Source organism: Candoia aspera, chromosome 12 (genome assembly GCF_035149785.1).
Source record: "Candoia aspera isolate rCanAsp1 chromosome 12, rCanAsp1.hap2, whole genome shotgun sequence".
Classification (NCBI taxonomy): Eukaryota; Metazoa; Chordata; class Lepidosauria; order Squamata; family Boidae; genus Candoia; species Candoia aspera.
The window spans coordinates 17,884,143-17,955,953 of NC_086164.1; the positions used below are offsets into that span (position 1 = coordinate 17,884,143).

Below are 71,811 nucleotides of genomic sequence, written 5' to 3' on the forward strand. Positions count from 1 at the left end.
TGTGACGGCGGAGGCTTTCTCTAGGAGATACGTGTTGGGTCTCTCTGCACGTGTGGCATCCGTCCCTCTGCATGTTCGACACGCGTTTGTGTCTGCTGTGCATGCATAGAATAATACAGACCAGGGTTTTTCCAACTTGGGCACTTGAAGATGGGTGGACTTCAACTCCCAGAATTCCCCAGCCAGCCATGCTGGCTGGGGAATTCTGGGAGTTGAAGTCCACCCATCTTCAAGTGCCCAGGTTTGAAAACGCTGATACATATTTAACCTGCCTCTTTGGTTATTCTGCAACATGGTGCCCTTCAGATTGGGTGGGCTGCAGTTCCTCTCTCTTCCTGATTGCTCTCAGACTTTTTGCCCACCTCCTCTGTGATTTGGTTAAAATGAGCTTTGCAAATCAGCTCATTAAGATCCCTGCAGTGAGGGAAGGGCAAAACTTGTATAGCTGGGGAAGGGGAGAGGCTTTGTAGGGGGGGGAGTGGAATGAGAACATATTGTTGGGAAAGGAGAGGGTGCTGATCCGGGGTGGGGGTGGGGAGGGGACCATTGGTGGGTTTTACATATCAGTCAAAGATTGATCTTGGAGTATGTTCAGGGCTTAAATAGAGCACTTGGGAGTTTAAGTACAGTATGTCGAGAACAGCCTTTCTCAGCCTTTTGGCCCTGGAGGAACCCTTGAAATATTTTTCAGGCCTCGGGGAACCCCTGCACAGCCAGGCTCAAATAGAGGCCAGAAAATTATTCTATTCATTTCCTGGGTAGGCATTCATAGTGTTCTTAAATTAAAAATAAGGAATGAAACTTACCTCTTTCATGTGAAGTTGCCGGAACTTGAAATAATTTTTAAAATAAATTGCGATCTCCCAGGAAACCCTTAGTGACCTCTTGCAGAAGCCGAGGATGCCACGGAACTGTGGTTGAGAAACCCTGGGCTAGAAAGATTTTGTTGTTTGAGAGGTGGAGCGGAGGTTGTGAGGCAGTTGGTTGGTGGGGGGGGAGGTTTATTTGTGGCTGGTTTGCTTTCTTTAGATCTGATAACTCCGGATCCTAGAGGCTGAAGAAGAGTCAAGCTACAGCAACATGGCTAGCAGCTCCAGAAATGGAAAGCCAGGACGGAAGCAGGTTGCTACGGTGTCTCGGTTGAAGAGACCGCAGAATGTCGTTCCTTGGCAGAGCAAGGCTGAATGGGACCAAGTGATGGTGGGGCTGTATTGTGAGGACTGCCAGACACAGCGAGACGCACTAGACAGAGTGTCTGTCTGGAAGAGCAGGTGAGAGGGGCTCTGGACAGAAAACGGCTGCAACCCTTGGGGGGCTGTGTTTTCTCCGCACTGTGAGATCCGTTAATGACCCAGGGGCTCCACTTGCATGCATATTAAACTTTTAAAAAATTGGTTGGGACAAGGCTTTGTGCTTAGCATTTTGCATGAACCCAGAACACGGGTTAGTTCTGTGACTAACTTAAGTGACTGGTATAAATACAGCTGGTGTATCTGAGAACCAACGGAGAAGAAACTGGAGAGGACAGGTGGGGAGGACCGGTACATAGAAGTTGCTTGAACGCATATTTATATGGGGAGGAGTCTTTGAGATAACAGCAGCTTGAATTTTGAATTAGAAACACCCCCTCCCCCCCAGGTGTAGTTCCCTCTCCAAACCCTCTGGTACAGTGTTTTTCAAATTTGGCAACGTGCCGGCTGGGGAATTCTGGGAGTGATCTAGTACATTATTCTTCAACAGCTTTGTCTCATCTGCTTCAATGTAGCCCGTACCCCGTTTCTAGGTAACAGGTATCCCAGGGTTCTACATCTAGGTCATTTATCTGCCAGATGTTTGCAACTTCGTAAACATTTTTCCCCTTAGAGAGCGCTTTGCTTTTTAATTTTGTGGACAGAGAAATCCAGTGAACTCCTGATCATTGCAGAGAACTTTGGAGTTCGCTGACTGCTTTTTAGTGCTCTTGTGAACCGCTGTCTCCCAAAATGAGTTAAGTGTGTCTTAGAATGGTCTTTGTCTATGCTGCAGAGGAAGATTTGGCATATTGGGTAAGCTCTCTTTCAGATACACTTAACTTCTGCAGTTGATGTTCTCCCTAAGGATGCTTGTAATCTTGAAAGGTGTTCTAGGTCTGCAGCAGAAGGTACGTAAGTCACTGGATAGAGAAGATTGTGATGTCACTGTGTTTAAAACTCTGAAACCAGGTTCGGGCACAAGATGCCTTTGGCTGTGGAATGCACTGCCGATCTGATCCGCTGTAAGCTCCTAGATGCCTCTGGAGTTCTGAAATCCCATGAATTGATTCTTACATATGGCCTGGCGTTAGTGAGGTAAGAGCCGTGAGAAAGAAGGAAGAATCTTCTTACAAAAGCTTTTCTCTAAGGCTTGCTGGAGATAAGAGTCTAGGAAAGGAAGAGAGTTAGATTTGCACAGAAAGTTATATTTACCACTAAGGAAAGCATCTTCTGAATTCTGAAATTATCTCTTTAAAGACTCCTAAAAATGTTGAATAAAGAACATCTTGAAAATTAACAGGAGTTTATGAGGGTTCTTCAAACACAATCTCTTTTCTACTAGTAAGTGTTGTTGACAATGAACCTGTGTTTGTGGATGTTCAGTGAACCTATTCATTGTCGGTGTCTTCTGCATCCAGCAAAATATTTACTTAGTTCTCTCTCCTTCGGGCATCAAAGGTTTTCTTTGCTAATAGCTGGGCCCTACTGAAATGTTAATAAACTCTTCTCCATAGCTGTCCTGAGTCAGTTCTGTAAAACGGTCTGATCACCGAGGGTTCGAAGGAGCAGTGGGCTGTGTAAGAGATTCCAGCAAACCGCTACGCCTTACTAGATACTTAGCCGCAACGAAATTGTTCTCTAGTTATATAGCAGTAACTGGTTATGGTTATAATGTGTGCTCAGAACACATATTTGAATTAATTAATGTTAAATAGTTACTCTGTGCGTGTTGTTAAATTGTACAACTGAAGGCCTACAAGTTTCGCTTTATGAGCTTATTGTGATTTTGAACAAGTGAGTGTACCATGCCTGAGGTTGAAGCTGAATTGTTATTCTGCATTGTTCTGGATATTATTATTTATCATGTTTGTGTGCTGCTTGACTCTGGGCGGCTCACAAATAAAAACAGTTTTTAAAAAACAAGGAACAAAAGAAATAGTAAAACACAGTAAGGATGAGAAGAATTCGAACGAAGAAGAAACGCACGCAATTCAGAGGCTTCGCTCACCCTTGCCAAACATCAGCAGGGTGGGGGCCATCCAGATCTCGGGGGAAACCTCATTCCAGAGGGCAGGCATGCTTCTGGGGTCCCAGTAGTTGACACTGTTTAACTGAAGGAGCCCAGAGCATGCCGACCCTGCCACGTTGAATTGGCCAGGCAGGTACAATGGGAGACAGGCAGTCCCTCAAGTAACCAGGCCCTGTGCCATGGTCCGTGTTCCACAATCACTTTCAGCACAGGGGCTGAAGGCGGGGAGAATTCCTCTTTCTGGGTCCGATTCAGGTTTAGTTGCACTTGTTAGAAATAATATTCTCAAACGAAAGTGTGTGTGTGTGAGAGAGAGAGAGAGAGAGATGAAAAGTTCTGATGAAATCATTCATCCCGTATGTCTCTCTGTCACATGCAGGTTTGTGAATCTCATCACCGAGCGGAAGCAGAGGATGGTGGCCATTCCGCTAAGGCATCTAGCAAAAGAGGTAAAAGGGGTTTGAGTGCATTAAGCTCTGGGGGGCTATAAAAAAATACCCCCAGCCGTGGAACTGAAGGCACATTTCAAGCATATGTTGGCAGGATGCATCGCTTTCTTTTCTGATTTTAATGATCGTTTGGTTCTTGCTCAAAGCTGAACATCCCAACCTGGATCGTGGATCTCCGTCACGATCTGACTCACGGCACCCTTCCCCAGCTGGTCACTTGCCGAAAAGGTAAGAGCGTTTTTTATTCTGATGATGCTACCTAGTCAGGCAATGAAACGTCTGCGAGCCAACAGCCAAGCTCAGAGAGCGCCAGGGACTCCCCAGTTCGACCCTGAGCTACGGAGATCCTCTTCTGTTGGGTTCTTTAGTCATGGTGGCGCCCGCTGTGCTCGCCACGTTTTCAGAATGAGTGGATGGACATGAGAGGAAGGGGAAATAAACACAGGCACCATTTGTGTTTATTTTAATTTTGCTTATTTAAGATGGGTTGCAGTAAGGCATCGGGATTGCGCCCACCTTTTTGTGAAACAAGTGGGTTTTGCCGAGGGGTGTATGGCTAGTATACCTGAAGACATGGTTGTATTATTGCTTTTTACTTGGCTGCTGGTTATGTATTTTTTTTTAATGGCTGTTAGCTGCCCAGAGTTGCAGTGACGAGATGGGTGACCATACGAATTGAATGAATGAATGAATGAATGAATGAATGAATGAATGAATAAATAAATAAATAAGGTAAGGGGTGATGGGTGCTCAAGGATGAGCAGTTGCAGTAGAGCAAATTATGTAATTTCTGTGCTCTTGGTGGTATACAAAATGTTTCAAATTCAAACAATCTTGAGTTTGAAAGTCCCTCTTCTGAGGGCAAAACAGACTCCTCTGATCCTTCTTCAGGTGTTCTGAGCCGGTCACGCTTCCGAAAACAATTAAAACAGCACTTCCTGCTCTTATTTTGGCTGTTTCAAATCCGAAGTGGCTGTAATTTGAAACCTTTTCACACTCCTACTGACCTCCTTCCCTCTTAGAATATTCACAGTGCTTAAAAACAATAAATAACAGAAATAAAAAGCAAAGTTCACTTACGAATAGGAAAAAGAGCCAAACAGGCAATCTAAAGGCAGTCTGGTCCTAGAGTAGTTTCCTGTATCAAGCATGTAATCGGTAGGTTTTCTGAAATAAGATTGGGGGGGTGGGGAGCTAATGCTTTGCACTCCCATTTGTGGCACGCATCTCTGCTGTTAGATGCTATCTTTGGTAGTTCCTCCAGGTGGCGCCGTTGCATTAGATGGAATGAACACTAGGGTCCCCAAGAGTCCAGATAGCCTTAAATCTGCTGTAGAAGTCCTGGCCTGTTTGAAGCCAGGGAATAGAAATGTCTTGCTCTTCAGGGTGAGGGAGAATGCAGAATGCTTCAGATAAGGTTTCTTCAACACGATATTCTCTAGAGGTGTGGGATTGTAACTTTCAGCGTGCCTCTGGAGAGCACAGAGCTGCGGAAGCCTGTTCCGGATAGTTTGCAGAGCTCCTGTAGATTTTCTTTAAAGGTTCTAGTAGCTATGTTTGACCAAGTTTTGGCTTTTTTCTTGTATTTCCAAAAACGGGGTCCTTGCAAACATTTGCTAGTTTCTTTTTCTCGTCAGGTTTGGTTCTTAGATCGGAGAGCTGAGTAGACAGTCTGCAGTCATTGAGGGGGTAGGCGGAGAAGTGGGTGAATAACCCCACATGCTCTGTGGTTCAGTCTTGCTATTGGCACTCAGAGTCCCTGAGTGGACACAGTTCCCTTGCTCTGATTGGTAGGAGTGAAGACTGCAGGTGATCCTGAACAGCTTCACCACAATTAGCTTGAGCCGCTTCTTGTTTAGATTATTATAATGAGCTCGATAGGGCCCTGAGGACAATCCACTTCCATGAACGCTGAGAGAACACAACAACCAGGGAGTTTTGTAACATCCTGACACTTGAACCTGTTCTTTGTCCAGGGCTCACACGTATATTCAGTTTACGAGCAGAGCAGCTGACGATTGATTATGGAGATCCACTCTCTCCACTCTTTGTGCAACTGTTTTGTTGATGCTTACTACACCTACTGGCACTTGGTTCCTCAAAAGTACGAGCCAGCGCGTTAATAGCTAGTATTGCTGCGTGTGCTTTTAATGGCACGGTCCACTCTTCATTCCAGGCCGCGATACTGTGCTGGACTGGCTTCGGCGCTCCTATTGGCGCTGCCAGCTGGGCAACAGTTCAGTTGAAGAAGGTGAGGAGGAAGCCGAAGAATCCTCAGAAACAGACGGTGACGATGAGACGGACAGCAGTCAAGAAGATCCAGAGAAGACGCTCGGTGAGCAGAAGCACCAGGAACTCTGTGGTAGGTGTGTTCACGGCTATTGTTTCTTCTTTCTGTGCTTCCTGTTTTTCTAAAGGCTTCCTTTTCTCCAATTTCTCTTCTCCAGGGAGAGTCAGAGATGTTTTGACTTCCTATAACAATCAGCGACTTGAGGTAAGCTCCACAGATTCTTGATGAAACTAGCAATTCTTGTTTCCTTGGAAAATTCATAAAATGATTAAAGTATAAGGGGAAAAAAAGTATACATTCCAGATATTCTGCTCTGATTAAAATGTTATAGTTTGGGCTTTCTGGTGCAAGGGCAAAGAAGGGTCTCCCAATTCACTACAGATAGTCCTCGCTTAACGACCACAATTGGAACTGGGATTTTGGTTGCTAAGCAAAGCAGTCATTAAGCGAACCCAACCCGCTTTTATGACCTTTTTACAGCAGTCATTAAGTGAATCACTGGGCATTAAGCAAACCACATGTTCGTTAAGCGGATCACATGGTTTCCCACTGATTTTGCTTGCCAGAAGCTGGCCAAGAAGGTTGGAAATGGTGATCATGTGATCACGGGATACTGTGACGGTCATAAATGTGAACCAGTTGCCAAGCGCCCAAATCATGATCACATGACTGGGGGACACCTGAGGGTTGTAAGTGTGGGCACCGGTCGTAAGTCGTTTTTTCCAGCACTGTCATAAGTCCAAACTGTCACTAAACAAATGTTTGTTAAGCGAGGACTACCTGTACCTTCCAGATGAACTGGGACTGTCTCTTTCAGTTTTCCTGGTAGACAGAAAAAGTGAGTTCAGGGAATGCGTGTGCTGACCAGGCAGCCACAGTTAGAATGAAATACAGAGCAGCTAAAAGGTTCAAAATTGGGACAGGAGTGTGTGTGTTGTCACACTGTCTATTTAACATATGCAGAATATATGATGAGAGATGCTGGACTAAAAGAAATGGAATTAAAATTGCTAGGAGAAATAACTACCTCAAATAGGCTGCTGATACAGTTTTAAAGGCTGGACATAAGGAGAAGGAATCTCTCGAAGGCGGAAGAACAGAGTGCAAACATCAACCTAGCTGCTCAGTAGTCTTAAAAAACCTTAAGATTATGTCAATAGGCAATGCCAACCCGATGCAAAGAGCCAGAGAAGGAGGTGAAATAGGAACAAGTTCAAAAATTTTCAGGAATGGTGACTGTAGCCGTGAGATAAATAGGTGTCCCTCCTTGAGAGAAAGGCTGCAACAGATCTAGGTGGAATATTGAAGTGCACAGACATCATGCCAAAAACAAATGTATGTGGGCTTTTCCCCAGCTGCAAATACGGCGGTGAAAGCTGGGCACTCAGACAGACTGTGTGAAAAACATGTTGCTCCTGGAGTGTGGTGCTGGCTACATTGTTGAGAATATCTTGAACCCGAAGAATACGAAAGGCTAACCACGCTGCTCACTGGAAGCGCCGATTACAAAACTAACGCTTAACCATTTTGCACACAAGATGTGAAGGCACCAGTCCCTGGAAAACATCCCGACGCTTACAAAAATGGAAGGCAGTCCGAAGACAAGGTGGAGAGGTGCCATCACCGAGAACATAAACCGGAATTTACAAAAACTCAAAAGTGACCGATAGTCCTGGCGATTAAGTTTCCTGGATCACAAAGAGAAGTGACAACAATAGTAATGTAGGAAATTAAACTGGTGTTTGAATTTTAAATGGATAGCCGTGTTACAAATATGCACACCTAATTTGTACATGCCATTTTTGCATTCTTTTTGCATCAGTTTTACATTTATTTTCAGTAGTCTGTCCGTGGGTGCAGATAGTGGATCCCTTCTGATTTCTTCTGCTCTTTCTGTTGTCTTTTCTATTCCTAATCTGGCTGTTGGAATCAACAGCTTTTCCAAGTTGGTTGTCATAACGACTTAACTCATCTCAATAAGCCAGCTGGTTTGGTTCACATACAACACTAAGCCCAAAATAAACTTTCTGCGTTTCATTATGCCTTAACCCAAGCATGTGAATCTAGCCCATCCCTTTCATTAACTGACATGCTGCTGCTTCATTCTTGGCTTAGGTTCTGGGGAAGCAACCAAACATCAATCAGGCCTGCAAGGTTTGGAGCACAGCTACTTCAGAGGTGGAGTGGGTCATGGCCCAGATGAAAGATTTATTACAAGAAAACAGGTACGATCTGTGACTTCCAACCAAGCTAAATCATGCAGGGGCTGGTCTTCGCCATGCCGTTGCTGTTCAGTGCAGTGTGATCAGCCATATTTCCTCCTGTCAAGTCAGATGAGGAGAGGTATACATGAAGAAAACAGTTGTCTGAGCGTAGACCCAGGTGTCTGTTTCTGCTGGCTCAGAGGGATGTAGAAAAACACACAGCAGGTTAGTCTGGCAGAATTTTAGCAGCTGTAGTTGGGCCTAAAAAGAGAGCTGTTGTCCATACAAAGCAGCTGGGAACACTGATCTTACCGGGGTCTTGGTGACTTCTGGATTTGCTCAAGGCTTATCTGGAACATCTCCAGGTTCTTGGGTTACAGGCCTGCTTGCTGGTCCTCCTAAGCTTCTGAAAGGGCAAAGCAGAGGTTCACAGCTTTAAGTTGTAGAACTCTGTCCTTCCAAACTTTGCCAGCGTGGAATCCCTGCAGCTGCCAGGGCAGTGTTTCTCAACCTCGGCAACTTTAAGATGTGCGGACTTCAACTCCCAGAACTCCCCAGCCAGCGTGCAGATGGCCCTGCATACACATGCAGAAGTGCATGGTTAAAAAAGACAACCTCCCTTGTGGCCTCCAAGAAAAATCTACCAAAGTGAGAAGAAAGAGTCTTGTCTTGTTGTGTCCACTCCTTTTGTGCTGCTGTTCTCCTTTTTTAAAACTATGGTGAGATTCAGAGAGTGCCAACTGAAGCAGTGGAGGCTGTTTTATCATCAAAGGCTGGATGTCCATTTTTTTTTTTCCATTCATTTGTGTCCGATTCTTGGAGACTGCCTGGACAAGTTCTTGGCAAGGTTCTTCAGAAGTGGTTTGCCATTGCCTCCTTTCAAGGGCTGAGAGAGAGTGACTGGCCCAAAGTCACCTAGCTTTGTACCCAAGGCAGGACTAGAACTCACGGTCTCCCGGTTTCTAGCTTGGTGCCTTCACTACTATACCAAACTGGCTCTCTGTTGTCCATACAGGAAGAGGTAGAGTCATATTTAAGGCTGGGTTTTTAGAATTCTATTTTGTCTTGTAGTTTTGCCTTATAAACACATATGTTCAGATTTTATGATCACTTAGGACACATTTAGGAATATTTCTAGTAGAAATGCAGTGAAATCATGTGCAATGTTGCATCAACAAAATGGAAGACAACAGAGATGGCATTTAAATAGAAACCAGGCATTTAAGACAGAATATTTCAGCTACTTTGGGCTAAAGAGAATCTCCTGACTAGGACTGATGGGAGTTGAATTCCAAAACATCTGGGGCACACCAAGTTAGCCTCCACCTAAGTTAAATATTCTTATTACAGAGATCTAAAACACAAGGTTGTCAATCATAACTGCAGTGCAGAGTCACAAAACAATTCTCAGTGAGTGGTTCAGATAACATGCTAAGTTGTTTGCTTGGAATCTAGTCATTGTGGTTTACCAACTGTGGTTTATGACTTAGCGTGGAGTGTGGACCCAGGGATTTGTGGTTTGTTCAATAAACCATGGTCAAACCATGGCATTTCTTGATGTGTGATTCTGAACTTAGTTGCATTACCTTCAGTAAGTCTGGCTTGGCATCTCTGCCATAGTACAGGGGAATAAATATTCTGAGTGAGAAACTGGCATCAGATCTCAATAGCTATGTGGGTGTCGAGATGAGAGAATTGGATTTTGCTTTCTTTCTGTGTGTCGTTTTAAGGAATTTAGCACAGGGCCGTGTCTGGAGTTCCTATAACATTTGCACAATTTCCATTCTGGGCATGGGGAAGTGCTTTAGAGAAGTGTGGTATTCTGATAAAAACAGAACTTCTTGGCTCTGTCCCTTCACCTGCAGCATCTCTCGTTTCTTCCTGATAAGACTTGCGCTAATGGTCTTAGCATTCTTCCATTTTTCAGAGTCCATAACAGTATCCCTTTCCATATATTAATTCGAATGCAAACAAAGGCATGGAAATAAGTAATCAAGATTGTACCCTGGGTAATGCGTTCTTCATTTAAAAGGATACCCACTCTGAACAGCCATCATTTCTTAGTAGGACTGTTTTAATTAGCGGTGTGCATATGTACATATGCATACATATGCATGCATACTTAAAATGCATACAGTTATTGCGGCTGGTCTCTGGCTGTAAGAAAGATGAACTTAAACTGTCTAAACCAGTTTCTCAACCTTGGCAACTTTAAGAGGTGTGGACTTCAATTCCCAGAATTCTGGGAGTTGAAGTCCACACCTCTTAAAGTTGCCAAGGTTGAGAAACACTGGCCTAGACAATACAAAACATCTGTCCTCCGAAATACCCAGCCTGAGGTCATTCATTTTCCAGGGTGGCTCGTCTTAAGATTGCACCTCTTTGGAGAATCTAAGCAGAAGCATTATGCTATTGGCCTTCTTAAATATACAGACTCAGCGATGGAATCCCAACCCACTGTATAACCATTTGTGCCCAATTGAGCCCGAGAGAATAATATCCCCCTGAGATCCATATGGCTCCCACTGATGAAAACCTTAAAAAGTCCGTGAAAAGCTGGCTGTTTTTGCAGGCTTTGGGATAGGATGTGAAAGTTGTTTTTTTGTTTTTGTTTATGTATGGTTTTTACTTCTGAACACGTATAGTCTTTTGTATAATTTTTCATTGTTTCCTGTTTCTAAAGTGTAAGCCACCCAAGAGTGGCTTGGACAGCCTCTAAGTTATACAAATAAAATAAAAACCAGTGGTTTCTTTTCCTAAATTATTCATCTCTACAAGATAGCAAGTTGCTTTAAATGGCCATGGGAAGGCTATGATGTGAATCAGCTACAATAGCCTTGCTTAGATAGGGGAAAATATACGTCAGTTAAGGGAATTACAGAAAAATTTTAAGATCCTGAGTCTTGGCCCTCCAAAAGCTATACCTCTGTACTGGAAAATGAAATAAAAGTGCCTTCTTTTTTCTTATTTTCCTCAACTTTTGTTTTTTCTTCATGATTTGCTGGTCGTAGGGAGGGGCAATGTCCTAGTGATATCTGGTTCAGATTATTTCCTCTTTATGGCTTCCAGCAGAAGTTTCAGCTGGAAGAAAAGTGGAAACCTTGGGCTATTAAACCCTAAATAGTTTAGGGCCAGATTTTCCAAGGGTGGCCTTTCACTGTATGGGGATCTATATTCATATGGCAAAAGATTGATCTTCCGTATTTCCTGCCAGTGAGATTGATTTTGCTTCTCAAGTAACCACTGCCAGTTACTGAGCTGTCCAAGGTCTTGATTTCCTAAGACTAAAACCTTACTCTGTTTTGGGACTCATTTGGGTTCTGTAGTTTGTCAAAGAAGCAAATGTAAAACCAAGAATGGGGAGTAGGGCCTGGAGCCATATAGCACAACAGGATTCTTCAAGCTAAGCAAGTTTGCATCTGCTATATAGAGTTTCATGATAGAAGGAGGGTGTGAAATAAATGTTGCAAATGAAGTTCTCCTTTGTGAAGGCATTCTGGTGTCAAAAGACTCTGTAGCCCAAGGAAAACAACATGTTTGTTTTTCAGGAGTTCCAAGCCATGTGAAAAGGCAACTGTGTTCATCTACTCCGTCAGATTTAAAAGTGGCCTTATTTCAATTGGATCAGAAATTGATGAGCACAGTTGGTGGGTGGGTAGTTAATCGGTTTAATTGTTTATAAAATATATAATGCTGAGCTATAGGATATCATTTTTCCCTTGGCCTATTTGTCTTTTTCTGTATATTTATTTAATTTAAAATGTTTAAACTGTGCTCTTCTTTTGTTTTATCTTTAGCATTCACATCCTTGAATGCTTTGTTTCACTTTGTCCTGTGAAGCAGATTGGGCTGAATGATAGTGACTCATTCAAAGTTACTGAGCAAATCCTGTGGTCAACTGGGGACTCAAATCTGGGTTTCCCATTCTAATGTCTTAACCACTGTACCACACTAGCTATAAGGAAATTAAACTATAGCAGGGAGATTCACGTAGGTGAAGCTAGTTGACCACTCACGATTGGTATCAGGTGACACTTCGCTATTTCAAGAATTCCTTGTCATATTCTGATTCATACAGAAACTGAGATAAAGTTTTAACAAGCTGAAGTTTTAAAAAAATCCTGGAGGAAAAGGTTTGCCCTTTTTGGAAATGTGCCTAGGATTTACAGGAGGGGCTTTCTGAATAAGTCACCTGAGATAAGTGACTTTGACACGAGACCTCCAAGAAAGTAACTCGTTCCCTAATTCACTTAAGAATCACCACCTCTGGCTCAGATGGAAAAGAGCAGGGCCAGGTGACTTCCACATCCCTGAAACCTTTTTTGCAAAAGCAGCTCCAGGTGTTGGTGGGTGTTTTTTTCTGTTGTGAAAACTTGCAAGGTTCTGGTTTTAGAATAGGAATAGAATAGAATGGAATAGAATTTTATTGTTATTTCACTATACACCAAGGTGTACATTAAAATGAAATTTCGTTGCAATTGGCTTGAGCAATAAAATAAGAATACCATACTTACTATAATATGTGATATATGTTCTTCACCCATTCCACTCCTCTAATCTTGATTAGGGGATGGGGATTCTGAAGAAGCTTTCCAGGAAGCAAGCCATGTTCATTTTTCTGTGGATAGTTTTGTGTGCATAACTCCTGCGACAAACCTCATCTGAAGAATATGGATGCAGCAATTAAGCATGTCCTAACATAATCCCGGTCTCCCCTTGCACAGAAGATCCATATTAATTGATTTATCATTTATTATATTCAATGCTGCCCGGTAACAAGGGTTCTTTGGAAGGGAGGGATCTGTTGAACTGGGTTATTATTACGGTAAAATGGCTTTAAAGGTATTTTGACAAAGAGGTGGCTCTCTCCACATCAGCCATGTTCCAAGGGGACACCTGATGCAACACCTTCCTTGAAGGGAGGCATAAATTGATGTCCTCAGAGGGTGTAGGATCAACATTACTGCACGGCCTTCTTGGTTAAGTGCTGTTAGCTGCTCTGGATCCCCTGTTCGTGTTCCCCCCTTCCCAACATTTTGATGCTTCCCAGTGTAGTTTCTCTGCAGGGCCCAGTGATGTTGCCTGCTTCTTCTTGTCCTCATTCTACTGACTCCCTGATGGAGAAGAGGGAATTTTGCAAAAAAAAGCACCACAAATGACAAGAAGGGATGAAGCCTAGCTCTTTCTCTGCCTGCTGTTTCTTTCTTGTAACTCCCACCCAACCCCTTTCTTTTGCTTGTTTCTTCACTTCCTGGGCTTCTGAAGAATATGCTGGTCATGTGGGGGGTGGGGGCGGACAGTGGTTAAACACACACACACACACACACACACAAATGGTTGTTCAGTGAATAGTTTGCTAAGAGAACTAAGAGACGGCCTCGCTCTTCCCTAAACTTACAGTCATAAGATTGAACGGATATGGTTACAGCGAAAAGCGAGTTGGGTGGGTGGGGGATTTCACCAGAGGGGGTGAGATAGAGAGGGAGAATAGAAAGTTTATAAACTTTCAGAATTCCTTCCTTTCCCCCCCTGAAAACTTGACCGCAGTCCTTCCTCCTTATTCATTTTCCCTTCACTTTCCAGTTTCCGGGGGGAGCACGTCTCTTGAATTCCCGACCAGCTGTTATTTATACAGGGTGGGTGTGAGGCTTTGTCTGTTCCCGGCAGCTGGGTTGATATTCCAGCTGCAGCGATGCATCGTCTTTCCATCTTGAGCAGTGTCTCTCAGCCTTGGCAAGCTTAAGACGGGTGGACTTTTAACTCCCAGAATTCCCCGGTTGAAGTCCACCTGTCTTACAGGTTTGGGTTTGTCCCAGCAACGATTTTGAAGATCAGAAAACAAAACAAACTTTGGGCTTGCGTATTGTCTCCCTGATTTCCTGACCTGTGTAAATCCCCATTTGACTCCACTTCAGATAGAAATGGCCTTGGCAGAACTAACCCATTCTTTTAGTTGGGTTAATTTGTGCAGAAAGTGGTTTCTGCAGCTTACACAGCAGGTTTGCTGGCAAGCACGGTAAGGCCAAAGTGGTTTGGTCAGTCAAGCTCAGCTTTATAGTGGCTCCAAGATCAATAGTTTCTAACATGTGCGTGTGAAGGAAGGAGGCTCGGGGGGTTTAAAACTTCTCACATCGCCCTGTGATTTCGCAGTATGTCTCCGGATTTCCTGACTGGGGGGGGTTGTGGCAAACTGTGAATTTCCTCAACTCCTGGAAGTGTAAGAGAAGCACCCACTTCTGGTGCTGTCTAAGAATAGTCTTGGAAATTAACATTTTTAAAATGGTTAATGAAAAAAATCTGTACAGCATGGGGCTTTTCTTGCTGCTGTTGTAATGTTGACCTCAGGAGGTTAATTTATAGGACATGCGTGTCCCATTAATTCCTTTTGCAGCCCCCCACCAAAGATATGCTACCAAAGGAAAACCACCAAGAAACAGCAATGTGGCTCCCATTGTTTTTCAGTACAAAAATAAAGAATGACTCTTAGTCATACCGGCTTTGTGTATGAAGGAAATCCCTTTTAAAATGGAGGAGGGGAGGAGCAAATGACAGGCTTGTCAGCAGCAACTAATACCACATTACCAAGGCCGGGTGCCGGGGGGTGTTCTGTACTCATTACAGGTAGTCCTTGACTTACGACCACAATTGGGACTGGAATTCCCATTGTAAGTCGTTGCGGTTGTAAGTCGAGTCACCATGTGACTAGACCTGGTTTTACGACCATTTTTATGGCAGTCGTTAAGCGAATCATGGGATATTAAGCAAATCACCATGGTTGCTAAGTGAATCCAGCTCCCCCAATGGGCGTTTTTTGCTGGAAAATGGCAAAAAAGTCACAAAACGTGACTGCAGTGTGTGTGTGTGACTTTTGTGATGCTTGGAAGTGCTTTACAGGCTGAAAAGCACGCTTTCCATAACTACAGACTATTGGTAAACAAAAGATAGTAAGTCAAGGACTACCCATACTGGATTTATATCCAGCCTTTCCTCCAGGGATGTGAAGTAGTATGCGTAACATTCCCATTTCTTTCTCTGTGATGATAGTCCTGTGACGGAGCCTGGGCTGAAAGAGAGTAACGGGCTAAACTCAAAAGAGGCCTCAACTTTTTGGGTGGAATTGAATGTGGAATTCCCTGCAACATCTCAGCCACCGCGTGGCTGTTTCCATCCTGCGGGGATTATTCTGGGAGTTAACTGTTGTCCCTGTGGTTGTATGGAGGATACTGTTGAGGGGGGTGAGCAAAAAGAAAGCAGCAGTTATTGGCAAAAGAGTCAAGGGGCAGCGGGGAGAGGTTGGGAGCTCTGGGCTGGGTGGTGAGGTAAGAGGTGGTGGGTGCATTAATCAGACCCTCCTCTGCTTTGCTCTTCTAAAATCAGCCATGATCTGTTAGCTGCTACCAGCTGGCTGGCCCCAATGAATTAGGGACCAGCTATTTTTGTTGGGCCTCTTGGACGAAATCAGCATGCTTCTGAGCTTGTGTGAGAATTGGGCAAGCAATAATAATAATAATAATACAAAAGGCCACACTGCTTGGATTCGCATGTATACTACGCCGATACATTGCAACATCCCAGGTTCTTGGGAAGAACTCAGTGCGAATGAAGGCCAACACCAGCTAAAGAACTGGCAGCTGTGGTTTCATGCTGTTGTGAATAGTAACAACAACAACAACAACAATATAGTGGGGGAGCAGAAGGGGGCATGTAGTTGGAAGATCCCGGAGAATACTCACTGGGCTTTACAATTGCTATAGGGAAGGTGTGGCTGAGACGTTGCTGGAAGATGGCTTTCTCATTCCAACTGCAGACACGCTGCAGATCTTGAGCGTTCACCCTCAAGGTTGGTATCCTGGGCGGCTTTCTTTCCTTGAGCAGGTGTGTCTTCAACCCTGGGCTGTTCGAAATGCACACAAATGAGCTGCACCAGATCCAGGCAGTCTGTTTAGCTGTCCGCTCAGGGTTGCCATTCCATGGAATCGCTCACAGCGGTTCGTGGGACCAGTTTAAGGCAAAAACCAAACCTGTGACACTTAAAATGGGAAGTGTTTCAAGGGCTAGAAAGGGGGGTTTGAACTGATGTTCTAAAGGTTTTAATTCTGTCACCTGGAACGAGCAAAGGCCCTTGACCGTATGCCGGGCCAGCAGGGCTCCAGGGACACGTTCAGAAAAGGCTCTCCTGAAGGTTTTAACTTCCAGACAGGTTGGAGGAGATGGTCTCCTGGAGAACATCTCAAATAATAAAAAGAAAGCGTCTGCATAGTGAGAACTGAGTTCACGCTAGTGGAGAATTCAGAAATGCAAGGCAAGATTAACTCCCTGGTTTCCTGCACTCAGATTAGTCCATGGTCTGTGCCTCCCCAACCCCCAGTCACCTTGAATCATTATTGACAGATGTACCTCTTTTAAATGGCTTATTTTTCTTCTAAGAAAACATTTGCCCGAGTGCCTCATCTATTTTATTTTTCTTGTCCTTTTCAAAATAGTTGCCATGTAATTTGTTGGTCTTTGTTCTTATACTTCTTTCTTTCTCTTTAAAATTGGCAGTGTTTATTACAGTTACGTTTTCCTGGCCCCCAGGGAATTAGTATCGAAATTTAATTTTCTAACCTTAAGAGCACTGACAAGTGGATATTGGTGTTTGTAAGATTCGGTTTTTAAAATTATTTTTCTTCCCTGTCCCTCTTCTTCTATGTTGGTCGGAGTGTAGAAACTCACAAGTGGGATTTTAAGATCCCTCGAGTGTTTCTTCGTTACTGGCAGCCCCTGCTGAAAGGTTTGCACTCCAGAAATTTCACTCAGACTCTGCTGGAGAAAATGTTTAATGAGTTGAAGGCACACCCAAGGATCCCATCACTTCGGTTTCAGTACCTCATCAACTGGATCACAAAAATTCTGAAGGCCAACTTGCAAGTTAGTAAGTATTGGGAGGTGTTCAGATGAGACAAGATTAAGATTTTCACTTGATATGACTCTCTATCAGTGTGGGTTAGAGTTAGGGTGATGAAAAACATGATCGGGGACTAGTAAAGTTTTCCCGTTGATTTTATTTGCATGGCATGCTTATCTGTGCTGAACTTATTCATGGCCTAACCGGTTTTCTGGTTCACATCACACAAGCAAAAAACTAATCATACAAGTTGGATTTGCACAACCTTCTAGACTAAAAAGTAGTGGTTTAGTGTGTTGTGTGAAGACAGCGTTGCAATCCAGTCCTCCTCCTCCTAGAAAGCCGGCATCTCCTTAACCTTGGCTTGTTGACTGTTTCTGAACATCTCTAGAGAAATAAATCCATCCAAACCAACATGCATACTTTCTGCAGTTGAGAATAAATTCAAAGTTCTTTACAGACATTGATCTTTCATTGCCAAATCACCTTCATCGCTTTCATAAAACTGTCTTTTTAAAAACATTCTCAGTAAAATCATTTGACAATGTAAAGATTTCCAACAGACTTGTCAATAGACCCATAGATTTAGTTGGCTTTAATCCCCTCCCCTGACTGGGCAAAGATGACTAATCTAAATACAAGTATGAATACCAAAATCTGTTATTGCAGCCACTGACCAGTACACTATACAGTTTTACAACTAAAGTATAGATCCCAAATAAAAATACAGAAAAAGTTTATATAAAAATATAGTAAATGACGGTTTAGCAGTAAAGTATCTAAGAAGAAAGTCTGTATCATGCCATCTCCTGCTCTATGCTCCTTTTCCATGGTGCATGCAAGGAGTCTGCCAACATCGGCCAAGCCTTGCGGTAGGAAATTCAACCTTAGCCAGACTTCACATATCCTTCTCCAGGCATTAAGTGTTTTCTACTTTTGGAGTCCTTGGTGCTCTCTGGGCTTGGTTGTTTGGTTGCAGATGTTTCGTTGCCCGACTAGGCAACATCTTCAGTGCAAAAAGGGAGTGGGCCTTGCTCTCTGTTTATGTACAGTGGCTTGCCCTGCCAGTGTTGGTGGGGGTGTTGTTCTCTCCTTGGTAGTTCCTTGATTAGGCTGGTGTTCACTGCTTACACCAGTGTTTCTCAACCTTGGCAGCTGGAAGATGTGTGGACTTCAATTCCCAGCATTCCCTGGGAGTTTATATACAGGGCAAGCTACTGTATATAAACAGAGAGCAAACCCCACTTCTGTCTGCAAGAAAACAACCAGGCTCAGAGAGCACCAAGGACTCCACAGTTGAATCCTGAACTACAAATATTCTCTTCCGTTAGTCTTCCACTTGGAAGACTTTTCTTAAAACCTGGCCCTGGTAGACGCAAGCAGAGATTTCTGACTCTTTAGCTCTGATTAAACTCCTTGAATAAGTTGGGCTACAAGCTTTGCCACAAAAAGACTAGTGATGGCTGGAATAGACTGTGCTCCCCTTATATGGAAGAAAGACAGAATGGCTGTGCTGCTGCTTTCAGCCTTCAAGGAGACATGTAAGAAGTAAACTTCCCCACCTGGCTGAAAAATCAAACTGAGGGGGTTAAAACCAGCGGCCTGGTCAAATTTCTGGCCCTTGACAGTGTAGTGAAATCTCAGATTTTGGGGCCTTTTTGAGAACACTATAATCTTGCAGTTCATTTGTAAGTGGTGATCCAAACAGAACAGGAATAAAGGCCCTCTTTCGTCCTTTTGGGGTCAGTGAGTCACCTGTGCAGAGTCACACTGCTATCTGCTGGCCTGCCATGTTCTGGGGGTGGTGTTCTGGTTTTGTCAGACAATCAGCGATGCAATTATATAAAATTGAATAATAAGGGCTTTCCAGGCACTGGTATCTGCCTCCAGGCACTCAGAGCCTGCACACTTGGATTCTGAAATTCCTGTGAAAAGGTGGAAGGAATGGTTCTGTTTGCTGTATGCTGGCTGTAGGTCTTAGTCTCAAAAGTGGCTGATGTGATTAACCAGCTGAAATCCAGAAAGGCGGCAGGAGTAGCTTGGATTCTTCCAGAATTGACTTAAAAACTCTTGGGAATGGTGGGTGCCAATCCTGGCCTCCCTATTCACCTACATAAGTCAGACAACCCATGTTCCCAAAGACTGGGATTTGGCCATAATGGTGCTAATTTTTTACTCCCTGGAAATTTTTGCCCCGTTAGTTCATTAAGCATCGTAAGCAAGGAATTCAAGAGAAGGCCAGAATTCAGCAGAGCAGGGACAAAGGTTGAGTCCCTTCTTGGATAAATAGCAAAACCAAGATCTGCCCTATGCACTGCATGTATTGACTTTGAGCTGGCCTTCGATGGTATCCCCAGAAAAATGAATACAGGAAAAGCTCAGAACGACAACGACTTATCCTCACTTATAAAACGCACGAAAATACTAAAACTGAAGGTAAGATGTAATTCTCTGCACCTATCCCTACCAGGAGAGGAATCGAGCAAGGGTTCATTAAACACGAATATGTTTTGTGCGTGGCTTTGTGGTATTTTTATCAGATTTGTGAAGCAGGCTGTGTTCTAAATCGCGTGTGAGCTTATCAGGAAAGACAAAACAAGCCTACAGCGGCTTTCCAGATGCCGCACTGCCCAGCAACCGCTCTGTCCTTTGGCTGCAGATTAAACAAGGGAGCAAAGAAGTGGGTGAGGCTTATGCTGCAGTGACCTGCTCTGCGATGTGTCATTTTCATTGTTTGAGTTCCAGATATCTTTGCAGAACCAAAAAAAAAAAAAAAAGCCTTCACTGGATCATCCACGCAACCTGGTTTTCTGCTAATGATTTTTCCAAATTAGCTGCCGTGCTTTTAAAAATAAAAATCTGGCATTAATGCTTCAATTGCAATTGTATTAATTAAAACACTCCAGCTCAGCAGCTTCCTAACTGCCGCTTTGGCAATGTAGAATATACACCAAAAGAGAGCAGGTTGAATGCTGTATGGGCTTTGGAAAGCATCCACTATTGTTCAGCCTAGCTGCCAATCCATAAAATTGGGATCATCTGTCTGTACCAAATGGAAAGGTTGGATGTTCGTGGCACTAGACAGGAGTGTTGAGGCCTAGTTGGTGGTTCAGTGTGTCGCCTGCCCTTACCCAGTCTGGTTGTCTTGTGTGGACCCTAAGCAGCACCCATGATTAACTAAGCAAATGCTTACTGAAATGTGAAAGTGAACTCAAGTGCACAATATGAAGGCCAGACTGGGCATGGATCCGGTGCCTTGGCTTTGGTCAAGTGACATGCTCACGTCTCCTTCCCATGCCCCCATTTTATAGGTAGAACTGAGGTTCAGAAGTGGTGAGTGACCCTGTGCGACACTAGAGCGCAACTACATTTGTGACATCTAAACTTCAGCCCATATCTATCTTTTCAAAATCCAATCTTGGTAGTGAGAGCCTTCCTTTCTTTTCTTCTTCCACGATTCTGGTTTAAGAGAAGAAGTTAAAGTCTTCCAGAGCAAAGAAGAAACAAAGCTGCCTAAGACTGTTTCACCGCCATATTTCATTGCAGTGGCTGAAGCTCCTCAGGGATTGCCTCGAAGCACCTTGCTGGGCAAGTCCCCATCTCTTGCATCTGTAAGTACATCAGTCCTTCAGTGGGATGGATCTGAGATCACAATGTGGGCTTTGTGGTTCTGATGCAGGGGAGAGTGATGGGAAGGCGGTGTTTGGGCATCTCAGTTGGCTTTCATCGTTTCAAGGCCTAAATTGAAATCCGCAGGGCTGGAAGGTCTTAAAGGGTTTGGTGCCTCCATATTCTCTCATTTCTGAGAGTCCATCATCAGAGTTTCACCTGGATCAGTATTTCTCAGTCTTTTTTCGGTCATTGGGCCACTAAAGAAATGGTCAGAAAGTGCAGGAACCATTGATCCATGCAATCATCCCCTCCCTGTGCTTTCGTCTTGAAGAATGCAAGCGTTCATGTTTTCAGCCAGTAAGGGAATGGTGATAGCTGAGAGAGAGAGAGCCAGTTTGGTGGTGTGGGTGAGGCATCAGGCTAGAAACCAGGAGACCGGGCGTTTTGGTCCCTCCTTAGGCATGAAGCCAGCTGGGTGACCTTGGGCCAGTTGCGCGCGCTCAGCCCTAGGAAGGAGGCAGTGGCCAACCACTTCCGAAAAGCCTTGCCAAGAAAACTGCAGGGACTTGTCCAGGCAGTCTCTGAGAATCACACGATTGAACAGATTAAAAAAAAACCCACTTAGGCCTTCTCCAATCTCCTTCACTTTTAAAAGCCCCCATTTGCCATTTGAATTATTTTATGTACCCCATGCCATAATAATAATTCATAGGACATGTTCATTATGCAAGAATGTTCTTGAATATAGATTTCCAACTGGTAAAGGGTCAGGGGACAGCAGATGATCAGTGCAAGGAAATCCCCTTTTAGATAGTAATCACTAAATTTCTTATTCAGGCTTTTTTTTTTTTTTTGGAGCTGCTTATGTGAGGCCACAGTTCCACTTTAGCGCAACACCCGTGATTTCACCGTCTGTAACTGCATTCGAGGCCTGTTCATTATTGTCCGTTTTATGAATTTTAGTACTCCAAAAATAGGCGGGAAATTATCCTCTATAATTCAACAGTATACCACTGACCTTCAACAGCACAACTTGGTGGACTCTTGAGCACAAAGAATGGGCTTGGGGATGCCTGCATCCTCACTCTAGATCAGTGTTTCTCAACCTTGGCAGCTTGAAGATGTGTGGACCAACTCCCAGGAAGCTGGCTGGGGAATTCTGGGAGTTGAAGTCCACACATCCTCAAGCTGCCAAGGTTGAGGAACACTGCTGGGGAATTCTGGGAGTTGAAGTCCACACATCCTCAAGCTGCCAAGGTTGAGGAACCCTGCTGGGGAATTCTGGGAGTTGAAGTCCACACATCCTCAAGCTGCCAAGATTGAGGAACCCTGCTTTAGGTTGTTCCCTTTTGGCTCAGCGCAGTGTTTGAACCCAGCTACTGTGACTTCCTGGGTGAGCTCTGCTGCTTTTGTAGACAGCATGGGAAAAATCTGTCTACTAACCTCTTTAGGTAAAGGTTTCCCTTGACGTAAAGTCCAGTCGTGTCTGACTCTAGGGGGCGGTGCTCATCTCCATTTCAAGGCCGAAGAGCCGGCGTTTGTCCGTAGGCACTTCCTCCGTGGTCATGTGGCCAGCATGACACGGAACGCCGTTACCTTCCCGCCGAAGCGGTACCTATTGATCTACTCACATTGGCATGTTTTCGAACTGCTAGGTGAGCAGGAGCTGGGACGAGCCACGGGAGCTCACCCCGCCGCGCGGTTTCGAACCGCCGACCTTCCAATCGGCAGCTCAGTGGTTTAACCCACAGCGCCGCCGCGTCCCTTACTAACCTCTTTGGAGGCTTGCAAAAAAGAATAAAGTATGTTCTTCCAAGTAGCTGTGGGAAGAACGAAGCAGTGTGTCTGCTCCCCGTCCGGTCCCATTTCTAGGCTGGCCGCTGGATTTTCTTTCTCAGGAGTGGTGCAGAAAGCTGGCCGCTGAGCGACGAGAACGGGTTTGTCCCGTTTTGCCCAGCCTTTTTGCTGGTGCTCGTGAAACTCCAGGCGCGGTTTCTTGTCATCTGCAATGTGTTGGGTTTAGGGCAGCTTCGTTTTCCCTGTCCACCTGAGAGCTGCTTGCTTTTGCTTCTCTGCTTTTGTTCCTCGGTCTTCCTTGCTCTTCGCCAGGATTCTGCTGAGTATGGAGCCGCCCTTGCCGGATGACGCTCAAGAGAAACTTCTCTACCTCGCTTCTGTTTACACCCAAGAAGAGGGCTCCCTTCCCAGTTCCGGCTCAACTCTGGACTTTGGCAGGCAGCCCGTTTACACTGTGGAGAGCTTACTGAAGCTCAGTGCTGCTGCCCGCAGATTCCTGAAGAGAGCAGGGAGGCGAGGGCTGCTGCTGGGAAGAGTCAAAGAGGAAGGGTTGGCGGAGGAGGAGGAGGAGGAGGAGGACGAAGAAGACATGGACACTCAGTCACCGTCACAGCAAGAACCTCTCTTGCTGGAGGACCCAGGAGCTTTGGCCGAGAAAAGGAAAGCGCTTCAGGGCACAGCCTGGCAGGTCAGCTCAGGTAAAACCCAGCTTCAGGTCGGTTGGACTTGGCAGATTCGGCATGTTAAAAGCAGGAAGTAGGCCTTCGTCGCATACTTGATCTCTGAATGTGTCTCTCTCTAACCTGTGGTTGGGGTGAGTGGAACTGGAGGCAGGGAAACGGCCAGGGAGGGATGAAACGTCCAGCTTAGAGGACTGTGCGGATCCTTGGAAGCATAGTCTAGAGCAGTGCTTCTCAACCTTGGCGACTTTAAGATGTGTGGTGGACTTCAGCTCCCAGAATTCCCCAGCCAGCATGCTGGCTGGGGAATTCTGGGAGCTGAAGTCCACCACACATCTTAAAGTCGTCAAGGTTGAGAAACAGTGCTCTAGAGGAATAGGCCATGTGTCTTTTAGGCTTGATCCCTGGTATCTCCAGGTGGGGCTTGGAACCTGCCTAAAACCTTGGGGGTCTGCTGCTCAGGAAGAACAAAGGTGGGGGCCTCTCTGTATTGCTGAACTCACAGCATAATCCATCATTATCAGTTGAGCTGACTGAAGCGGGGGGTAAATCATAACTAGTCTGAAGCTAGATGGGAGTAGTGTTTCTACTCTGTCCATCGGTTTCCAGTGTGCATCCTCAGGAGGTGAAGTAACATGGGTGACTAGGCTATAAACCCCCTTCCTTTTTCCCAGCTAGGTTGGGCTAGCTGTAACAGGAGATGAGACCCTTCCATCCTCTAAGATATCCAAGCTGCTATTGGGCAAAGGGAGTCTGGGGAGACGAGACTGATGCTTTCCCATTGCCGCGATCTCTCTCGGGCAATTACACATTTAAGTTTCTGGGGTGATGGAACAGCCTGTTGTTTTCTGGTGATCACACACATCACGCTTCTAACAGTATCTAGAAAATCTTCTCTCTGTTCAGCCCCACCCCCAGCCAGGCTACTTGATCTTGCTAAGGTCTATCTGTTTAATCCCCCCCCTCCCCACAGATGAGCTGAAATGGAGAAATTTTCCCCTGGGAAAACTGCCTGGCCAAACAGATGATCCTGATACCCTGGTAGTGGATAACTACACCGTGATGTCGGCTCTCGACCAGCTGGGGCACGGAGACAGGAAAAGTTCCCCCGACAGCGTGTGAGTATTGCACTGGGGATTGGGGGGGTTCCCACTGTCCAGGAATGGTCAAAGTTACCTCTGGGACAAGCAAGAGGGAGGCTGGGCTGAACCATAATGATTAGTGAGGAAGGCTTTGGGACAGTGTCGTCTCTCTGTGCCCGTCCCTCTCAGTTTGAGATGCCTCCAAGGGCTGCTGCTCAGATAAAGTGGGGTGAGGTACAAGTTGCAGTGATGTCCTGAGCTGTCTAGGTCAGGGGTGGATATTCTAGGGTTATGCAAGTATTGGGGACTTTGAGTCCAACAATTCCAGCTAGCACAGCCAGTGGCAAAGGGTTATGGGAGCTGTAGTCCTAAATATTTTGGAGAGTACCAGATGGCCCTGGCCCCAAAGGTAGAAAAGGTTAACAGCGCTGTTGGGAACGGGTAGCAAGTTGTGTTAACCCAGATCTGATTTATGATTTACAGCTGCCTTGAGCTACAGCTTAAGCATTAGGTTGGATTTTTTTTTTTAATTTCCCTTCATGATTTAAAAATCCACTTCTACTGCAGAGTTTGGAAGAGCCTGTTCCCTTTAAGTTCCAGTACTGAAATGGTAGCATGAAAATAGAGGAAAGTTGTTTCCTTTAAAAGTCTTAGGTTCACTTTAGGCCTCTGAAGTTCAGTTGATGGCTTAACCGTTTTCATGAACTCTAATGAATTAGGCAGCACAGTCTGGATTTTTTAAGCTATACTTTCCCTGTGTCGGGGATATTTTATTATTTATAAAATAGGGCTCACAAAGTTTGATGCCCTCTCCCTTCTCCCTGATTTCATTGCCACATGAAGTTAGGGGTTATACTCTATTTCTCTTCTGAATTCCAAGTTGTGTAGCCCAATGTCATGAGAGAGTTGCTGGTTTTGACCTCTGTATGTGTTTAGATGCAACAGAGCACACTACATAGTTTTTCTACCAACTTTGGTATTCAGGCAGGTATTGTTCTAAAGATGATCTCATTACTCCTTCAGTCCTGGAACCAGAAGGCAGGCTTGACCTCAACAGATTCACCACTGGAGACTGGAGGATTCCTAGTGCAATAACAAACAAGCAGCTACACCAGGGCAGGAGTCAGGGCCAGGGTGTGTTGACCCAGTGGGCGCCTTGGGAAGGTTTGAAACCCCCAGCGTTGCACCCTCTGGGCCCAGCTGAGTTGCTACAGAATGTTTGACCAGTAAGATGTTCATACCTGGTAGCAGCCGTTGTTGTGGTGTTTTTGCCACAACACATATTATGGCTTTGACCCAAAACCATGACCAATTCCTGACTTTTTCTTAGACTGTAATCTTTAATGTGACTAAAGGGGAAAATTACACCGAGGATGTCTAGAACTACAGAGTAACTATGTCTAATTAGGTTTTAATACGGTGAAATATATAATCTAAATACAAACGTAGATCAGATTTGGATTGTGTCTTCTCTTTAAGCACTAGTTTTTAGGGAGTGGTTCTTGGTGCGCTTCCCACAAGCCAAGTGGTCCTGGGGCTAAGAAAAAGTGGAGTCCCTGGCCTGATCTTAGTCTGCAACCTGCCATCTTCTTGCATACAGTCCAGCCAGCCCTTTAGAGAACGGTGGGATCTGGAGTATAATACTATAATTTCTGGCCTTTGCAGTTTGTAGTGCAGCTTGGTATGCAGTGAATACTTTAGGAGGGTGGCTTCTAATTGTCCATTTCAGCAGTAGCTGCAGACTTGCATAATTCTGTCATCCGGAAACTAATATTGGTTGTCACAACTATGGCAACTGTGACCAGTTATATCCACTTCAGCTTTTCTTGTGCAACTGTTGAAACTCATTAGGTGTGGTTAAGTAGGAAGTACAGAAGGGAGATGCAGAAAGTTTCCCATGCAGTCACATGGTATCTTTCTAATGGGATTGTGGTTATCCCAAATGTAGTTTTGATAGCAATTCAAGATTGGATCATGCAGCTTAATATATTGTATCTGCATAATTAACCAAGATGAACCCATTCCTATAGGGTAGACATGGGAATCTTCTATCAAGGATGTATGGAAAAGGGACACTTTGCACATCAGTTAGATCAAAGTTGTAGGTATTCATGTTGTTTTAAGGCTGCTGACTGCCCTCCTTTCCCCCGTTATTGAATATAGTCCAATTATTCAGCCAGAAATGTGCAAGTAGCTTTTTCATAAGTCAAATTTGAGATTGCAGTTTGGCTGACTTTCCTGAGGGACATAGGCATAATATGCAGTCAGCAAAGTGCGTATTGTTATGAATCACTACTGTTATTACAGTGTGACACTTGGGAATTCATTTCGGATGGTATTTGCCCCAGATGCTGTGGCAACAATAGAGCTACAACTTGAATCCTGGATTGTCAGATCTCTGATTCAGAACTCACCTGGTTGATGAGTTTGCTTTGTGGCTGAAAGACGCTACAAAGTGTCTCCTTCAGTGTTTGATAATTGTGGCCTACTTTACAGGATTTTAATAGATCCCAATAAACAATGCAAATGCTAGCCAAGTTTTGCATTCTACTGCTTACATTAGAGCACTCAAGTCAGACATTTCATAACACGTTCATATTATAGCTATATTCCTACAGAATTACAGGAGTCGAATGAAAGAGGCCGAGTTGTGGGTGAGTATCTTCTGAAAAGCAAGTGAAAAGACAGAATCTGATACAGAAAGGCAGAAAGTGGCTTGGGAGTTTTTCTCACACTTGCAAATCCTGATCTCTCTCATTAGTTGTTAATCCAATTGAAAGGGATTATGTAATAATAGAGGACTGTCAAGGACTCTGAGTCGCATCTCAGTTGTTGCAGTGACAGCAGAGTTTCCTGGTGGCTGAAGTTCACCAATATGGAACATACTGGCCCTTCCTCAATTTTTAGAGCCCCTTTTTGTTGGCTTTATTGCTTGCTGTAAAAGACCCGGGACTTCTGTCTTCCGGATGGCATCTAAGGTGATGTGAAAGTTTCCCCTTGACCCTCTGCCGAAAATACATGCACCTATCCACAAAGGGTTGTTGTTTTCTCTGAATCAGTTTTACGTGTGATTCCGTCCATCTGTTTGTGGCGCTCTCCTTTCCCTTCGCTGTCAGGTGACTTGAGATTTTGTTTGAATCCTTAGCAGCCTTGGCTCTCGCAAACCAGCAGAAGGGCACTTACTCCATGAGGAGGAGTTTGAGGAATCATTTGAATAACTAAGTGTGGTTTGTGGTCTTTAGAGAAAGAAAAGGAGTTTATTCTGACTTTGAAATCATGCTCAGGAAGCAGATTTTCTTGTGAGGAGGCAGGGTGGTATTGTGTCAGCTGTTAGTCTTAGAGTTTTCACCTGTTGCTGAAGGGTAGAGAGAGAAGCTGAATGGGCTGAGCGTCTGTTTTCCCCGTCTGCTTTTGCAAGCCAAAGAGGAAGAACTTGACTGACATACAGGATGCATCTGCTTTCCGGGAGAAATTGAGGTTGGACAGCGATGCTTTCAAAATGGGTATAAACGTTTCTTTCACAAAGCTTTGCCCATTTTAAGTTCAGAGCAGTGCCATTGAAATGTTACATACTTTGTCTGCATCACTTATTCTCAAGAGTGTGAAGTCCATTTTGTGTAACATCCAATGTTGGTAACATCAAAAAAATCTCTTTATGTCTGTGCTACACCCTGACATCAAATCCGGCTAGACCGTCATTGAGTGTTGGTCTGGATTTCACAGAGTATCAGGTATGTGGGACAGTGTTGGATGGAGCACATCAGTGATGGGTAAGAAGGCTTGAACTCTTAAGGTCAAACTCAGAGGAACTCAAAGTGGAGCAGTATTACTGTTTCATTATGAAAATTAAATCTGGAAGGATAGCAAGTAGGTGGGTGGCCAATATGAAAAGTAGCTTAGGAATATTATACTAAGAACTGTGTAATTTCTGAGCCAAGGTTAGTAGCTCAGGGCATTACCAAGTTAATTTATACCACTGTTTTATGGAACAAGAAAATTATATATATTACCCCCCTTTTAAAAAAAAAAACAGGTTTGTAGCACTTGCATGTACATCAATACGCTCAAAAGCTTTGGGCAGCTGCTAAAATCTCAAAATCTGGAAGGAATAAGTGGGGGAGGTGATTCTATTGGTTGGAAGAAAGAGCTTCTGTGATTATATTGCTCACTGTATTGTTCTTGTTCTACCCCATGAGTAGATCACTGAACTGTCTCCCAGTGTGCTAAGCCACAAATCACTTAATTTCTGGGGTTGAATTTCTCTGGATTCCAATCCGTTCTGTTTGATTGATTGATTACAAACATTTATATGGCTGTCCAATTCATACACGGCTCTGGCAACATACAACAAACATAAACAAGAAATCGAAACCATAATCATTAAAAATAATGCCAGTGTGTAAAAATGGCAAGCTGATAAAATAGATCTTATTTTATTTTATTATATTATTTTTACGTAAAACTTTATATAGCCATCTTGAATCAAACTCTGGGCAGCTCACAATCCCAAAGTAAAACAGTATCTATCCACGATTTAAAAAAAAAAACATTAAAACCAAAAGATCTAGCACCACAGCTAAACTTCCCCATGCAGTTCAAAGGAAGTTCATCCCACGAACCTTGCCCTCTCCCGGCACCTGGGGGGAAGCCAGTGCTTCTCAGAAGACTAAAAAGGTGGGGACCTGCCGAACCTCAGGGGGAAGGGTGTCCCGTGGGGCAGGGGCTGCCATGGCATACACACACTTCCCAAGTCCCGTAAGATAGCAACATTGAAGGGAAGAGGCTAGGAGGGTGCCCGCCTTGTCTGATCTGGTAGGACGCACAGATGTCCTTACAGAGAGAGTCCCACAAATGACCTGGTCCAGCGCCACGTGGGGCTCTAAAGGTAATAACCAGCACATTGGATTGCACCTGGAAGGAAACTGGGAGCCAGTGCAGCTCATGCAACGGGGGTGCAACGTGAGCAGACCTAGGGGTGCTCATCACCACACACACGTGGGCTGCTGCATTCTGGACCAGTTGTAACTTCCAGGTGGCCTTTGAAGGCAGCCCCATGTAGAGCACATTGCAGTAATCCAAACAGGAAGTGACCAAGGCATGAGTGACTGTGAGCAAGGCCTCCCAGTCCAGGAAAGGGTGCAGAGGCTCCCCTAGCCATAGCTGCCACCTCGAGCAGGAACCATCAGTCTAGGAGGACTCCCAACTCGCGGGCCACCTCAGTCCAAGGAAGTGCCACCCTGTTCAGAGTCAAAGGTGACCTATCACCCCCCCTGAGGGGGCCAAAGACCAAAGCCGCTCTGTCTTGCCCGGGCTGAGTCAAAGCCAGTCCCTTTCCATCCAGACCCTCACCGCCTCCAACAGCATCACCTGCCCAGCTGGGGTGGAGATGTATAGCTGGGCATCATCAGCATACTGATAATACCGCACCATATGCCGTCAGATGATCTCCCCCAGTGGTTTCATGTTAGAGAGGAGAGGTGAAAGACTGGAGCCCTGGGTCACCTCACACTGCAGGGACCTGGGGCTTGACCTCTCCTTCCCCACCAACACTGGCTGGAATGGGCCACAGAGGAAGGAGAACCACCACGAAACGGTTCCTTCTGCTCTCAACCCCTGAAGCCAGTCCAGAAGGATACTGTGGTTAATGGCATCAAAAGCTGCCGAGAGATCCAGGAGGGCCAGAATGGTGGCACCACCCTCATCCCAAGCTCTCTAAAGTGTGACCAATGCCATTTCAGTGCTGTGCCCCAGTCTGAAGCCAGACTGAAAAGGATCCAGATAATCTGCTTCATCCAGAGCCCTTTGTAGCTGAGTGCCAACCACCCCCTCAACAACCTTCCCTTTTTAGTTTGAAGACTGGATTGAAGTTGTCTAACACTGTTGAGTCCAAGTATGGCCTCTTGAGGAGGGGTACCACCACCCCACACACAGAGGCATTGACCACCGCTTGGACCCAGCCAGAAGGGGGATGGCTCTAAAATCCAGGTGGCCACACCCACGACCCCCAGGACCGTTCACTTCAGAGCCTGCAGGTGCTCTGCTGATCCCTCCTGACCCAGAAGGGACAGGGCCATTGGGTGGCACTCAGAGGACACAGTGAGGGCAGAGAAATAAATCCTTTCTGCTCTTGCTTCTGTCCAGTCAGATTCAGTTCTAGATCAGGCCAGGACGGCTCCCCTTCCTTTAGTCTGAACTAATTTCCCTACTTCCTGCCTCGTTTTTTCAGCGGGGCCCCGTAACTGTCCAAAAGCTTCCTAAAGGAGTTTGGGCAATGGGAGCAAATGTGTCCATTAACTTGCCTCTCTTTTGTGCCCGGTGAGTACATTTCATGTGTGTCTGGAGCAGACGGCGCTCCTTTCCCCCAGCTTTTCCCACATGATGCAATCAGCACACACTCGGTTGAGTCATTGTGTGCTGCAGTTCTTTCGGCTCACTGTCGCCCTTCCTTTTTCCACAGCTCATCAGAATGGCCTGGCTTTCTCACAGCGGGACTCTTATGGACCCAGAGCGAGCTTCATAAGTTAAGGAGCGGGATTCAGCTTTTCTGAGGGGGCGATTCCGCGCCAACGACACAACCTAAAGGGAGGCTTTTCTTGCTGCTCGAGGAAGAATGCTGTGCCTGCTCTTTGCAAGTTATTTTGGTGCAATGCAGCTAATTCTCCATACTAGATGGTTCCTCCTGGACATTTAAGGGCTGTGGAGAGGCGGGCACAGCTAATCCGCAAAACAGAACTGCTCACTGCTTAAACTCATTCTTGCATTTCAATAAAATGTTTCGTATTTTTGGCAGATAAGTGCCTTTAAAAAAAAAGCGTATGTAATTCATAGGTTTGAATAGTACATTGTTGCTATGTTAGATTCTCTTAAGGCTTTAAAAAGCATTTTGAAATACACCTGCTGTTTGTCCCAGATCTGAACTTCAGAACAGATTTAAGCTTATTGTGAAGTCATCTATGAGACGACGACTGTTTTGTTTTTTACAAAGAGGAAACAAACAAGCTGTTTCAGAGACTGAGCTGGTGGGTCGTTTATTGAATACACATTAATACCTGGATATAAAGCATCTCTACAAAGGGTGTTACACAGAAATTGGAACAATTCAAACAGAGGTGGGGAAAAGTCCTAAGATAATGATTGAATAAACATTCTTACCCAGACTGGTCCCTAGAAACCAAAGGTTCAAGCAGGCTGGGGGTCAGGGAAAGCAGGTTAAGTGATCATGAGCATCCTCAAACTGCAGGAACAAGCAAGCACATGCATGGAGAAGCAGCAGCCCACGAATGAGGGAGAAAAGAATTTAGAACGGCCAAGGTTTTGTACGCATTCTGAGATGCCACCCAACAACTGCCATTGAGCAGACGCTATTCATTCTGAGACTTTGGTTATGATTCTTGCAAAGCCACACCATATAGTTACTTATTCACTCAACCGGAGTGCACCATTGGGCAAGTCTTCTAACAATGTCCCACATGCGCTGAGCATTCAGTAGTAAATGTTTGTGCCGCTTTTCTGCCTTCCATTTGGTAGTTCAGACTACCGTAATATGTCACGTTGGCAGTCCGTCAACAGTGCCATGAAAACCATTCCTCTCTCGAGTAGGCATGCACAAAGATGAATGCTGCTGGTATAGGGGGCAAACGTTTCCACAGTGGCATCAAGTGTACTCACTCTGTGGCCGGTGACACCAGAAAGCAACTGAGATAACTTTAGACCAAGTAGCAAGTTGCTTAGGTACGTCCCTGGTTGGATAAGGAGATACCTACAATTGGCCGCGTGCAGATCTGCATCAGCGCAAAGGCATGAATTGTCTCATAAAGGAAAAACGGCGCTCTCCCAGAAGCTGATGCTTTGGTACAACTTGGCCGTTTCAGTTATAAAACATGCTTTTTTAAAAAGAAAGGCAACGCAGATGCCCTGGCCCGTGAATGCCTTAAACATGCAGCTACAGATAAAAACACTGCAGATTACACTATTTACAAGACATGCATGCCAGCCCTGACCCAGAGCTAGTGACCCTTCCCTGGTGCTCTGGAGGGGAATGCACATTCCCTTTTGTCTCCACCTGCTATCCAAACAGGCTGGTGAGGCCTGGGTTACCACCTGCGATGTGCAATCTGCGCCTTGCGCTTCTAAAAGTCATCGTTGCACCTCTGACCGGATCAGGGCAATTAATTTTAAATGTATCTTCATTCTTTGTCATTGAGACTTACCTTATATTTGGGTCAACAGAAAAAACCCAAAGATTTTTTTATGTATATATGTATTTTTTTTAACAATTAAAGAGTAAAGTTTAATTCTACCAATGAAAAAAGTAAACTACTGTAAATACTACAACAGGACTAACAGTAGTCAGAAGATGTACAAGCAAAAAAGCACTAAATATTTACAAAATCACTTAACTGAAGCTTGCATTTCAAAATTATTTCACCTACCCCAGATCTCAGTAACTAAGCAAACTGAGTATTAAGCATTGTACAATAGTCTATTACAGAAAATTCAAATGCAAATAAATACTTCATAGGATGGAGTTTTCTGACCTTTTCTAGATAGAGAGGCTATAGCTGTTTGATACACAAATTAATAAATAAATAAATACTGTGCTCTCAAAAAGAGCATTTAAAAGCAAAATGTATTTACAATACAGGCAGTTGTGATTTTTTAATACCATCCCTTCTACATGAGAAGAAATTCAGCATTGAGAGATGAAGGCGGTGAAATATCAGTGTTTTGAACTGGTGTTGGAAACGTCAAGAGAGGGAGACAGAAGTTAAGTAAATCAGCTTAACAAATGTTGTAACAGTTTCAGGGAAAAATAATTAGCAGCAAAAAACCAGACACTATTTTTAAATTGCCATTCTCTCCTCGCTTGTACAGATTAGATTTTGAAGCCATTTTACAAAAAGGGAATTCCTCGAGGAAAAGAGGTGCTACAGACAGTGTACAACTTCTTCTCCACAGCAATATGTATTTCTTCCCAAGAAAGCACACAAAAGACTTGTAACATTTTTAATACATTGCTAACAATATATAGAACTAAGCATAGAGCTTTGACTGACAGTAAAATATTTTCATCCCCAATTTAAAAAAAAAAAAAATCATGCAGTAGCTTTTGTTCAGCATTCAGTGTGCTGAAAGATTCTGCTAGGATCGTCCACCACAGGGCTCCTCAACCTGGGCAGCTCTAAGCTGTGCGGACTGCAACTCCCAGAATTCCTCAGCCGGCTTTGCTGGGAGTTGAAGTCCGCACAGCCTAGAGTTGCCCAGGTTGAGGAGCCCTGGTTTACACGGTTGCCTTACGGTAGGGGTAAAATGGAAAACACCTATTTTATACATATAGAAATTGGGTTCCATGCAAAAGATGGTGAGCGCACAAAATTTCACACTGAACTCAAGCCATACTTCTGCGATTATCCCGTTAAAAACAAAAGCAGGATGTACAGCGGTTTTACTGTCAATAGCCATGTATAAATATGAACATCAGCCTTCTTGACACCAGTATTTTACAAAAAAATTCTCTGCAAGAATGCATTAATAAATAGACAATATATAACTTAGGCAGCATAATGCTCTTAAATGCACACACATTAGCAGTGCACATTGTAGTAATAAAATGGATTTCAAAATTTGCCTTTGTTTTTTCTATAAACTGTTAAGTGCCCATTTTAAATAAAAAGATTTATAATCCTCCATGGGCTACTCCCCTTTGACACACAGTGTCACAAACATAGTGATGAAAGTACAATATTGAGCTAATCTAGAGATGGCTTTTATACATTTTTTTTTATACAATCAAGAAAGATACAATTTGTATCAACAAACAAAAAGTCGTTTCTGGTTATTTGAGGAGTTGCTCTCAGCTACTTTTAAAAGGGAAGAAATCTCAAAAATGGGATTTTGTTCTAATTGATAAAAGTGTTTAGATAACCTGGTATTTTTTCACAACAAAAAACAAAAAAATATTGTGAACGTTCAGGGCACAGATTAAACCAAAGGGCTTATCTGCATTTCTCTTCAGCGCTTCTAAAGCACTGGATAAAACAGGGAATGCCCTGGGCCCGCAATGCAGTCACCCAGCATGGCGCACCATCCAAACCCTTCCCAAAACTGTCCAATCAGCAGCCACCAGACGGGCCACTGGCGCGTCGGCAGCAATTTGGAAAAAGCTATACCACGGCAAGCGCAGCAGTCGTGTCGGGGTCGACAACCGTCTTCCTATCAGGAAATAAAGCCTGCCTTCAAAATCAAAAGACAGCTTTGTGGAACGGCAATTGCGCTATAGGCAGGTGACATCTATGTCTCTTGAGGTGAAGACAGACATCAGATGAACTGATGTCATTCGCCTCTATAGAAAGATGCTGCCTCCAGATAGCCTTTTTCTACATGTTTAGCAGAATCTCAAAAATCTAAAGTTGTCCTCCCTTGTTCAGATCACTGCACAATTGTGCTCGTTATGGACACTGGGATGGAATTATCACCCTGCCAGTTAAGTGACATCGTCCCTATCTAGAGCCGCCACCAACACCCTACTTGGCCCTGAATAGAAATGAATTATGCAACCATTCTGGACATTGCTGGGAATTATTCCAGCCCAGCAACGTGAAACACCACTTGGACTGTCCCCCAGAACCCCAATCCCCTGGGTCAAAAAAAAAAAAAAAAAAAAATCAGCAGCTTGGAAGCCATTCTCAAAACACCAGAAACAACCCTGACGGCAGCCTCACATTCCATGTGTTTCCTAGTCAGAAACATTTAGGCAGTATCACACCTTCTCATGAAGAAACAAAAGGCCAGAAACTTGGCCTTCTCGACTTTCATGAAAAAAAACTACAGTAGAAGTCAACAACTCCTAGCTCGAGACGTATCGAGTTAGTAATGGTTCAAAATGTTCAAATACACATTTGGATTTAAAAAGGGTGCCCACTCAGTGCAGCTTTGAAAAAAGAAAATGGAAAAGCCACTACACCTGTGTAAATGTCTCTTACGGGAGGCATTTAGCTACAGAGTTGCCCGCTCCTGAGCAAAAATACCCAAACATTTGCCACCCGCAGAAAGATGAGTTGAGCCAGTCAAAGAGCTGCAAGAAGCAAATGCATGTCTTTGCATGGATCTGAAAGTGAAAAACCGAAACAGGTTCAATTCTGTAGCATCCCTTTGAAAACTACTCTACCTTCCATCATCCATGTTTGATCCTTTTAAAAAAACATGTTTACCCATTTCCTATTTAGTTGTATTTGGGCCAAACGGAAAAGTGAAGTTTGATTTGGGATGCTACAATTTTACCACCTTCAGACTGTACAATCGAATTGTACAATTAATTGTGTTTTAAAACCCGTCCGTGCCAATTTTAACAGGATTTATGTGCAAACGATACAGGAAAGTTTAGCTGAGAATTGTTCTACTGGCTTTCATGTAATCCAATTGTCACCGATGGCCTTGTCCCCAAAGGGGACAAGCCCCCCAAAATCCAAAGCACACATTAGTTGTGCTTCATCCATGCAAAGATTCTCCTGCCCCTCCAATCCATCATACCATTTTCCTCACTTCGAGAGCAAACAGATTTCTCCTGTGTGCGCAAAGTGACTTTCCCAGAGAGCAGAAGTCTTCTCCCAAGACAGCTTCAGGTCAGAAGGGCTCACAACATACCACTAAGACGCATCGGCTGACTGGGCCTCAGATAAGCTCTTTGAAAGAGATGGACAAGGAGAACGGGCCAACCTTCAGTTTGTGAGGATGTTCAAATGCACACAGCGCATTTTCCTGGAGCAGCCTGCCAGTTAATACTATAAAACTCATTCATGCAATATAATTGCTAACAAGTTCGAGGGACTCATTTCAGACATACCAACACATGACCTTTTGGATTCAAGAAACAATATACATCCATGCAAAAAGTATGCACTTCCTGTAAAATACCTTTTTAAAAACCCCAGCTTTAAAAAATTATTTAATACTTACTTATAATACAATCTGCTTTTACAGAATGCTTCAAACACTTATTAAATGTAATTGCCAAAACAATGTACAGAGCTGTATACCACAGTTGGAAACTATTCCCAAACAGAGAATATCTCTCTATGTTCACAGGTACCCCCTGCAGAACGCTTGTCTGGCGCTGTCAGGCTCTCTCTCCAGGAATCCAAAGGGGAACTCGTTCTAGCGCCCTGTCCTCAATTTGGCAACAATCAGCGCTGCCAACTGCTGTGCATCTGTCATGTGGGGATTCTTCTCCATTACAGAAAGGACGACGCCAGCAGGAAAAATGTTACAGAGGTTCTTATAGGTTTGGTACTGATGCTCGGGGAGAACGCGGGGTTCTTGGGGCTCTCCACAGACCCCAATCCAAGGGTTCCGCCAGAGTTGTTCCATCTTCTCAGGCATGCTCCGCACCATGACGGGCTCGTAACACGGCTGCATGAGGTTGTTGCTCAAGGGGTAGGAATGGTAAGCGTAGGCATCTGCTGCACACGGCAATGGGTCCCAGCTGGCATGTTGCTCTCGACAGAGGGGCGGCCTTTTCTGCCGGGTAGGATTGCTCTCGTAAAGTCTTGAATCGGAAACGCTATCCATCCTCGTCATAACCAGCGCACGGCTCGGCTGGGCAGCGGCCGACGGGTGAATGTTTGGAGGCACAGGGTAGTCCCCTGGGCAACTGGACCGTGATCCAACCAGAGGGTGTTGGACATGTAGTGCTAAATGAGAAGCTGAATGTTTGCGTGGAGTGTGTTTCGACCTTTCAGTGCTGTAGCTCTGGACCCTAGTTAAGCTCTCGTGATAGCCATGAGAAAAAGGCTGAAGTCGGCTTTGTGGTGGAATCCGAGAAATTTTAGCATGGTCCTCTGAACTCACATCTCCTACACCCAGGTAGAGGTCAGTATATGAAGAGTAAGAATCATTGCTTGCATGGCTTAAGCAACTGTCAGGACATGGGCTTGAATTTCTTGAGTAGATACCTTGGTCTATATCAACTCCATAATAATCCGTGTTGTGTATGTTGCTAATGCTCAAACTGGAAAAGTCGTTGAGCATAGAGTAATAGCCATGGTCTCCCAAAGATTCATATTTTGGGTATGGATCTGTGTAGTTGACTGAAGCCCCATGGCTGTTGGTGACCAGGATCGGAGGATACTGCATGCTGGCCATGTGTTCTAGGGAGGATTTCTGATGGGTGAACTGAGAAGATCCAGGCACAGGGCTACTCGCTGACCGAGCATTTAAGGCTCCAACTGCATGGCTTTTAGAAGGTGGAAGGGTTGGGACGCTCAACGCTGACACAAGGGACGGGACGGAGCTCGCCTCGGGCTTCCGCATCATCGACAGCCGGTCCTCGGGTTCCACAGCAACAGACCGAATGCTTGGATCAGACTGCCGTTTTGGAGGATTCCGCTTCACCTCTGAAGTGTTCTCCCCTTTGCAAAGGGCTGTCCCTGAGCCACACTTGGCCAACGCACCTTCACTCATTGTTTTCACAGCAGATAATTTTGCACTAATGCGAAGCTCATCCGCAACCGATCTCAAGGGCTGGTTTGTCCGTTCTGGGTGATAATATTTACATTTATGTCCATAGGTGCATTTTTTTCCTGGAAAAAAAAAATCCTCTCTGATTAGGCATGTTCTTTGCCAGCTATATATCTTACCTGGATAACTCCAATGAAATCTTTTGCTCTTACTGTAAAAAAAATAAAATAACAGACCCGGGTATTTTCTTACATTGTGAATAAAAGGTCCACAATTTCCCTTGTTATCAGATCCAAATTCATGTCGAGGTTTCAATCTGCGTGACAATGCTCCTTGAAGGCAGCAAGAGCAGGCCCAGAAAGTGCTGCCTAACAGACACATTCACTTACACGTTCGCTCGTGATAATGCCGGGAAGCATCTCATTCAGTCCCTTAATGTCCACTTTGAAAATGAGTCTCTTGGCTGTTGATATAATTTGAACCCCAAAGGTGAGGGAGAGCAGGAAAAGTAAGGCTTTGCTGCCAAAGATCATGTCGATAATAACTAATGGATCAGGTGGCATAAACCTAGAAAAATAATGTTTCTATGCTGCCTCCCACTTTAAAAAATTCAGAGCAAATTTTTGATCAGCCAACTTTAACTTTAAAATGTATTTTCCCCATAGCCATACTGCCTTACCACCAATTTGTTGTTATTTGTTCATTTGCTTCCGACTTTGTGACTTCATGGACCAGCCCATGCCAGAGCTTCTTGTTGGTCGTCACCACCCCCAGCTCCCCCAAGGTCGAGTCCGTCACCTCTGGAATATCATCCATCCTCCTTGCCCTTGGTCGGCCCTCTTCCTTTTGCCCTCCACTCTCCCTAGCATCAGCATCTTCTCCAACCAGCATCTTACCACCATTAGGATGTGTAAAATAATAATTATTAAATATATTTCTTATTTTAGTCTTCCCCAACTTGGAGTCTTCCAGAGATTTGGGGAACTACAGGTTCCCAATTAAATAACTGTTGGCCATGCAGCCTGAAAGTGCTCCCCAAACCTTTGGAGAACATGGGACTGACTTTCTCCAAATCCCTTCAGTTACCTACTCACCATAAGGGCATGGTTGCTTTTTGTGCTCTGGAATAACTGGCTTTTTCCTTAAGAAGTTTTCAAGACTAGGGCCATGGCGTCCTAATGGATCATCAGGTGGCATAAACCTAGAAAAATAAACACAGTGAAATTTAACTGACTAGCATCAACCTATAAAGTGGCAGGCATCCAGGGGATAAGAAGGCCACACAATACTCTTAGATCAAATCTCGCCATGGCAGAGATTTATTTACTGAACTTATATACTGCATACGGAATAAAGGATCATGGTGATTTAAAATATTGCTGCTGAGTCTCAATCCAGCAACCTTTTCTATCCTAAGCCAAGATCACAACCACTTAGCAGTAGTGAAATCAGAAAGCAGCTTCTGGCAATTGACCCTCTTCCATGTAAAAGTAAAGATAACGAAGAGCAAGCAAAAAGTGCCAATCAAAAAGATAACAGGATTGGAGCAGTTTCCCACCAAGAAGGAAAAAGCTGTTCTAGCTTAGAACAAAAGCTATTGGGGAGAAAAAAGATAGTCTAAGAATGTAGGAAAACATTCAGAACAAAGGCTTAAATCAGTTAACCACTAATTTCCATTATCCACAGACATCAACTCTTGGCCATGCTTTTTGGAATAATGAGAATTAGACTCACAAAGACAGGAGAGGAAATCTCTTTAAGGAGGATTGTGTAAAATAAACTGTAAGAGGGTAAAACAACATACTTGTCATTTACAAAAGAATACATAAGCAGCCGTTCCTCTATGAATTTCTTCCACTCTGGCTTTTCATTTTGAAGGTCACGATAATTGTCATTTGATACAATGATGCCATCAGAATCATAAGCCAATTTCACTATGAAGCGGTCATCGTAGCAGACGACTCGTCTCCCTTGCACTCTCCGAGATGGGGTGAAGACAAGAATTTTTTCCTTCTCCAATTTGTGCAAGATTTCTTGGTCTGCAAAATTGGGTTTACATAAGAATCTGTTAAGATCAAGGTACCCAGATAAGAGTATTTATAACAGTTTGACACTGTTCACAGTTCTACAAGGATTAATATGACCCATTTGACTCATTGACTTTATTTAATTCTTTTAGTTCAAGGGACCATAATTTTTTCCAAGCCATGGACCACACTTGGCTTTAAATGGTGATTTTGGGGCAAAAATAGTGAGTGAAGACAGTAAAAAATAGATCTGAGTTAATTTATATTTAAACTTAATTATTTCCAAATCATGTATGCAATCATGTTTCAGTTTCTCACATCAAAAAAGTACCTTTTGACAAGAACCTCTATCTCTGGGGCCACACCCAAGGTTTTGGGGGCCACATGGAGCAGATCTCAGGCTGTGTACCACTGGCTTAGATGCTACTGAATCTAAGCTATATTTAAGGATCCCAGAAATATTTCACAGAACCTATCCATTGCACCTAGAACATGGTAACGTTTCCTGCTCACATCATGAGGTATGCCACAACCATCATTCCCCCATGCTACAGCCTTTCTTCAAAATCTACAGGATCATTTTTAAGCAGATATTAAGGGTGATAAAGTGGTATTTCGCCTACTCTGAATTCCTCATGAAAGCAACTACTTCTGGGTGATTTAAACATGTAATTTGGTTTCCCCTGGCCTTCACCCAACAAGGCTTTGTCTACATTGCTTTTGCAAATATTTAAGGGGCTTTGAGAAGACAGTGAGGAAAACCAGAACATGGAAAAGTATGAACAAAATTTATTACTTAAGGCAGAGGAAATAATCTGTAGTTCACACATGGCTCCAGCTTCTGAGCTCCCTGCAGCTCGCTGAGACCACGCCACTAAAATTCAGTGCAAATCATCTATTTTTGACAGTGTGATTTTTGCCAAGTTCCTAAATTCATTCATTCTAAAATAAGTGCTTACATCTCCAGTAGGATAAATGCACTTGATTTTTCCCGTAAACCATTCTCCTGAAAAAATAAAATAAGCAGCTGTGCCCTCTCCAATCTCCTTACACTCCTTACAGTCCTTTGGGACTCACTGTCATCATCATCAAAAAAACCCGTTAGTTAAAAGTTTCTCCACTCTTGCTTTAGGTAGGCACAAACATGTCTGCAAACAGGGACAGATGCAAAACTAATATGCTGCTTGTGGCCAATGTATTAGTTCTGCCTTGAACAATAAGACAGGTTTAATAAGCTTAGATTAAAGTTACTGAAATCAAAGGAAACCTTATGGGGGGGGAAAGGGTGATGATGAAAATGCGCGTGAGTTTTCTCCAAATCAGTGGGGCTTCTATTCAGTGAAATCCTTAACATTCCAAAGAGTTCATGGACATTTGGTGTCATCTTCTTTCCCTAGAAAGTTTGCGCAATTATTTCCTCTGTCAAGTGAACAGCAAGCCTTCCATCTAGAGAAATGTATGAATGATGAATTCCCAAGAACAGCAGAAAAACATTAAAGAAACCAGAATACTAATTTTCAGAATAATTTTAGGCACTTGTTCCAAATTTGCTTCCCTTTGTGCCCTTAATTCCATTTTTCTTTCCAGAAAAAAATCAGTACAAGGAAAAAGGAAACAAGACACTGTTGCTATACCTGGGTTAATTTATATCCCACTTTTGACAGGGCTCACAATATATTTAAAGTGAATATAAAATGGAAATGATCTTAAGCAAATTGAGAATTCAGTGGGCTAGAATAGAACGTAAGTACCAATCAACTGACTTGGTTCTAAACATTCCTCAGTGTAAGCATTAATGTGGCCAACAAGATTTAGCTGGGCATGCAAATTTCTTCCATTATAGTATGCAAACATAGTATGCAAATATCCTCCGTTACGGTAGACAGAGTAACGGACTCACTCTTTTGGAAGGATCCTCATCTTTGGTATGATAAAAGTTATGCCAATTCCTGAAATGGTTACCTGTAATTGGAGCATCTGGTCGACTCTGTTCTTTCCTCCAGGTTGGCACAAATACTGTTATATCTTTGTGACCTTTTTCCAGAAACCAATCAACAGCTAACTGAATCCCTCGACAGGAAAATCCTTCTTTATTTCCATGGCTGAAACAAACAAAAATAATTCTGAGAATTCTGAGATATATTCTGAGTTAAGACGAATGAGATAAAAATGTAGTACATAAAAAGGGGAAGATATTTATTGAAGTTTAGCAGACAGTATTTTAAAAAATAGACAAACTTCACTCTGTTTTCTAATGTTTTGGGGAGAGGGAACAATTTGATGTCAATGGATTTTATCAGGCCCTGCCTGTAACTTTGGTGTTTAACAAACTTGTCCTCAAATCTTAAAATGCTCATACAACTGTGCTCAAGAGAAAAGCTAATCTCCATAATATGTAGAAACTATAGTGAAAATTTACTGCTCTGAATTTCCTTCTTTATGAGCATCAGTAAGTCATGAAAATCAAGGACATATGTGTTTTTCATTTCATGATATAGTACAGACCTACTCAAAAATAATGAGACCTACCTCCAAAAGGTGTAGAAGATGCAGCTTAAGATCTGATTATACTGATTAATGGTGACATCAAAGTTTGAATTTTCATCCACATGTGCACTTAAGAGTCACATATTCCAGAACCCTTGTGAAATTTGTATTTATTTATTGGCAGCACCTGTCCTCTAGAATTAGGTCCCAGTGAGATCCATACAGTTCCCACCCTGATGACATTTTGGAAAGTCTAAAGACCTGGCTTCTTACCCAGGCCTTGGGGTAGGGTGGATGGGACACCACCACCACCCTGTTTGTGAGGTTTTATGTCCTCTGTGTTGCTGAGTTGCCACTTTGTGATTATTTTGTAGTTATTTTTATCTGTTTTGGTTCATTGTCTGCATCTTGTTGTTTTTGTTATTTTATTATTGTGAGTCACCCACAGTCAGCTGGAGACAAGTGGCATCCAAATGGAATAAAATTAATAAATTTGTTTTTAACAGCATGCCTGAATCAGAAGACTCTGAGCAGATTACAGCCGCGTAAGAATATAAAAGAGTTCAAGATACATGAACTCTAAACATCTCTCCCAAAATGGATAACCCCAGCACTCAACTAGGGGTAACAGCTTGATGGAATAGGGCCATAGGAAGTTGGGGGCTGCATAGACCTCCAGGGATAGAGAGTTCAAAGTGTGGGGGACACAACAGAAAAGGCCTCCCATCTGGCCCATTTTTCCCTAACCGCTAGTGAGGGACTCCTTGTGAGCCTTCTCAGGATGTTCTCACTGGATGGGCAGATTCAAACCTGGCAAGGGGATATCTGATGGACCTGGGTATTTGGATGCAAGGAATACTCTGAACAATTTCCCATTGAAATCCATCGTGGTTTATTCTTACCCATGTTTGAAATAAACATTTATCTGGATGCTGATTTCTTTGAAGGGTTTTTATATGAGAGAAAGGATGAGTGTAGTTGGAACAAAAACAGTATAAAAGTATGAACTACCTCATTGCCACATTACTTCCATCAATTACAATTGGCCTCAAGTTGTCCGAATTGTCCACAACTTCCTCCTCCAAGGACAGCTCAGGACTGGCAACCTCTTTGGCAGCCGTTCCACCCGTGGGAGCAGTGGTACTTCCAAGATTAGTTGGTCCTTCATTCTCAGCCTTGTTTCCAAGTCTCACAAGTTCAGCCAAAATATCATTGATGAGAGCATCTGCCCCCAACTTGTTCAACACGGCTTGAATCTGATCCCCTGCATAGCCCAGTTTTAAAGCAAAATCAATTTTAGCTTGATATTCTTTGTCTGAGTTTGCTTTACCATCTTCCAGTTTTAAGTCCTGAAGAAGGCTGCTTTGGGAGAAACTCGGATGATCCAAGCAAGGGGAGCGGCACAGCTGCCGGTGCGGCTTGTGGGGAAGGTCCTTCTCCCTCCACAGGGTGTTGCTGGAGCTATTCTTGAGGCAAGGCTGCTCAGGTTCGCTCTCGGAGCTTGTCCATTCTTCAGATTCAGTGCTGCAATCCCCATCTTGCTCAACCGTCCTCTCTTCTTGGGAGTGCCTCTTCTCCATTTTCAGCCTTTCCACCATAGACCAGGCCGTCATCACGTTGACCTTCTGGTTAGATACTCCCAAATTGCTCTCAATACCCAAAGTGCCCAAAACGTGTGCTCCTCTGCATCATCTTGTTGCTTCCTTCTTAAACTGGTCTTGATTTGTGAGAGTCACAAAAACAATTACAGAATCTTTTGGGAGGGATGGGAGAAAAATACGAAGAAAATGTTGAAATTAGTGCCAAGTAGCAATCTGCCATGATTAGAAAAGTAAACTAGAAACTAGGTCTCAAATCCAGTAAACAACAGCAGGGTTCCTCAACCTTGGCAACTCTTAAGCTGCGCAGACTTCAGCTCCCAGAATTACCCAGCCAGCTTTGCTGGGAGTTGAAGTCCATACAGCTTAGAGTTGCCCAGGTTGAGGAACACTAAACTACAGGAACCTCCCATGCAGAAGGATCTGGGAGGGATGCAGAATTATAACTGAGTTTACAAGTACATCTGCTTTAGAAACCAATTCTGCTTGGGACAATACTGTCACAGATCAAACAACAGGATCCAGAATTCATTATGCAGGCCAGATTCACACATCATATTATGCTAAGCCAGAAGTGCATAACTTTAGTGGTAGCAAAGGCCATACCAGTTTTTGAACTGCATATTAGAGGCCATGCTACAAAAGACAAGAGACTGCATTCAAAGGTTTTGGAAATAGTCAGGTTATAACAAATACACTAGCATTATTGCTTTTGATAAAAATTTTAACTTAATTTTAAGATACATAGTTGTCACCATTCCCTCAAATAATTAAAAAAAAGCAACTCTCATACATATTTTTTTCTCTCTCTCACACACACACACACACACACACAAAACTGATATTCACAGATTCAAAAGAGGCAACATGATGAAGCTTAGAGAAACAGAAGCAGGATGGGACTTGTCACTGGGGGACAACAAAATCAATTTAAGGAGATGCACCTGACCTTGTGGTGAACAACATGCACCCCACCCCAAGCCATCCTGTGAATCTATGCACTAAACCATGACTTCATTAGTTATCCTTTATTGAACATATCATAGCTGGCGCAGTTGACATGCAACACTAAGCTTTACAACAATGTAGAAACTACAATGTTTGAATTCATGCAACATGCTAAATTGACATCAAACAAATCACACTGTAGTTCAGCGTGACCTATCTTAACCTTCATGCACTGAAATCAATGGGATGGAAAAGAGCTGAACACATTAAGGCTAGCCTAGGGATACTAACTCCAACAGATCTGTATTAAAGTGTGAATCCAACCTAGTGAGTATAACTTATAATAAGTAGAGAAGAGCATCTGGCAGGTAAACTGTTCTAAACATACATGCATTCCTTATTTTCATCTCTAAAATGTAAGAAACACAATGATATATATAATATATATGACCGTAAAGAAGAACCGTAATTTACTGAGGGTAACTCCTGCATACAAATGGCTCCAAGTTCAGTCACTGGTATCTTCCGTTAAAAGGACTGGGTAAGATCTTGGAGTGCCACTGCCAGAACAGATACTAGCAGGTGATCTAATGAAGCAGTGATTCAATCAGTAGGAAAGTATCAGTTAGTACATCCTCCCTCCCCTTCTTAGTAACTGGTTAATTTTTTAATGTTATTGATCACTTATTGGGACCAACACCCCCCACATTTCACATATCAGCTGATGGTGTCCAAGCTGAAACTTACTGAAGGAGAAATGGATGTTGTATTGGATAGGTCCAAAAAACTGTCCAGCCAGTATTCAGGCAGCTGCAAAAAATAAAAAATAAAAAGGAAACTACATATTAGAGATCATTAGAAAAGGGATAAAAAAATAAAACTGTTAATACTGCAATACCTTTATGCAAATACATGGTATGACCACATGAAATATTACATAAGGCCTTGTTTGCTGCAATTCAAGCACACTGTACAGCTAGAAAGGTTTAACCAGTATTATCAGGAACTGATTTCAGAAAACACATTAGTAAGGGAAGACAATAGAGATGTGGAAAACAATACCCAATGTAGAAAAAGCAGAGACTTTTCTCCATCCTTCGTAATATTAATATGTGGGACCATCAAATGATACTGACTGCTAGAAGAGTCAAGGTAGCTAGCACAAAGCTTAACAGTGGAATGATCACAATCACCAATTTAAACTTTTTTGAAAGCTTATGTCCTAACAGCCAGGAACCACGCTGAGACAACAAATAGGTCTCTAGTACTTTATTACTGCTACATTAGACAGAAAATCCTAGCAAACGGAAGAAGCGTGGGAAAAACCCAGACAGATAAACCCCAAAAGTCAAGGCGGGTCTGATCTGTGTCTCTTTGAATGGCTGCTTAACCCCTCAGTACTACGCATGCATTTTCCCCCCTGGATAGGGGCCCCCTCCTGCTCGCCATCAGTGCTCATGACAGTTTACTAGACGAATCCATCTAAAACTATCAATGAGTACTAATCATTATGCCATCACACTAGCATGGCATTGTGGTTTGAAACGGGATTAAGAGACTCAGATTCAAGTCTCTGCACAGGGAAGCGCGTGGGGTATGATACAGGACAAGAAGCAGGAGAGATGCAGAATTCTCCAAAAGGAAGTCTGGTAGGCCCTTGTCCGTCTCACAAATGATACTGAAGGGCATCAGCTTTTGTGAGCTGCGACTCACTTCATCAGATGTGTAGAATGGCTAAATTGACGTAGGATTCAAGTTGGAATGAAGCAGAAAGAGACAGGAAGACAGTTTGGTTATGCAAATGCAGGTTACATAGGAGACATATCACAAATGAAGTCCCTCATCAATTAAGAGTTGTAATGTGTAAAAACGTACAGTATTTGCTGAGACATTCTGAGATTGCCTGAAACCTTTTGATGTATGTGAGTTCAGCAACCTCTCCCTCAATAGTGAAGTTAAAAAGTCCAGTTTTTCCAAAACAGTCACTTTGAGTCTGCTAAACAGTGTCCCGAAAGGTCAAAATGCTAAGAAGAAATGAAGAATGCTTCACCACAATCCCCAGATATAACTGGAAGCCAGCTTCTTGAGAAAATTCATTACAGATGATTTTGTAATTTGTAATTAATCTATTTATCTATTTCCCCCCAAGAAAAAAATAGGGAAACTAATATATTTACTGACATATGTTTTGCAACCTGGGAATTATTTTGCAACTTGTCTGTTCATTTTAGTTTACAGCTATGGTATCCCACGGGCTTTCTGAAACTGAAAACTAAACAAAAGTAAATGAGTTTGGTCCTTGTCTTGTACTCTAGCCCAGCTATGCAAATCAAGGGGAATTCTGAGCTTAGAATTTCCATATGAGTTACAGAAAGGAATAGCCAGTTCCACCCTTTTTACTTCAAGAGGTGGAGGGGAAAGACAGCAGCACTGGAAATCCTAGTAAGACTAACACATATCAACAAGGAATTTAAAATTTCAGCACTGAAATTCAACATAAAAAAATAACTACTAACCACAGGTGTTTTCTTAACAGAAATTCAAAACTGATTTAATGACATGTAAGCACAAACCAATTCAAAGCATAAATCAACTATTATTTTTCTCAAAGCTGAGAAATTTGGGGTTTCTTTGTTCTTCCCAATTATAGCTTATTTTTGCTGCACATTAACATAAACACCTAGACACTGCCGGAAATTCCTCTATTCAAGGAAATGGCTTTTTGAGCTCAGGTAATCAGCAGCAGAAAACAGAGGAACAACTCTAGGACAAAAACAAAAATGGAATAAACAAATAAGGGGGGGAAATTGAAAAGGTGAGAAAAAATGCTTCCCATTCCCAGATAGTTTCAAAACTTGTGCTAATGAAACAACTTGAACTGCCATGGGTTTGGAAACAGCATGGACTATGACTGAGCCCAAGAAAGATCACTTAAATATGACCTAAGACTAAAGGGAAATAGTGTTGTATTTTATAAATACAGAAGCATAACTCTCTTCCTGCCTAATTTGTTATAAAATCAGTGAAAACAATCCCTTAGTTTTGAAAAACAGTGGACAAGCTGCTGAAAATATTTGGAAAATTGCTAGCGTTTGTTTTTAAACTTATAAAACAAAGCTTTATAAGCTTTATCACTCAATATATACCAGACCCATAATTTTAGATTGTCCATTATTGCATTAGCAGCCCAACTACGATTATACTTTTATTCAAGACAGAATGTTAGAATTTTGACTTAGTACATTTCTGCATTCTGCATAGCCATCTTCCTCGTTCTCCAAAATTCTGAAACTCCCAGAAATCTCAGACAACATGGCCAAAAGCTGTTGTATGTGCCTTTTCTCTCATGATTTAACACATCCTTCTTTGAGGTCTGGAAAACACAGTGTGTTCTGGAAAGATTTATATCAGTCTCCTGGGGGTGGGGAGGGTGTACCTTTCTAATGGAACATGCTATATTTCCTTGTGAAGCAGGCTTGTTTTGGCCTCATAGGCTAGCTTGATGCAGGCCTTGACTCACCTGGAGATCATGAACAATGAGGCCTTACACCTCCATGACAGGGCTGCTGGAAGGAACCTAGGAGATTGGAAGTAGCATTCAATGTCTCAAATATTCTAACTGGGTTTTAGGATTATGGTAGGAGGGAAGGATCGTTTCCTGACTCTGGTGGGAGACCAAATTCAGCTCAGACGCAAAGGTCTGCTCTATGATAGCATCTACCATACAATGCAAAATTCTTGGCAGACAGCACCCCTATTTGGGATACCTGCCCGGCAGAGGTTATGGCTATCAGGAGCACCACTTTCCATGTCAGATGCTTCAGGGCTGACTCAGGCAAGGTTTTGAACCGGGGCTGGGTTAGGGCATTATCCCATGATGGATACTGGCGGATACTGGTTGGTCTGAGTATGCAGACTCCCTGAGGAACTTCTTAATATAAGGATGGGCAGAGAAAATGATTATGCTTCACAATGAGAGATCAAGGAGAGTGCTCAAAGTTGTCTGCTTGGTTGCAGTCCCTTGTTAAGGCCCATCGGTGAAAAGGCCAGAAGTTGGAGGCTGAAGGTCGCTCTTGATAAGATTCCTTCTTTTTGCAGAAGACTTCCTACATTCGCCAGTCTGGGGCTTTTAGGCTGAGCTGGTCCATTGCTATTTTGTAGACCATCAAGACACCCCCTGCCAGAAAGGCAATGGCCTTGGCTCATTGTCATCCCCCTGCCTGAGTTTGCTACGCTCTGGGAGGATGAGCGAAGCTAGCAGTTATCCCAAAGGACAGAAATCTTGGCAAAGGCTGAAGAACAAGGGTTGACTTTGAAGCTGGGGTTGTAACCTCATGGGCATTGTGTTCCAGGATCTCCATCTTCCCGTCTTCTTGTTTTTAGGGGTTGTCTTTATTAACTATGTGCTGCCACCAAAGTATCTAGGACAGAAAGTTCAGCAAATCTAGGGCAGCCTGAGAGAAGATATAGAACTTGACCCACCTCTTGATGTTCTTTCATTCTGCCTCAAGGAGTTTGCTAAACGCTTCAAAGAATGGGAGCACAAGGCAGAGTTGCTGGCCACTGGGAATATCTCTGCTTTCTGCAGGCCCATTAAGAGTTCCTTGGCGATGGGGGATTCTACTTCTGAGACTAGGTTTGCAGACTTCCTTGGAAAGTACAGTAGGCCTGATTTTTGAGAGAGACTGGGGTATTAAGGGATTGGCTGTTGGTTTTCTTCCACATCAGGGACTGTTCCCCTCATTCCTATCTCACTGACCCTGAAGGGAAATCAGGCTGAGGATCGAAGGTGTCCTCAGTAGAGCCCGTGGGCACATCTGTGGTCCAGAGCAAGGCAAAAGTAGGACCAGAACTGGTGATGATGATATCCCCTCCAACAGGAACCACCAACAAAATCTTCTAATCCTGCCCCTGGAATGAGTGGGAAACATACCACGAGACAATGCCCTGGTTTCACTGTTGGAAAACTTAAGAAAATGTTCAAGAAGACGACTATCAAATATACCTTTTCATTCACTAAGCATAAAGTCAGAAGCCATTAATACAATTTGACTGGCTGAGGTGAAGGCCCAGCCACCTTTGGGATCTTTCAATTCATGTGTCACCAAAATCTACCTACTTAAGGATAAGCAGCTAGAAAAAGGAAGAGTCTATTGTCCCACAGCCACCCAAATGACTGCAAGAAGATATAAAATAATAAAAGTAAAAGATTAGAGAGAGGACTGATTATTTCCATCATTGTTTCCTACCGTCTCTAAATGGTTCCCTACCTAGAGTCATAAAGTTCCTAAAGAGAAGCTACAAGAGTGGGGAAAGAATTAACCAACAGCAATTATTATAACTTCTCCACAACCAATAGATTTGAAATCCTAGTTTTTGTAAAGCAACAGTGAAGTATGCCAGATGTTCAAGAACTATCTAAAATAGTGGCAAGGAACACTGTCCCAAATCCAGAGATAACCAGTCATGCTAAAATTTCATTCAAATTAATGGGACATAATTTAGCAGCTGCTCACTATTCCTAATGAGGTTAATGAAACTAAAACATAACTATTTGGGCCTGAGGTTCTAAATTACAGAGAGTTGTTTCCCAATGGGACCCACAAAGACTAATCACCCTTGCTTCTTGGAAGTCTTTTCATTAAATATTGGACAAGTACCCACTTGAGGGTGCTCTAATACTAAGTGTCCCAATTCATTGCCATTTATTTTTGAAGCATATTCCTGTGTCTTCCTTCACAGAAGTTCCTTTATTTCTGACTTACTGAAAAACAGACCAAACATAAAATAAATTCAAATGCTATTTGAAAATGGAGAAGCAAGTCTCTGAAGCATAGGACAGGGTGTGTTTGAGGAGAATGTGCCCTGGACCTTATAATGGAGAAGAGTGTTGTACACACTTCCAAAATTATTCAGAACTTTTTTTAGAACTCGCAAACATAGCCCTGCTCTTCTATGTGTTGAAGCAGCCACATCTTTTCTACGGCTTGAAAAAAGATGTGCCTGTTTTAATGAATAGCAGAGAGGAGCTGTGCTTGTGCAGCTCCAAATCACTTCCAAACCTCCACAAGAAGAGTGAAGAATAACTGAACTACCAAGGAAGCTTTTCAACCATGTATGTACAAATATTGGGAGGGGGGCTGCGGGGAAAGGGGTTACACAGACTTCAACTTTTCAATGGACAACCGTGCCCAATGAGTCCTGGTCACTGCTCCAATCCTTTGCTTCTTCCTGTGAACTAAAACTAACACATTCTGAGACGGACTATGACAACATTTTCATCTACAAGCTATAACATCACTGCACATACACATAGATTGGGGTGTACAACGGTTGCTCACAACTCCAGCAAAAGCATCTGGTATATGCAATTAGACCGGTACTTTTCTTCTCACATTCAGTGGGGCAATACTGCAAAACATCTGTCCCAGTTATTGTCCTTTTTTATTGTTACTGGATTTCCCCCCTTTGAAAAAAATGAAACCCTATTTGGGCAAGTCTACCCATTCGGTATCCTCTGAAAGTCTATTCTGAACAGGAAGAAACTTCACAACTCCCCTAATATTTGTGACCCCGTGTTCTTAGCAGTGTTTCTAACCTTTATTTGAGCATTCAAGGCAGCTAATAACAGATAAAATGTGAAATACAAAAGGAAATAATTGAAAAACTTAAGTTAAAACCAGCACAAACTTCAGTAAACAGTCAGCACTGTATGCATCTGGGATACATATAAAAATATTAAGATCAGTTTAAAAACTTGCACTCACAATGCTAAAGCTCAGGAAGTATAGAAAGCATATGATAGCAAATAAAATAGAAATTAGATTAAAAGCAGTAAAAAAAGAGCTTGTGCAGATTGCTCTGTAATTTAGTCTTACTGTGAAGTATCACAGCAATGAGAACCTTGAATCTACTGAATATTATCATATTACCTGCCCAACAGTTTCTTAAATAAGCAATCATAGTCAAATTTATAAGCCTTTACTGGTGACCTTTGCATGTGCCCTTATTTGCTGTAGGGATAAAGGGTTGCACAACCTAAAATACAAAACAAGCAACTCCTTAAAACTTAACAAAATGAAAAGGTTGTTACTTTAATGCAAAGCAGCCTTAACAACAGGGACATAATTCTGTTACTGACCAGTTTTTTTCCCAAGAATATCTTTTCTGATAGTTTTTTTTTCTTCCATAGATAAACAACAATCTAGTGTACTCACTAACTGGAATAAAAGCAATTGGCAGGATCAGAGCAGCACATCTTTGAAAGATGAAGGGTTAAATATTCTCCCCTCCCACCTTTCCTTTATTGCAAACTACTCTTTCACAGCTATAACTTCAATACTTCTAAGGGGGATAGCAGAGGCAAATGTATACAAACATTTTTTTTAATTATTTTCAGAAATATTTGTTTCTTCACAATACCTTAAAACATTAAAATATACACATTTTTCCGAATTCCCTTTTTCTGGTTCATTCAGACCTCTGTCCTATTTCTATCATTTCTGGACCCAAAGTCTCATGAGATCGTGGAAAACAACCATGCATATCCTCCTTGAAAGCGGCCCCTTTTGAGCAAAAGACTAAATAAGAGGCACCTAAAAGAACTGTCACAAATCCAAAACAGGCTTCAAAAGCCAAGAAAGCAAATAAAAAACGGGTCTCCAGACGCACTGCCGCTGCGGCTAGATACTCACAGCTCTCTTTAGAGGAAGCAGGCTACCTGTCATCCACCCCGATAATACAGATGATACTTCTCTGCAAAAAGAGTGTATACAGCAGTTTTCTACTCTTTGGACTCTGCTAAGGGACTGGATGCGTTATGAAAGCTGCTCTCTGCAGAAACACACCCACTTCCATGACTCACAGGAGTTTCTGTCTCCCTTCTTTTTTTCTTTCTTTTTACAGTGGTTGTCAACTCTGAAAGCTATTAAGAAAATTCAGCTGTGTCATTTTTCCTTTAAAAAGCACCAGGAGCGAGGGGTACTTTCTTGAGAGAACCACCACTGCTTCTGAACACATGCCTATGAGGAAGCAGTCCTATATGACTTACGTTTCCATCAATCTTTCTGAGATCGTTACACTCTGACAGAAATTACAGCCAACTTTTGGACAGCATTCCATATTCAATGGACTGGCTGGGGAGTTCCCCATGTTAGGGATTTCCCCCCCACACCCCTTAAAATTGCTTTTTTGCATTTCTCTTAACCACAGAGGTTTCCCATACTTGCTAATACTTCACTTTTGTGCCACTCCATAATATTTTGGCTACACAGTCAACAGTACTGACATCCAAATATCAAAAATTGAAGACTGGTACCTCCACATGGGGAAGAGAAGGTTATCAGTGGGATTAACACTGTGACTATTTGCTGAAAACAGTAACTTTCCACTGACTAAAAGTTCTGAAAAGCTCATTTCTGTTCTGAACAGAAATAAAATATTGAGAAAATTAAGCATTAAATTTTGTCTCCTTAACAAAACTAGTAAAAGAAAATATGGACATTTCTCCTGTCTGAAACAATGGAAGACTATGATCAGATTCCTCTGCTATCTCAGCAGAAAAATTAAGCATTACACTTTGGATATTTTCTTCACTGTAAGTAACTCCAACTTGTCATGTGGAGTAAGACCATTTCTATCCACATAAAATTTCAGAATGTTAAACCTCATTACAACACAGCAGTACAGAGATAGATAGATAAATATAGATATCTGTTCAGCGATTTAAAGAGAAAAGCACCCAGTACTACAACCTTCCCATTTGTAATATGCAAATATGTCATCATCTGAAGTGAAAACTTTGCACTACAGCTTTAAGTGTTTAAGCCTCTGCTGCCCGTTGCTTAGTAACCGGGCATCCTTACCTAAACATTGCTTTTCAGCAGAGTCACGACTGACTAGTGGGGCTGATAATGCAATTCAAAGAAAACATGTATTTTAGAATGACTTGAGATCTGTTCACATAGTATGGTGCTTAATGTAGTTGCTACACCAGCCTTCTAAAAAGGTTTTCCCTGATTTATTTATTTATTGCACCTCCGAGTCAGCGTGGACTCCCAAAGGCTGCCTGGACTAGTCCCTGCAGTTTTCTCAGCAAGGTTTTCAGATGTGGTTTGCTCTTGCTGTCTTCCTAGGGTTGAAAGAGAGGCCCAAAGTCACCCAGCTAGCTTCCAGAACTAAAACTGCCTTCCAGGTTTCTAACCTGGTGCCTTAAGCACCACACCAGATTGCCTCTCTTCCCTGCAATTATACACCACAAAATAATATAATAAAATATAAAAACCAGTATGTTTTTAAAAATATGAAGGCATAACAGCAGATCATCATGATTGTACACCGTCTTTTACTCTGGTTCAGGCAGTTGCATCAGGAAATTCTATGGATCCATCTGATTTACAGACAGACAGCACCTATTAAAGGGTGCTTCAAGTCCCTCTTGTTCATTCAGAGACATGGACAAGCATTTTCTCAGGATAAGTTCCAAAAAACAGGATTTGATCCCCAAAAAATAGCAATTACAAGAAAATTATCCAAACTTCTTCAGAAGCAAGGAATTTCATTTAACTTCCCGCAAGGATCGAAGACTAGAACCAAACAGGCCACTGGAATGGGTAGATCTCATGTTACTCCAGAGGCACATGAAGCATCAAGCACATGCGGATCAACAGGGCATTATCTGTACTAGAGCCACAATGTGCACTGGGATAATAGTAACAGCAGGAACATGAATCCACCTTTCAAAATGTTATGGGGAATACATGAAATTTAAACAATGAACTAATCATTTCTCTGAGGGCACAAAACAACATTTCTAAATTGCAGGGTCATTAAAAAAGAAACGTGTATCAGTTGCCTGCACCAGAACTTCCAAAAGTATGTCAAGTATTTAAAGCTCTCTTTGACATCCCTGAAATTTATAAACATTGTCAAAACAGCAACGTCATTCTATTAACTGCAACCTTCACTATAATCTTACATGCTGTTTGGCGTGTGCAGCGTAGGCACGTTCTCCTTCATAAAATTAATCAACTTGGTATTCAAAGAAAAAAAATCGTAATACAAGAAAAATCACCAAAAGCTTGGGTATAATTTACAATTAATCAAAGAAACATATGCAAAAGGAAAGGCTCAATTCCTATTAATTTGTGAAGCAATCATGCATGGGAACAACAAGCATGGGAAACTTGAGCTCCCAGGCCAGATACCATCCCAAACCCCTTTTCTCTGATATCAAACCTCCTCTAGCCACAATTGCTAAAAATCTGCAGCACATCCTTCCTGAGTTAGAAAATGTATAGCCAAAGAGCTAAAAGAGGAATATTCTAAAATAAAATGTAAAAAAAGCCAAATTCCCCCATCCTGTGAAAGACAACCCTAACTGTATGACACTACCTCATGGCATGTCATTTCCCCAGGCATTAGCCCCTGGCCTCCAACTATTACATTGGGAGTACAGCCAGTAAAAAGTTGCCCACCACTGCCTTACGGTAAGGGTAGGTAGCCAAAAGCCCACTGTCAGAGACCCTTTCCTTTGTAGGCCATGCCTTCTCCTTCATGGACTGTATGCTTTTCCTTAACTCAATCTACCCAGGCAGGGAGTTCTCAGACCCAGAAAATATATATAGTGCCTCTCTCTTGTATTGATTCTGCTTCAGTTTATTAATCTTCACTTCATCATCAAATTTAGGCAAAGGTTGGCACATAGCTCAACATTTCTATTATAGCATCTGGTGGAAAAGCTTACAGATTCTCCAGTAGTAATCCAAAAAGTGAGTAATATGACCATGGCCACAGCAGCAGAACACAAATGGATCATAAAATATGAACTACCTAAGGACTCCAATTAAATATTTATTTATTTATTCATTCATTCATTCATTCATTCATTCAATTTATATAGCCGCCCATCTCAGACCAGTGACTCTGGGTGGCTAACAATAATAAAAACAATCAAACAATTGTTGTTTAACAATTTGTTTAACAATTAACAACTTTTGTTAATCCAAGTAAGGAAACTACAATCAGAATGTTCCTCCCATCCTCACCTCCCCCAACAATGGAAGAAAAGCAACCCAGAACCTGCTTTCCCAAGAACAAGGATCGGTACAAGATCATAGTTTCAATTCCCAGCATCCCCAAGGAAAATAAAGCAACACTATTCCCTTGATATTTTCTTGGCAGCAATGCATTAATTCATTAATTTCTTGGTGGAAATGCATTAATCCAAATAGACCCTGCCACCTGCTGGTCAGCAGGGAGAAAATCTCCAGTGTATGAACCACAGAACACAGAAGATTTAATTGACTTATATATCAATGAACATTTTCCCCTCTCATTCCATGCTAAAAACAAATGGCATAATCAGCATCTCACCATGAATGCCATTCCAATTTATGGCCCCTCTTGTATTAATAATCTGAATTTCTTATTTTTAAAAACAAGATAATAATTCCATAATTTCACCTTCCCAGTTTTTTCTAAATCAATCAAATTGGATTCCTCCCTTAACCTAGTTGAACAGCAATGTATTTTAAATGAAAAATTCATATTGATATTCTAGCAAAATACTTTGGGAAGGAGAAATATGTTGAGGTAATGTAACCAAAAACTGTAATTGACTAACCTATGTATTAAGATATTAAACTTTGCTTTTAAAAATAAAATAAGCAATTATTTTGATTACCATTAATTCAGAATGTGGATAATGATTACTGGAATATCAACTAATTAAGATGGCCCCAAACACATTCAAATATATTTTTAGACACCACAACCAACCTTGGAGATGACTGTTTCTTCAGCAATTAGAACAAATTTTCAAGTTAAGCATCAAACCATATTATATTACTCCATGTTTCATAGACTAGCCTGAGAGAACTATTGTTTTGAATAATATATACATTAAAAAGAAACTGAAGAATTTAACTTACCATTAAAACTATTTTCTTTTCTTCCCTAAAAAGCCCAATAATTTCTTGTATCTCTGTTTCAGCCTCACATGGTAGGTACAGGATTTCCTAGTAAAATAAATTCACAGAAGCACATGTTGCAGAGATTACAGTAATATTTTACTAATTTATGTAAAAAGAAGTATTTCAGTCCATGGAGATTGAAACTGTTAAACCAGATATGGTATATACTAGAGCTGCGTTCCACTGATGATAAACATGACAAGAAGTTAACAAACCATTTTATTAGATGACGGATCAAAGAGGAAGAAGCTGGTATCTGATTTTAGCCTTCCTTTCAGATTTCAGCCCAGGACCCCCCAAAATGTTCCATAAATTTACCGTATTTCTCCATGAAGGTTGGTCACTTACAAGTTGTCCTTGGTTCTATGACGTTCCCCAGATCTGAGGTGCAAGAACCATTTGCACATCTATGCTACATGCCTCAGATGCAACCAATGAGTTTGATCTGGCAGTTGTTCTCAATACTTTGATTTCATAAGGCTTACATTAGTGCAGCATTTTCTACAGAGGGCATTCAGCAGCTTCAACTGAGGCAGAACACAACAGTTAAGCAGCTGTGATCTTATCACTTCCGTATTTAAAGATGTATACTGATTGCCAAATACTTTCCAAGCTCAATCTGAGTACGGCTCAAGCCTGCTCACATGTGCACCACTTACAGGGCTGCAGAAAAGGTCCTGCTATTCACAGCTCCCAAATTATGGGATGCACTTCCTACAGATCCAAGATTGATCAGATTATTGATTGATTCCTCCAACTTCTAGGCTGCTTCATTTTTGGGAACTCTGAATTATGAATGGAATTTGTATCATATTCTGTGCTACCAGGACAGGATTAGCTTCCACAGCTGGCTAGTGGAAATTAACAATTCCATATCAACACCAGGATAATTTGGAGTTTCTTGCACTGATATATCATAAAAATATTTTGAAGCTATCCTATGTCCAAGCCTTTTTCCTTTCAATAGAAAAGTCAACCTACAAATGCCCCCCTGAGCTTGCCATGTCAGAAAGGAGGAATGTGAAACATTATGTTTGCTTCAAAAAAGAAAAGGCATCTGCTGTTCACTCAGATTTTGTGCTATTATGAGTTTTGTGAAGTACACAAAATATTTAGATTACATGCATCAATTGTGAAAGAGGTCAAATCCCTCAGGTAACATAACCTCTTAGCAATTTTTATTCAGCTTCAACTAAGAGCCATAGTTCCTTCAGTGGGACCCAGCTTCAAGTAGTTATTAAGATGCATGGCTTTAGCTGATTTCTCCCTCAGCTGCAGCTTTACTCTCCTACCTCCACCTCCACAGCAGAACAATAAAAATATGTAACTTAACGCTGGCTAGAACTTCAGCATATGACTCAGGTGTTGTTAGAGGGTTACATAAAATGCATTGAGAGATAGACAACTGCACAGACGCAGTTCCATGTAGAAAGTCTGCTTTCTAGAATGACTGCTATGACATGGCTTAAAGTCTCACACAAAACTTGCCATGTGAGTGATCTCCACATAGTCCATTTAAATAGTTACCTTTCCACTGCAAGCAAGAAAAATGTATTTATTTCATGCCCTCACAGCACTAGGCCTGTTGCTTCAGTAAGCTAATACTTCAGTAACTTATGTAAATTAATTATATTGTAAAACTTGGTTGCCTAAACTTAGCAAAGGAAAAAAGCTTTCCATATACAGACAAGTCAAGCACACTTTCAGACGATCTTCCAAATCCCTGAACCCTACAGAACTGGCTGGATTCAATTCTTCTTGTAAACTTGACAGTTAAAATTTAAATTTCAATTGCTACATTTTGGTAGATCACAATACTGTAATATTGGAATAAAAAATCCATGCTGAATATAAACTTTCCCACAAATCTGTTAGCCATATTATCCATTTTTTTTTCACCATGGTACTGCTCAATTTCATATAAACACTGATCAGCATCCTTAGAAGACACCAAAGTCTAAGGACTGCCTTCACATTCTCCTTCAACAAATAGGAAATAAAGCACCAGCATACTTTTTAGTATAGGCCTCACTGAAATAAATGAGAACCATACGATTATCCTTTTGCTCAACTCTTCTTCATTCCAGTCTGGGTGCTACATTAAAATTTCATATTGAATTGTGCCCAAACATTCTAAAATAAAACGTTTTAAAGTTTAAAGAGGAATAAGCAGGAGAAGACAAATACAATGTGCAGTCTTAAATAGGTCACTTGTTAAATGGAACAAGCAATTTTGTTCAAATTACAGAGAGAGAGAGAGAGAGATGTTCTTGTCACAGAGGCCGTATCTTTAGTCTTCCTTATGTAATACAAGAATGTCTATACTGAAAAACCAAAGAGAACACAGCCATGACTTCTACAGCCCTACGGGACTTGGGTTCACAAGGGTATTTGGAAAGTCCAGCTAAACTGCATTATTCAAAATAACCAAGCACAAAGGATTTTCTATGGTCCCACACACTTGTAGTAAAATCTCGTACTTTGAAAAACTGATCAATCTGTCAGAGAGTAATATGTTGTTCAATGAATGCAGGATTCAGTCTCAAGGCAGCATTATTTAGAAATAGATAGTCCTCGGGTTATGACAGCAATTGGAACTGGAATTTTTGTTGCTAAGTGATGCAGTCATAAAGTGTGACATCATGTGACCACATCGCTTAGCACCAAATCCCAGCAGTCCCTGTTGCCATTGTAACCCCAGGACCGCACAGGTTGTTAAACAGGAAGAGGTGGAAGTCCCAGGCCAGCAGCCTGGCAGGTGAGAGCTGGGGGGGCACGGGGTTGCCACAGGCAGGCACTACAGAGTATAGGTGGGTGCGCAGGTGCATGCCACAGAGTACGGGCGGGCAAAAAAGTGGCAGGAACAAGTTCCAACTTCCTGCTGGCTTCCCCATTGACTTTGCTTGTGGGAAGCCGGCAGGGAACATCGGAAATCACAATCATGTGACTGCGGCTCACTGTGACACTGCGATGGCTGCAACTTCGCAGACCAGTTGTAAGTCCCCCTCATTCAGTGCCATCGTAAGTTTGAACGGTCACTGAACAGGTGGTCGTAACCTGAGAACTACCTGTATGCTGTTTCTTTTACAACTTCTCCTAAAGCTTTAGTCCATGCAGGACTGAAAAATAAGTCCAATTAAATTTACCAGAAATTGGTTCTAAGTCATATGGGGTTAGACTTCAGAATTAATACTTTATGGTTTTATGTAATCATAAATTAAGTACAGGTAGTCCTCGCTTAACAACCATTTGTTTAGTGGTGGTTCGGACTTACAACGGTGTTGAAAAAAATAACTTAAGACCAGTTCTCAGACTTATGACCATCGCAGCGTCCTGCGGTCACCTGATCACGATTTGGGCACTTGGCAACTGGTTCACATTTATGACCGTTGCAGTGTCCCATGGTCATGTGATCGCCATTTTTGACCTTTCTGGCCAGCTTCAGGCAAGCAAAATCAATGGGGAACTACATGATTCACTTAACAACCACAGTTTGCTTAACGCCCACAGTGATTCACTTAACAACTGCTGCAAAAAAGGTCATAATGGGTTGGATTCACTTATCACTGCTTCACTTAGCAACCAAAATTCTGGTCCCAATTGTCATTAAGCGAGGATTACCTGTAATTTTATCTAATAACTGCCTTAACATAGAGATCACCTTGTGGTTCCCCAATACCTATAACTTGCAAGGGGACCTGCTTGTGATATCACCACTGATTATTAGATATTTAGCATTGTCCCATCACTGCCAGTTCTGCAGCAATCAAAATGCCAATACAAAGCACCCTATGGTACTGCTACACTGGATGACCGCTAACTATTCACCCATATATTACTGACAGTTAATAGCAGTCAATCATATTTCTCAAGGAATTCTGTCATACAGGAACATACATGCATGCACATTTTTAATGGACTAAGTGAAGCCACACATGAAAGATAGTTCCAGTGCAAGAATTCACGCAGTCAGGTTGCATATACGATCAAGAGATTAAATTGGTAGCCAGAGGATAAAAAATTATTGTTACAAGTCTATTATAGAGCAGATTCAGTCCACTGAATTATTAGGGAATCATTCAACACTGCAGTCTCTAAAAGATGAAAGAGTAGGGCAGAAGTTCAAAACTGAAAATGTGTTACTGCTTTGAAAACTCACTGGTAAACCATTCTGATGAGATGTATCAATATTCCATTAAAATTTTCAGTTTCGCTTGAAGTCTCTGAGTTCACTTCTGCAGAAACTTCTTCGGAGTATGTAATTACTCATATATACTAAAGTCCAAGTATCAAATTCAATTACCAAATCTTTAGGCTGGGTCAGCCCTAACGATAAACGATTCCAAACTTCTGGAGTAATTGATAATAGAGGACAAAGGAGATACAATGCAGCCAAACTAAACAAAGAAAAAGAAAACGGATAAAAGGAAAAGCCAATCAAATCCTACTGTGCTCTTCACACAGCGAACAAGTTGATGGAATTTTTCATCGCATGTACAAATTATAATTGGGACGCTACACTAAAACTGCCGAATGTGGGCTCAGCAGTTTAGAATCACAATTTCTGCTTGTAACAAACAATCCATAAATAGTTCACAACATGCAGAATTCAAACTGATGAACCTTGTAAGGAAAGAGTGTTAGCTCTCTGTTATAAATAGGTAAAGGTAAAGGTTTCCCTTGATGTAAAGTCCAGTCGTGTCCGACTCTAGGGGGCGGTGCTCATCTCCGTTTCTAAGCCTTGGAGCCGGCGTTGTCATAGACACTTCCGGGTCATGTGGCCAGCATGACTCGGAACGCCGTTACCTTCCCGCCGAAGCGGTACCTATTGATCTACTCACATTTGCATGTTTTCGAACTGCTAGGTGAGCAGTGTTATAAATACCCATAAATAAATTAGATCAAGTTTTGAGTGAGGCAGAGTAGGTACTTTTTTTGCCTCCAGGTTTATCATCATCTTACACACCTGCAGGGGTTTTCAGCAGCGCTCAGCCCTGCAGCACACACCAGAGTTACCATTTTAATTTCCCACAATGCACACATTTTAATTTCTACCACCATGCCCACAGCAGAAGAACCTGACCAAAGGTCCATGGAGTACGACAGCACACTCCCATGTGTCAGGGAATTTGACAATCAGCAAACAAATGCAAAGTCTCTCCCCGATTGCTGTCTCTAGCATCTGACAGTACAGGGATTCACCGATTTCTTCACTGTGCCTTCAAGTCTTTGCTCCTGGAAACTAACTACATGGACAAATCCCTGCAGTTTTCTTGGCAATGTTTTCGGAAGTGGTTTGTCACTACCTTCTTCCTAGGCCTGAGAAAGAGGGACCGGCCTAAAGCCACTCAGCTAGCTTTGTGTCTAAGCTAGAACTAGAATTCACGTTTCCTGCTGCTAACCACTGCACCAAACTGGCTCTCACAGGGGGATTTTATATCACTGAATTCCTTTGTATCTGAAGCATCAATTTTCCCACGTAAACCAGCCAAGTTTAAGACTTTTGGGGAAAATTCTTTCTGTCCACTGCCCTTAGACGTGATTTTGAGCCTAGCTCCCTTATGAGTAACTTGCTGCCAATGTTGCCCAAATAATTCCAGTTCTTATGTCCTTCCATTGGCAGACAACTGCATTCTATGTAGGTATGCTTTGGGCTTTTAAATAATCTGTTAAAATAGGTGCTAATCTATTGATTTCTTTTTTTAAGTGATACATTTTAATTGATTTGCTTTCATGTTTTAATTATAAGTTTGTGCTTTTTTTTACATATTTTCACTGACAGCTGCATGAGGTATTCTCTGAAATAGAAAAGCAAGATGAAAATTATAAATAACAAACGTATAATTACATTTTAAAAAATGAATAAAGCTGTATTCTTAACTTATTTACTAAGAAGTGAACTCAGCTGGACATCTTTCAGAGTAAACACCCATATTGTAAAATGGAGCACTTTTTCAATGCTAATAAAACTAATTGGAATAAAGTTTAAATACAGCAGGACAAGGATTTTATTAACTACTAGACAACCCATGACCTGTTGGGTCATCGTTTTAAAGGTATTTCCTCACCAGATTCCTCAATGCCTTCAACAATGGCAGAACTTCTAATGTACTGGAAAAGTTCTTAAAAATTCTGGGAGAGATACATCTGCCTTGAAAGTAGCCAATATTGAACTGTACAGCACAGTCAAACATCAGGAGGTGACCACAAGAAACGCTTTATGACATTTTGTATTATGCAAAATATAAAATGTTTTTTGTTAATTTTTATGTTATAAAATATTTAATAAAATTTGCCAAATTTCTACTCCATGAGAGTTATGGGTCCCAGATTTTGGATGCATTCTGTAAGCTGGACCATTTGAGGTACCTTGGTTCAAAAACTGTCGTCCTATGATGCACCGTTTCACCCACTTAAAGGTTACAAAGTATCAAACAGACATGAGAGTTTTAGCCAGTATATGAGATGCCTGGCTGGAACAAATGCTCTGCCCTGATAAAGAGATTAGGAGCAGCCATAGATAAACACTCTGCCTTATCATAAGTTTATCATATAAATTCTCATCTTTCTTTTGCTGTTCTTAATAGGATATAGTGGTATTGTCTTCAACCTTTGCTGACATAACATGTCAACTGTGAACTTTACTTAATACTAACCCTGATCACCTTGGTTAATACTGACAAAGGAAAGATAACTTCAGGCAGAGGGAATGCCCAATATCTTAACTGTGGTAACTGTTAAAAAAAAAGCCTACTCTATTATTTCAAATCACTCTCCTGAACCTCAAATTATTCTTTTTAGCGGCAATAAACTTCGCATTGAACGCAACCATAAATACCCCATTCCTTTTAATGACTTTGAACTGCAATTACATAATATACATGAATTAACCTTATTAAACTCATTACACTGGTGTTCACTGCTTAAAATGTGACTGTAACTTACTTTCTATACATAAAGTATAAGGGTTCTTCCACGAGGAAATTATTTTATTTCTACATGGAAATAAAGTAAATATAAAAAGAACCTAGTACGTTTTGATTTTACTATATTCTCAGCCATATAAACATTTTAACGCATATTAAAGAGTTGTTGTTTGTTTAGTCGCTTCCGACTCTTCGTGACTTCATGGACCAGCCCACGCCAGAGCTTCCTGTCGGTCGTCAACACCCCCAACTCCCCCAGGGACGAGTCCGTCACCTCTAGAATATCATCCACCCACCTTGCCCTTGGTCGGCCCCTCTTCCTTTTGCCCTCCACTCTCCCTAGCATCAGCATCTTCTCCAGGCTGTCCTGCCTTCTCATTATGTGGCCAAAGTACTTCAGTTTTGCCTTTAATATTGTTCCCTCAAGTGAGCAGTCTGGCTTTATTTCCTGGAGGATGGACTGGTTGGATCTTCTTGCAGTCCAAGGCACTCTCAGAATTTTCCTCCAACACCACAGTTCAAAAGCATCGATCTTCCTTCGCTCAGCCTTCCTTATGGTCCAGCTCTCGCAGCCATATGTCACTACGGGGAACACCATTGCTTTAACTATGCGGGCATTTGTTGTCAGTGTGATGTCTCTGCTCTTAACTATTTTATCGAGATTTGTCATTGCTCTTCTCCCAAGGATTAAGCGTCTTCTGATTTGCTGACTGCAGTCAGCATCTGCAGTAATCTTCGCACCTAGAAATACAAAGTCTTTCACTGCTTCTACATTTTCTCCCTCTATTTGCCAGTTATCAATCAAGCTGGTTGCCATAATCTTGGTTTTTTTGAGGTTTAGCTGCAAGCCAGCTTTTGCACTTTCTTCTTTCACCTTCATCATAAGGCTCCTCAGTTCCTCTTCGCTTTCAGCCATCAAAGTGGTATCATCTGCATATCTGAGATTGTTAATGTTTCTTCCAGAGATTTTAACTCCAGCCTTGGATTCCTCAAGCCCAGCTTGTTGCATGATGTGCTCTGCATACAAGTTGAATAGGTAGGGTGAGAGTATACAGCCCTGCCATACTCCTTTCCCATCTTAAACCAGTCCATTGTTCCGTGGTCTGTTCTTACTCTTGCTACTTGGTCGTTATACAGATTCATCAGGAGGCATACAAGATGACTTGGTATCCCCATAACACTAAGAACTTGCCACAATTTGTTATGGTCCACACAGTCAAAGGCTTTAGAATAGTCAATAAAACAGAAATAAATGTTTTTCTGAAACTCCCTGGCTTTTTCCATTATCCAGCGGATATTGGCAATTTGGTCCCTAGTTCCTCTGCCTTTTCTAAACCCAGCTTGTACATCTGGCAATTCTCGCTCCATGAATTGCTGAAGTCTACCTTGCAGGATCTTGAGCATTACCTTACTGGCATGTGAAATGAGTGCCACTGCTCGATAGTTTGAACATTCTTTAGTGTTTCCCTTTTTTGGTATGGGGATATAAGTTGATTTTTTCCAGTCTGATGGCCATTCTTGTGTTTTCCAAATTTGCTGGCATATAGCATGCATTACCTTGACAGCATCATCTTGCAAGGTTTTGAACAGTTCAGCTGGGATGCCGTCGTCTCCTGCTGCCTTGTTATTAGCAATGCTTCTTAAGGCCCATTCAACCTCACTCTTCAGGATGTCTGGCTCTAGCTCACCGACCACACTGTCAAAGCTATCCCCGATATTGTTATCCTTCCTATACAGGTCTTCTGTATATTCTTGCCACCTTTTCTTGATCTCTTCTTCTTCTGTTAGGTCCTTGCCATCTTTGTTTTTGATCATACCCATTTTTGCCTGGAATTTACCTCCAATGTTTCTAATTTTCTGGAAGAGGTCTCTTGTCCTTCCTATTCTATTGTCTTCTTCCACTTCCGTGCATTGCTTGTTTAAAAATAATTCCTTATCTCTTCTGGCTAACCTCTGGAATTTTGCATTTAATTGGGCATATCTCCCCCTATCACTGTTGCCTTTTGCTTTCCTTCTTTCTTGGGCTACTTCTAGTGTCTCAGCAGACAGCCATTTTGCCTTCCTGGTTTTCTCTTTCTTTGGGATGTATTTTGTTGCCGCCTCCTGAACAATGCTGCCAACTTCTGTCCAGAGTTCTTCCGGGACCCTATCTACTAAGTCCAGTCCCTTAAATCTATTCTTCACCTCCACTGCATATTCCTTAGGAATATTAGTGAGCTCATATCTAGCTGATCTCTGGGTCTTCCCTAATCTCTTTAGTCTGATCCTAAATTGTGCAAGAAGAAGTTCGTGATCAGAACTACAGTCAGCTCCAGGTCTTGTTTTTACTGACTGTATAGACGTCCGCCACCTTTGGCTGCAAAGGATGTAGTCAATCTGATTTTGGTGTTGTCCATCTGGTGAAGTCCATGTATAAAGCCAGCTCTTAGATTGTTGGAACAGAGTGTTTGTTATGCAGAGTGAGTTGTCTTGGCAAAATTCTATCAGCCTATGTCCTGCTTCGTTTTGTTCTCCCAGGCCATGCTTACCTGTAATTCCAGGTGTCATTTGACTGCCCACCTTAGCATTCCAGTCTCCCGTGATGAAAATAACATCTCTTTTAGGCGTGTTGTCCAGTAGGTGCTGCGGATCCTCATAGAACTGCTCTACTTCAGCTTCTTCAGCATCTGTGGTTGGGGCATATATTTGGATCACTGTGATGTTAGATGGCTTGCCCTGAATTCGAATTGAGATCATTCTGTCGTTTTTTGGATTGTATCCGAGCACTGCTTTAGCCACTTTACTATTAATTATGAAGGCTACTCCATTTCTCCTGTGGTCCTCTTGTCCACAGTAGTAGATCTGGTGGTCATTTGATGTGAAATGGCCCATTCCAGTCCATTTCAGTTCACTGATGCCCAAAATGTCTATCTTTAATCTTGACATCTCACCAATAACCACATCCAATTTGCCCTGGCTCATAGATCTTACATTCCAGGTTCCAATGGTGTGTTGATCCTTAGAACATCGGATTCGCCGTTCACCACCAGCACTGTCGGCTGCTAGCCGTCCTTTCGGCTTTGAGCTAGCTGCGTCATCACGTCTGGGGCTAGTTGAACTCATCCTCTGTTCCTCCCCAGTAGCATTTTGACCATCTTCTGACCTGGGGGTCTCATCTTCCGATGGTATACCGACATATCTCTGGTCGTACTGATCCATTGAGTTTTCACGGCAAGAATACTGGGGTGGGTTGCCATTACCTTCCCCAGGGATCGCATTTAGTCTGACCTCTCTGTCACAACCTTCCCGTCTTGGGTGGCCCTTCACGGTTTAGCTCATGGCATCATTGAGGTGCTCAAGCTCCAGCACCACGACAAGGTAATGATCCTTTGCTGAAGTATTAAAGAGTACATGCATTAAAAGAGTCTATATGTGACTAGCACACACTCTCACTTTCTCTCTATATAAATCACAAATACAGTAATACCATCCATCTAAAGGTATGGATTGGTCTCCACAATGCCATAAGAACACTTCACCATACAGTACAATTGAACACTCAGGTTACAAATTAATAGGCACATAACAGCCGGCTCAGGTCGACTCAGCCTTCCATCCTTCTGAGGTCAGTTAAAAGGAGCACCCGGCTTGCTGGGGAAGGTGACGACGGGGGAAGGCACTGGCAAACCACCCCGCTCTATAGTCTGCCAAGAAAACGTCGCGAAAGCAGCGTCCCCCCAAAGGGTCAGAAAATGACTCGGGGACCTTTCTTCTTTCAAACACTATTTCTTAATAGTCTAAAGATTATGCTCTTACTACAGAGTAATCTTTAATAAATTTAAATAATCTTATTTTCCAATAAATAAGTTTTGATTTGATCATCTGATGTTCAGATGTTGAACTGTTTTGAGCAGTTTTCCCTCAGTTTGAGCAAATGCCTCCAAAATACCCTGTGATTTCAGTGGAATTTGCTTCAAGCAAGCAGCCTTAGGGTATCAAATGCTGCTCAGCCAATAATTCCTTCCTTCCTTCCTTCTGCTGAAGACTGCACTTGTGATTTCCTCTTCTTACTTTATCCTAACAAACATTCTGTTAGGTAGATTAGATTGAAAAAACCCTAAGATATGTAATGATTGAGCTTCACCACTGAGAATACAATGTGGTTCTATGATACTGTGATCATAAATATTGTGATCTTTGAATTGTATACGAAAGCTTACCCAAAACTAAATATATAGTTAGTGAAAATTAAGTATCAGGGAAGGAGGAGGAGGAGGAGGAGGAGGAGGAGGAGGAGGATGGAACTGAAAACAAAATGGAAAGTACTGCACAGCCCACAATCTCACCAGCACTGAAATACTGTATAGACCCAGTCTCACAAAATTACCCTATCACTTGGGGGATGGTCATGAGCAGGACATAAAGGTGATGGCACACCTCTGTTGGCTACAGCTAGTCCTCGACTTACAACCATCGGAAGAGACTCACTTAATGACCACCTCGCTTAGCAATGGGAGGTCCAGTCCCAATTGTGGTTTTAAGTTGAGGATTTACCTGTATCTGTCTAAGCTAGTCATCAATTCTTGCAGTAGTGAATTCTTTAAGTAAGCAAGACATTGTAAATAAGCAAGAATATTATTTCTTCAGAAGAAAGCAATTCTGCAGAACCAAGCTATATGCTCATTAATTGACAGCCCACTTCATACAGCAAATCTGAGCAAAGCAAAGTAGGTTTTGGGAAAGACCATAGGCATAAATGGAACAGCCTGTCCATGGCGTCAGCTTCCCTCCCTCTCTGTGAATAAAGCACCCACTGAGCGATTATCTGATGATCACCCACATCCATGAAAACCTGTCCAAACTGTAAACTCTATCAGAAGCCCAACCTGTGGGCAACTATTAAGATCCATTAAAATGAAGGGTGCTAAACACAGGGCTTGTTGGTAAAACTCTTCCCAAAGGAGTCGGGTCTATTATTTTTGCTTTCAGTAATGGTTTCAAAGATTTGTCTACTTAAAATGAGTATTAGCTGAGATGGTTTTATTGATTATACTGCTCCCTCACTGGACTTTTGGCCATTATTGTACTGATTTATATTTTATTGTAGACTCAGCCAGGAATTATTCCTTTTTTGTTGGTTGAAAAGTTGTGGTTTTATAGTTTACATTTATAACAGTAATAACAACAATAACAATAATATTAAATTTATATGCTGCTCCTCCCAGCAACTTTGGGCGGTAAGGCCACTTTAGAAAGATTCAATCTTGAAAAAGCAACCTTTAAAAAAGTTTTATGTACGTAACCATCATAATTAATACCTGTTGATAAACCTATTCTTACATTTTACAGCCAAAGAAGCTGCAGGCTTTCAGAATTCACTGCCTCTAAGCCAGTGTTCCTCAACCTTGGCAACTTGAAGATGTGTGGACCTCAACTCCCAGAATTGCCAGCTGCACGTTCACACGTCTTCAAGTTGCCAAAGTTGAGAAACACTGCCTCTAAGCAAAGACTCCACTAATTATGCAAGATCCCCAACAATGAAAAATAAATAAATTCAAGGAGTCGTGCTTCAAATCCAGGCAACATTTGCTTGCAAAAGGTACCCTGCCACCAAACCTGGGGGTTTCGCTGTCTTTGCAGCCCGCTGCAGCTACTGCTCCACACTTCCTAACCATTTATCTTCCAGCAACACAAAACAGTATGCTACCTTTGATCACGGAGATTTCACAGCACCAGCTGTTTTTAACCCTGACTGCGAGCCATCGTAGGGACAAAGCTCTGCACAGATGAAATAAAGTTAAATATTCTGGTTCTTCATTTTTATTTCTTACTCTAGGTATGGTCCTTGCTGGAAGTTGGGTGATACTGTCGTTATCAATATCAATAAGTGATATTGCAGTTGCATCGCCCATGTCTAAAGAGTTGGTAAGTACACCAAATAAGTCAAATACATTGCAGGATTCTTGACACAGAACTATTCTTGCCATTTTAAAGCTTGACTGAATGAGTAATAGGGTGCCAGTGGTTGCACCGATGAGCATTTTTCTATTTATTGTCTATTTTAGTTTTAGTGCAATATTTAAGCTTCAGGGATATCCATGATTTCCTTTTCTTCTGTAAAGATCAGCAGACAAAAACCAACGATGTATTAACACTATCTTGCCAATGAGGACATTTAAAATACCTTGCCTGCCATCTATGGATACAGAGCCTATTCAATGGGTATGCTAAGTGCTGTGGATGTTTTCGTAACTCGCCTGCTGAATATGCTTTATGGGTTTTAACATAGTTTTATGTGTTTTGTTTGCTTTTTACTTGTATGGTGCTGTTTTCTGTTGATCTTTTTTAATTGCTGTGAGCTGCCCAGAGTCACCTATGTTGAGATGGGCAGCTATACCTATCAAATCAATGAATGCAATCAATCAATGAATGCAGTCAATCAATAAATGCAATCAATCAGTGCCCCAGGCAGACACACAAAAGGCCAGATCCCTTTTTTGGACCTGCAAAAGCAGCAGCTGGGCTTCCTCCTGCCCGGTTCCCCCATCAAGGATTAAATCCGCAACCTGAAAGGGCTTCTGGCCCATTTTCACTCCCTCCAGCCGGGCCTTGAACCGGCCCGGACTTCAAACACAACGTGGCTTCCTTTTAACGCGCTGCCCTCTCTCTCTCTGGCTTTTAACTGTTTGGGTTTGTTTTTTTTCACAGAAACACAATACTTACCTAAAATTGCTGGCCGCCTCGGGCCTTCTACCAAGGGATAAGCAGGATATCAACTGAATTCTAGGAAGGGGGGAAAGGAAAGAAAAGCCCGCCACCTCCGCAGTCCTCCCAGAAAGAAGCCTGCGCTTCCAGCAACCCCAGCCAGACCCGGAAAAGGCCCCGCTCCCCCTTCTGTAAAGCCTTGGAACTCCGCAGGGTAGAGTGCCCCTGCGAAGTGAAGCTCTCCCGGCCCCGGGACAGGAGGCCCAACCCCGCCGTGGCCCTGTCCGGGGTGTGGGGGGCTCGGAGGAACAGCAGCCTCCCCTCCCCCAGCCCCGGAGCCCCCGGCCCTCCTCACCCGGCCTCCTCGCCGATGCAGCTGCCCGCTCCGGGTCTTCCGGCGGCGGCGGCGGCGGCGGCGTCTCCGCCTCCGCCTGGGGGGCCCCGTGGTGGCCGCTCCCGCCCAGCGGCATCCACAGCATGAGGGCGACCACGGGAGAGGCCTAGCAGCTTGAAGGCGAAGCGGCTCAGGAGTCCGGGAAGAGCCGCCGCCGCCGCCACCGGGCTCCAGCTGAGGCGGCTTCGGGAGTAGGCCGCCCGGGCGCCGTCGCTAGGCAACCGCGCGGCCCCGCCCGCCCCAACTGGACTGCTGAGGCTGCCGGGGCGGAGGAGGCTGGCCGCGCCCGCGCATGCGCGCTGGGAGGTTGGGCTTTGCCCGACCGCCGGCCGGAGCGGTTGGGTTGGCGGGTTGTGAGAAGGGGTGCGCAGGCTACCCGGGTCATAGTGGTGCAGGAGAGGCTGGCCTAGCGGGGGGCGGGGAGATGGAAGAAGAGAAAATGCCTATGAGAGATTATCTGGACAGATTTTCATTTTTTTTAATGCTTGTGATTTTGTAGGGACTTTTTATCTTTGGTGATTTTTTCCCTTATGAGTCTTATTTTTCAAAAAAATATTTTATTGGTGAAATATAACAACCAGAAGATACATGAAAAACAACCCAAAATATAACAGCACTAATAAAATCAGAAGAGAATATACAGAAGAGTGACATTTGAAGAAACTAAAAATACTGTATATCCACAAAGGGTTGATACAGAACTAGCTCAGTCCTTTGACCTATTATTCACTCTAGCCATATAGACCATCATTTTGTGATTTACAGGTAGTCCTCACTTAATGACCACAATGGGACTGGAATTTTGGTTGTTAAGCAAAGCGGTCATTAAGCAAATCCAACCTGGTTTTATGACCTTTTTTGCAGTGGGCATTAAGCAAATCACCATGATCATTAAGCAAACCACATGGTCACTAAGCAAATCACACAGTTCCCCACTGATTTTGCTTGCCAGAAGCTGTCTGGGAAAGTCAAAAATGGCGATCACGTGACCAAAGGATGCTGCAATGGTGGTAAATGCAAACCGGTTGCTAAGCACCCAAATCATGATCATGTGGCCT

General features: G+C 42.7%; 2 protein-coding genes across 2 annotated transcripts; one reads left to right on the top strand and one right to left on the bottom strand.

The window, feature by feature from the left end:
• Positions 1 to 1,038: 1,038 nt before the first annotated feature.
• LAS1L (LAS1 like ribosome biogenesis factor) lies at positions 1,039 to 31,048 on the top strand. Its single transcript, XM_063313682.1, has 13 exons — positions 1,039 to 1,271; positions 2,202 to 2,327; positions 3,641 to 3,710; positions 3,857 to 3,938; positions 5,887 to 6,072; positions 6,158 to 6,204; positions 8,116 to 8,225; positions 15,959 to 16,044; positions 16,912 to 17,118; positions 20,561 to 20,702; positions 22,813 to 23,198; positions 24,154 to 24,298; positions 30,720 to 31,048. The coding sequence occupies exons 1-13, from the start codon at positions 1,081 to 1,083 to the stop codon at positions 30,808 to 30,810; spliced, it is 1,869 nt and encodes a 622-aa protein (XP_063169752.1). The 5' UTR covers positions 1,039 to 1,080; the 3' UTR covers positions 30,811 to 31,048.
• Positions 31,049 to 33,546: 2,498 nt separating this feature from the next.
• Positions 33,547 to 56,745, bottom strand: ZC3H12B (zinc finger CCCH-type containing 12B). The gene is made up of 7 exons (XM_063313433.1): positions 56,708 to 56,745; positions 45,525 to 45,564; positions 43,243 to 43,984; positions 41,707 to 41,846; positions 39,522 to 39,756; positions 38,812 to 38,918; positions 33,547 to 37,839 (listed from the first exon to the last, which is right to left on the bottom strand). The coding sequence occupies exons 3-7, from the start codon at positions 43,842 to 43,844 to the stop codon at positions 36,416 to 36,418; spliced, it is 2,508 nt and encodes an 835-aa protein (XP_063169503.1). The 5' UTR covers positions 43,845 to 43,984; positions 45,525 to 45,564; positions 56,708 to 56,745; the 3' UTR covers positions 33,547 to 36,415.
• Positions 56,746 to 71,811: the final 15,066 nt, after the last annotated feature.

Bases quoted from the DNA above. Each gene is read 5' to 3' on its own strand.
- LAS1L (XM_063313682.1), top strand. From the start codon at position 1,081: ATGGCTAGCAGCTCCAGAAATGGAAAGCCAGGACGGAAGCAGGTTGCT. The intron at 3,711-3,856 runs GTAAAAGGGGTT...TCTTGCTCAAAG, and splicing joins TAAGGCATCTAGCAAAAGAG to CTGAACATCCCAACCTGGAT. The intron at 6,205-8,115 runs GTAAGCTCCACA...TTCTTGGCTTAG, and splicing joins ATAACAATCAGCGACTTGAG to GTTCTGGGGAAGCAACCAAA.
- ZC3H12B (XM_063313433.1), bottom strand. From the start codon at position 43,844: ATGACGGCCTGGTCTATGGTGGAAAGGCTGAAAATGGAGAAGAGGCAC. The intron at 41,847-43,242 runs GTAGTTCATACT...TGTTTGTTTCAG, and splicing joins GGAAGTAATGTGGCAATGAG to CCATGGAAATAAAGAAGGAT. The intron at 39,757-41,706 runs GTAACCATTTCA...CCAATTTTGCAG, and splicing joins ACCAGATGCTCCAATTACAG to ACCAAGAAATCTTGCACAAA.